Source organism: Amborella trichopoda, chromosome 6 (assembly GCF_054954075.1).
Source record: "Amborella trichopoda isolate Santa Cruz 75 chromosome 6, AtrichopodaSantaCruz75HAP2 v2.0, whole genome shotgun sequence".
NCBI lineage: Eukaryota > Viridiplantae > Streptophyta > Magnoliopsida > Amborellales > Amborellaceae > Amborella > Amborella trichopoda.
This window is the reverse complement of record NC_142341.1, coordinates 51471547-51542171: the sequence shown is the minus strand read 5'-3', so window position 1 is coordinate 51542171 and position 70625 is coordinate 51471547. Positions and strand designations below refer to the sequence as shown.

Genomic DNA, 70625 nt, shown 5'->3' with positions numbered 1-70625 from the left:
TTGTTTGGACTATGGAGAAGAGTAAATAAAAAAACTCATACGTTAAAAAACAACTAAACTACCAACATAATTCAGACTTCAGAGTCTTGAAAGAGAGATCGAAAAGTCAAAGAATTTTACCTTGGTAAGGAAGGGTAACTGGAAGAGAGAGAGAGGTCTCAGCTCACTGAGGAAGAAAAAAATGAGAGAGATAGATGGATGGAGAGAGGGGGTTCTACTGAGGAAGAAAAATTGAAGGAAAAAAATTGGCGAGAGAGAGAGTGAGAGAGAGAGCTTACAAGAATATCGAGCCCACCGAAACATGTTCGAAGCCAGTACACAAAATCGAGAATAGAATGGGAGCTAGACACATCCAGGCAATGGAAGACAGCATAGAGCCCCTTTGCTTTGAGCAATTCCAAAGCTTCAAGGCCCTTCGATTCATCTCTCGCTGTCAGGATCACCGTCAATCCGAGCTCGCACAGTTGCTTCACGATCTCGAATCCGATACCCTTATTCGCCCCCGTCACCACTGCTAATGTATCCCTGGACCACCATCTGCTAAACCAACATTTTCATTATGATTGAAAGGACTGCATATAACCAACTGTAATAAAAATAAATTAATTTTTGGAGTTTGAGGATAGAGAGAGGGAGAGAGACGCCACCTTGTTGGGATACAAGAATGTTGGGTACTTGGATCTGTTGAGGCCATTGTAGAGTGTCCTTAGATTGCTCTGAATCAGAGAGTCCTTTGATTGTTCAGAAATATTTATAGGCCCCTTCCTTGAGAGAGATATGTTCAGATCACCATGACTGGGGAAGATTTATGTAAGAGAGAGAGTGGTGGTGCACTTCGCAAATTAAGGGAGAGAGAGGGGAAGGGTTCTAATTGCACCAATTAAGAGAGAGAGAGAGAGAGAAGCACTGCACCAATCAAGTGAGAGATAGGGTGAAGCAGTGGATCAATTAAGTAAGGCAGTGGACAAGGGATGGGGTTCCCACTTGTACATTTTAATTTGGGAGTAAGGGAGTGTCATAGGGTGAGGACTTCTTTAAAGAATATCAGCCGTCCCTTCCTATAAAAAACTACGGAAATCCTATTTATAGGGTGAGGTCGGTAGATCTCCTGGGTGAGGTCCGTACCGATATTGGTTTCGGGATCGGAAAATTTTGAAAATTTATGTTCAACTCTAATTATAAAATTTTAAATTTTAAAACATTAGATATCAAAAAAACCTATATGGGATTGCATACGATGAGACCATTTCCTTTCGATATACAGAGATCACAATTACATATAACTATCTGATGTGAAATTTGGTAGCTTGAGTATGTCATAAAGTTAAAAAAAAAATTCTTTTAAACTTTGAGTTTGATCAATGCAATAAATGCAACCACCCAATTTCACATTCAATAGTCATGATTAACTGTGACCACATTATATCAGAGGTAAATTGTCTCATTATATACTTTCTCAATTTATAAATACTTAAAAATCAACATTGGAAATAGCCGGTCCGGATAACTTGTTACAAGATGCATAATTTTATATTTTGGATTTTTTTTTCTTCTTATATCTATATATCTCGAGGTCAAGATTATTAATTGAAAGGATTTTAAACCTCAAAACACTCTTTTTTATTGATCTAGTCACTCAACTCAATTGTTTCCCACTTCTAATTGAAAGTGATTCAGCCATGCTCGTTAATGTCATTCGAAGCCATTGTAGAGCACCAGTGCACTCCATATAGTAGCAGCCAATTGTTAACGTAGCCTTTTAGATCATAGGTGGACAATATCCCACATATATCGCAAGGTCAGCAAGGTTAACATAGTAGCAGACACACTTGCCAAAAAGGCTGCACCTTTATCTGATACTACATTTAGGCGTTCTGGACTGCTTGATTTTATTTTTGTCTTTACTTCATAACTTAGCACAATTACCTTATTGTAGCATTATAAGGTATGATTTATATTCCCTTCTTTTTTATTAATGAAAACAGGTAGGGGCTTCTCCCCCATGGACTTACTCAAAAAAAAAAAAAAAACTTCTTTTCTACTGTACTTTTTAGATGCTCCTTACTTCTATATAAAGTTGTAACTTTATATAATTTTTTTCCTAATTTCTAATGGCATAACCAATTTAAAAATCATGGGGATGGTCAAATTAATAATTTTACGAATAAATAGATTACTTTTTATAAAATATTTTCATATTTATTTTTTCTAAAAAATTATCAAAAATACCCAAATGAGCCTTGTTTCTGGTTTGTAACACTGGACAAGTTAGGGCATATTGATAATTTAAATGACTAATGTCACTTGTACTAAATGACCTATATACGCCTACTTGTTTTCAATTCCAAATTAGCTACTCGTTTTAGGTACTAAACTAATAATATTTTTTTTAGTTAAAAAATAATGGTCCAGATTCGGAGCCGGCAACAAGCAAGAGTATGTTTAATTTAACTATATTTAAGTTGCAGGAACAGAAAGATGTAAATGCCTCTACTTGTTTTAGGGTCTAAACCATGAACAATCGTTTTAGTGAAGGAAACATGTTTTGAATTTGGATTATAGAACAAGTAGAGTATTTAGATATTTTCCCTAAATAAAGTAAGTCGCTAAATTACCAAAATGCTCTCCCTCCTCAATATTTTGAACATGCAATAGTGGTAATTTGAGTTTACTAACAAAATAATTGAAGAAGTACAAAAGCAAAATAATTTTAAAAGGGAAAGTCCCATGTCCACATCATGTGTGGACATTGGAAAGGTCCATAAGCATTTCCGACCCGTTCACGTTGCACAAGGTCTCACTAATGGGCATAAACTAATTTTGTATTTTATTTACTTATTCATTTAAAACTTTTTTATCTAAAATTTGGACGGTGGATATATTTTCATGATTTACCAAATAAAACTAATAAAAATATTTTAAACAAAAAATAACCTAAATACCCCTAATTTGATAAATCATATAAAAATGCATCTATACTTCTAAATTTTTATTAAAAATAAAAATAAAAATAAAATACAAAATAATCGTTGGATGATACTATGTTTAATATGAACTATTGAAGGGTGCATATCTAACCTGCAAGTGTCCACATCATATGAAGGCTATACCATCGATACCATCTTATTTTTTTTAAAAAGTAACCACTCTATAGTAGTGTATTGGTTGCTTCAATCTTATGACCATTTTATTGATATTTTCCAAAAAAATTAATAATATAAAATTAGCTTTATAACTATGCCATAGCTAGCGCACTAGCAAATAACGCAATGCTATTTGTATATTCACCATAACAATCAAGGATATAGATCTTCGAGGTCTTGAGGCAAGGATAAATATGGACCATCCATTGAAAAGTTTAATGAAAAAGATGGGTCGACTCTTATTTAATAGTGAACATGGGTTTTTTTTCTTGTCAATTTTATAAGATTAGATTGACCATATTATGGCATGAAATACTAAAAGAAACAAAAGAAAAGATATAAAAGAGGCACGCTTCTCTAGTGCCCTGGATTCTTTAGAGGGAACATGCATCACACCACGATTTTGTATAATATATGAGGAAGTATATGTTTATAGGTTAAGATAATTTTGAAAGGAGGTGGTAGGTTTTTTTTTATTGTTGGATGTGAAATGAGGTGATTACGAGTGTCTCATTTATTAGGCTTAAAGCATAAAAGAAATCTTTTTGAAATGCATGGCATATTTTATGAGTGTTTCATTGATTAGGCTTAAAGTATAAAAGAAATCTTTTTGAAATGCATAGCATATTTCAAACTGTTAAAATTTTATATTTGATAGATAAGAGTAATTGTGACATCTTTGTGCTAAAATCAAATGGTCCCATGACATATAATCCCACAATATATGTTATATTAGTCATGTTATATGGTACACCATGGGAGGGAACAGTGTTTCAAAAATCAAAATCAAGCCCTTAATCGCCACAATAAAAAGTAATAAAAAAAAAAAAAACCAAAGAACTAAGGCGCTTTATAGGTTCCACAAACCGGAATTGTCCACCTACAAAATCCCAATCGACCAATTTTGATTCATATCAACAGTTTTTCAAACAATGGGACAACACAACATTCTTCAGTAAGAACATACTATACAGATCAAAATGGCCCCAACGATGAAAATTGACCCGAGCATGGTTAATCTCAACCGTCTCGCATCAAGAACAGATGGTGGATGTCCTTGGGGTGTGGCACATATTATACACCAGTTGTGTATAATGTATTATATACCATGGTGTAGATAACTTTTTAATAAAGGAAAAAGTTTATATAGAGCCGAGGCTCTAAACAATCAAATTGGAGCCCACCTCAAAAATTTCACTAGACGAGGTTTTTTTGATGCTCAAATATCCTCAAATCAATCATCTCAACATCAAGAGGCATGAACATGAGAAAAAAAAAATGGATTTCAAGTTTTGAAAATAGTGCATCTTGCAATACATTTTGGATCGTCAATTTTCAAGATTTTCAAGATTTCATAGATATGCACGATCTATACTATTTTTGAAGCTTTAAATTTTATAATGAAAGTTGAAAATATATTTTAAGGCGATCACAAAGATTTCTAATAATAAAACCTTATTTCTTGATACTATTTGAAGGTGGGCTCCAATTTGATTGTTTAGAGCCTCGGCTCTATACAAACGTCCTTCTTTCCAAAGTTAGGGTAGTGAGGAAAATGGAAATGTAGTTAAGGGTTACACTACTCACTCTAGTTTTTGAGGAACATGACGTAGCTTTGCAATTTATAAAGAGAAGTTAGTTTCCATTCTTAAAAAGAAGCTCGTGTCCCCAAACTTCCTTGGATGTTGTATATGCATTTGGTTAGAGGGAGAGAGAGAGAGAGAGTGAGGTTTTTGGGTAGAGTTGAGGAAGCTTGCGCAAGAGAGAGAGAGAGGGTAGGAAGTGCAAATTAGACCGGACAACTTTGGTCAAGGTCCAATGTACTCTGGTTGGGTCTCAGAAGAGCATGGATTTGGATATATATATATATATATATATATATATATATATATAAACACTACACAACGTCTATAGGTAAAAATGAATAGTGATTTTGCTTACCTTCATCACCATCCAAAGTTCATCGTGTGGTTACGATTGTTCGGTAGTGTTTTATTTTTCATTGTTTTTCTATAATTCAAAATGACCTAAAATTTGAAGCGTGTATTCATAAAAAATAGGGGAATCTTTTAAAAATATAAAAAAATATATTTATATAAAAAATAATCCAAATACCCCTAAAAACTTTCGGAGATATTTTGGTCAAATTTTTTTCACAGATACTTTTTTTTATGTTTTTATTAGATAGGTCTCAGTAAGATGTACATACTTTATAAATTTTAGATCATTTCGATTTGTAGAAAGAAGATGAAAAATAAAATACTACCGAACAATCGTGACCGCACGATGAAATTTGAATGGTGATGAGGGTAGGCAAAATTACTATTCATTTTCGCTTATAGGCGTTAGGAAGACTTTTCCTATATATATATATGAAAAAGTTACTGTTTGCCCATGGGCTGATAGAACATTGTAAGTCCAATGACTCAGATTGAATATGAACCGATCTAATGATCAGGGTTGTATTTTATATTTTAATTTTAATTTTTTTATACAAATTCGAATCACTTAAAATTTGAAGCATATGTGCTTCAAAAATAGTGGAATCTAATAATAATATCCAAAAAATAATTTATAAAAAATAAATTGATCAAAATACCCCTGAAAAGTTTCAAGGGTTTTTTATCAATTTATTTTATATGAATTATTTTTTTAATATTTTTATTAGGTGCATCTTGATGAGAATAGTTGATACTTGAAATTTAATATTATTTGGGTTTATATAAAAAATATTAAAATTATATTATTGGAATACAATTCTCACTATTAGATAGGTCCAGATTCAATCTGGGCCATTGGGCTTATACAATTTCATCGTTAGTGGGCAGACCCTGGCATCTTCCATATATATATATGAAAAAAGTTGGGATTAGCCAACTAGCTCATATAAACATATGAACCCAACAGTCTAGATTGAATCTGGACTCATCTGACAATCACGGATGTCAGGTAGTATTTGAATTTTATTTATTTTTTTACAAATCTAAATCATTTGAAATTGTAGGCGTGTGTTTATCAAAAATAGGTGAATCATCAAAAAATATCAAATAAATATTTTATATGAACTAAATTGACCAAAATATCCCCGAAAAGCTTTAGGGGTATTTTGGTCATTTTATTTTTATGAATATTTTTTTTAATATTTTTATTAGGTGCACATTGATGAGAAGAACACTCATCTAGAATTTCAACTGATTTGGATTTGTAAAAAAAAAATAGAATTCAAGCATTACTGAAATTTCATGATCGTCAGATCGGCCCAGATTCAACCTAGGCTGTTGGGCTCATATGTTCATATGAACTAGTAGGCTAATCTCAACTTATATATATATATATATATATATATATATATATATATATATATATATATATATATATATATATATATTTTTTTTTTTTTCTAGGGAAATGATCTTGCGAGACCTTTTCACACCCATGTGTGTAGGACCCCAAATGATCACCATTAAATTTGACACAGATATCTATAAAAGTCAAGTCCCATAGCCATGTAATAACTTTTCTAGATATATATGTTAAATTTAATGGTGATCCTTTGACGTCCTACACACATGGGTGTGGAAGAGTCTCATAAGATCATTACTCATATATATATATAATATCTGGTTAGCCCATTAGCTGATGGAATAGTATAAGTCCAACAGCCTAGATAAAATTTGAGTTGATTTGATAATCACAATTTTATTTCGTGTTTGAATTTTAATTATTTTTCTACTATTCCAAATCATTTGACATTTAGAGTGTCTACTCTTCTCATCAAGGTGTACCTAATAAAACTATTAAAAAAATTATTCACAAAAACCGAATTAACCAAACCACCCCTGTACTTTTCAATGGTCATCATCATCATCATTTTAGCCATTTCACAAGTAATTGGGGTCGGCTACAAAAATCCTTGTTCTCCATTTTTCTCTATTAAATGCCATATCCTTAGTGAGGTCATAAATCCCCATATCTTCTCGGACTACTTCCAACCACATCCTTTTAGACCTACCCATTACCCTTTTTAGTCTTTCCCTTTGAACTAATTTGCACCTCCTAACGGGAGTTGTACTTGGCCGGTGCCACATGTGGCTAGTCCACCTAAGTATTCGATTTTTAATTGTTTTTTAATATTTTTATTAATTTCACCTATATTTCAAAAGTAAATGCTCAACATTTTAAATGAATTGGATTTCTTAAAAAAAAAAAATTCAAATTCAAATATAAAATATAATTGTGATAATTGGATCGACACATATTCAATCTGAACCATTGAGTGTTTATTGTAGCTGTCAGCTAGCAGGTCTCCCATATATTATACGGAGAAGACTTGGACCTAGTCAAGTCGGGTACAGATTTCGTATGCAACAAACCCATTTTCAGCCCCAAGAGAAAGAGTGCTTATGTGATTGGTGAATAGCTTTATCTCTTTTTTTTTCTTTTTTTTAATTAATAAAAGCTAGTAGGAAAAATTATTATTTAAAGAGTTGCGTATTGAAATGCAAACACAAGTTAGGCGTATATCTCTATGTACATAAAATATAGCTAAAGCTAGGGGTGGCAATGGCCCAGCTGCCGGGCTTGTGGTCCAAGGGTCCAGGTGCGGGTATTCAGGCTGGAGCATGTTTGAGCCTGACTTTAGTATTTTTTATTTATTATTTTAAAAATTTAGAAAACAAAAACATTAATCTACCATATATAAAATGCCAATTAGTTTGGGACCCGATGGCGATCATATAATATATATGGACGGTTAGATGGACGTTTGGTAAAGATTAAAAAAACAGCTACCAAGATAACATTTGAAGAAAAAATTAAGAGATTATGATCCCTTGGGTATATGATCCATGATATAAATACCATATTTAGGATGTTCAAATTTTAAAAGTTAACTTTTAAATATATTCTTGGAGCAGGTATTTACTTTTCCATCTAAAAAATATGGCTTGGCAAATCTCTAACTCGAGGGAGTACTTATACAATTTGCTCCCATGGGATCATGTACGGTCCTTTTTGCCCTTCCAAGATTTTATTCCCCATGGCATTAGTAACGTACCGAGTGTTTTACAATTGATATTTTCCAAAAATATCATTATATTAAACCAAATGGCAACATAGTCCTGTATCAATTTTTTTAAAAATATATTACTAATTTCGCATTTCTTAAAAAGCAACATATTATGAAAAGAATTTGAATTATACAATGCAAAAACATATTAAATTTAGATAGAATTTACTTTTATCTTATTTATCAATATTTATTTTGAAGGCTAAAATTTATATTTATTTCTTGAGAACTTAAGTCATAATTAAAATAATTTTATTTTATGAGCATAACTTTAACATTTTATTTTTATATTATAAATTTATACTTGCATTATTAGTATGCAATCCGAGATGGTCCTAGTTTCTTCCCGCCCCTTGTCACCCTATTATACAGATACCTGAAGATGATGCCCTCGAGGATGCATTAGTGATGGATAGCGATTCTTTTTTTATCATTGGATGTGTAATTGAGTGGCTGCATTTATTTCATTGATCAAGCTCAAAGTTCGAAAGAAATTTTTTTGAACTTTGATACACCCAAATTATCAGATTTTATATCAGATTGTTATAAATAATTATTACATTCTTGTATCAAAGATAAATGGTTTAGTTATGTACAATCCGGTAACGCAATAGTATTAAAGCTTATTTGGATGCATTCGTTATCACTATTAATGCATTATTTATTGTTTTACATAATCTCACATAAAATTGTTTAATAAATTTTTTAGATATAAGTATCTTGTTGAAAAGTTGTTTTTACTTTATTCAAGCTTTCAGAGTCAGCCTGAAGAAGCTTGTATCCTTTGGATTTTTACTGACCAACTCCTTTTCCTGTGAAGTTTGGAAGTGCAAGGCGCCCCTTAGAGTGCGAGATTTCATGTGGCTCTTAAGTTGGGTCGTATTTTAACCATTGATCAACTTCGGTTGCAGGTTGTTCCAATCATTAATGTTTGTGTTCTATGTAAGAAGAATGATGAGTCAGTGGCCCATATATTTTTCTCGCTTGTTCTTTCGCTCGGCAAATATGGGAATAGCTCCTAATTAAATTTAATTTTATGCCGTGCCATATTGAAGGCATTTTTATACATGGATGGTCCCTTCCGTTCTCATCACTGAGATTGGTCTTATGGTGCTTAAGTGTAGCAGACCATTTGGAAGTAGAGGAATGCTAGATGTTTTGAAGGAAAAGTCAGTAAGTGTAGATTCCCTTGTAGCCTCCATCCTTAAGCTGATGGTTGAACCCGCCTTCAAACATTTTCAGAAGTTCTTTTATTCGAATCTCAATTCACCGTTGACCTTGAAAAGAAGAAATTTGTGGAAGATAGCTGCCGGTTTCCACTTCCGGCTAGTTGGGTCAAGCTTAATTTTAATGAAAGAGTGAGGGAAGGTGGTCATGTGGCCTGTTGTGGGAACCTCCTCAGGGATAATTTGAGGTGTACTATTTGGACCTATCATGGTGTTCTCCATCCTTGTACAACCAATGAAGCTGAACTGTGGGCTCTTCTTTATGAACTAAGAAGAATTAATGACTCCTTCTTTAGGGTGTTGATTGGAGGAGATTCACTAAATGTTATTAACGGAAGCTTCTTCCATCCCTTGGCAATGGGTACACATTCGGAACATGATTGATTGTTGTCTTTGTAGGAACAAGGTGCAATCTGTCCATGTCTACAGAGAGCGAAAGTGAAGTGCAGATGCTATTGCTAGGGTTGGGGTGGTGCGAGCCTCAGACTACTCATGTAGTCTCTGCCTTCTCTCCTTTTCTCTCTCTTTGCCTTTCTCCTTTTTATGTCTCTCTTGCTTCTCTCCCATTTCTTTTGTCTTCTTTCGTCTTCTTTCCTTGTGCGGACAGCCCCCCCCCCCCCCCCCCCCCGATTTTTGGGGCTTGCTTGGCTCGGATGTCCGCTCGTTCCACTAAACTGGCTTCACTACACGAACTGCAGAGTTTAAGAATCCCTTATGATGTGGCCTCGAATACACTTGTATCTCCACTGCCCACTCGAGATTTGTCGTTTGGTCTTTAGCAGCTGTGTGCAGTTAGATTTGCGGCCCATACTAGTGTAAAAAAATATGCTAGACGTGCCCAATTGGATGAGATTTTTTAATTAGATCGAGTGAGTTGCTTTGAAATCCAATGATGTTTTTCGTAGCGGTCCAAAGGGTTGGTTCACTTTTGGAAAGACACATGCATCGTCGTCAGAAATACGACCCTCAAAATCAGCGGCCACTACAAAAAACTCATTGTCATACAATTTAACAAATGTGAAGGTGGAGTTCTAGGTGAAACACAAACTCAAATAGTGCCATTTTCAATAAAAAAAGGAAAATTGTTTCATGCAACGGGGACCGCATATCTACATTTGTGGTCCCCAAGGTATATTTGCATCCATCTATAAGGTGATCCATCTAGAAACAATTGAAACTAACAATCCAAATATTTTCCTAATAAAATTATTATTTTTAATTTTCGAATTTTATTTATTTTTTCATACTCATGATCTCCTTCTTAGAGATTACAATTACCTTCAAAATTAAGTCCAAAAATCCATCTCAAAAATAAATTTGTAAGACGTGACTCATTTCTACATGGGCTCATATAAACCATGTCCAAAGAAGAAAAGTAAAGCAAACACCGACATCAGTTCCATGATGTTACGATTGATACATGTCCAAGTTTCACAGGGTTTTGATCTGCCAACACTAGACCCCTAATAAGGTGAGGTCCAAAATTTTTCCGGTACCACCGTGATCATTAACAATGAATGCTAATAAACTTTACCCCCCCAGCCTTTCTGGACTGTTCATTTTAGATCTTTTAAAAATATAAAGAAACCAAAGTTTGAGAAAATTTTCTTTGATTGTTTATATTCATGATGCAAATCTGATAACTTAATATACCACAGTTAAAAAAAAAATTTCTCTGAAGTTTGAGCTTGGTAAATGGAATAAATACAATCACCCAACTTTACATCCAATAGTCAAAATTAATTGTGACCACCTTGTACAAAAATAAATGATCTTGTTTTATACTTTTCCTTTATATAAACCGGTGAGAGTAGATGATAACCCAATTCAAATTGAGAGTGCCCAAACAGGATCATATCTTTTATTTATCTCAACAATCAGATGTTTGTTGAACATGGAAAAATGTGATGCTGGTAAATATTCGGATTACCAGATTACAGGTGACCAGGTAATAAATATTAAATATTGGAGGTGAAGATTACATCATTACACACAAAACAGAAGGCACGTGAGAATTACCATCTTTTTGTACAGAGAGAGAGAGAGGAGACAGGGATATGTGGTTTCATGGTTCGGGCTGCATTTTCTCACACTCCTCTCTTATTGATTGAAACAGAACAGAAGACAGGTACCTTTCACCAAAGCTCGGAAAAACAACCTGTAATTGCTCCACTGTCAAGTCTAGGCATGAGGGAGATGAGGATGAGTGTGTGCATGTTTGTGTCCACAGGGTGAGACAGAAGGGAGAGAGAGAGAGAGATATCATGCGTGTCTCTACAGGGTAGGTAGGTAGGTAGGTGTGTGTGTTGAGAGAGAGAGAGCATGCGTGTGTCTATAAGGTAGGTAGGTGTGTGTCTGAGAGAGAGAGAGTCTATAGGATAGGTAGGTGTGTGTCTGTGAGAGTGAGAGAGAGAGAGAGATTGGCACAGGTTTACATGTGTAAAAAAAAGCCAGACCAATTTAGTGTACACCCATAAGAATGTGGAAAGAGAGGGTCCCTGTCTTTGGGTCAACTGGGTATGTTGATTTGAAGTGTCTGGGTGCACACGCGAGAATGTATGTCTTTTTATCTGCAGAGTAGGTAGGGGAGAGAGAGAGAGAGAGAGAGAGAGAGAGAGAGAGAGATGTGGTCTGGTACAGGGATGCGGATATTTGCAAGCATTCAGGGTATGTGGACGTACACCTAGAGATGTGAATACAAAAGGCAAGATGTGCATGTTTGTGCGTATTCAAAAGGCATGAAGAGAGAGACTCACAGCAACAAGCTTTCCAGCATTTTCCGGTCTTTTTGCCACTTTAATAGCTGCAAGTGCTGCTGCTCCTGAAGAGATCCCCACCTGCACATCACAAACAGATTGAGAGATTATATGGTACTGCAAAGGTTCAATTCCCAAACTCGGTCACTAAAATACAAACTTTCAGACAAAATTCGAGGTTCAAAAGAAAGTAGAAAGTTTTATTTCGGCTGTTTTCTGCGAGTATTGATGAATATCGGGCTACAAGATTGTTGTGAAGCCAACTAATCAAGTGGCTGAACTTTTTGTCCAAAATTTTAATGAATTGGATAAGTTAGAATGGCAAAAATTCAGCTCAAAATGGGTGTATTCGGAGTTCCTTAAAGAGTAAATTTTTTCTGAAATTCAGACTGATATTAAGGATTCAAATTCACCCATTTCACTGGATCGCATTCAGATTATTCCAAGATACACAAAATAAATACGATAGATGACACATAAAATTTGACTTTAATTTTTACCACATTGACTGCCACTAAATTTCAGAAGATCATATTAAAGATTGGCCATAGCTCTTCCAAAGGCATACACCTATGAAAGACAACCCACCTTCAGGACTTTCCTGGCATCTCAGAATAGACTAATATGTGCATAGAACTGAGATACCCGTTAAGGATAGCGATAAGAATGGTCAGGGAGAGAGAGAGAGGGCTTAGCAAACAGTGGAGTCACTACTTTATAGGGTGGAGGAGAAAAATGAGAGGGTGCATCATGCCAGAAAAAACTCCATACATCTCCAGGTGGGACCATAGTTAGGAAGACAGAGAATAATAAAATATCGGCAGACCAAAACATCAGCAACAAATCAGTTTTATTTCAAAAAGTCCGAGAAAACAATCGGATTGCCAAAAAATAAGATAAGCTATAGAACTGTGAATATTTCGGATTTGGTTCAAAAAAACATAGTGAAAGAATCGGGTATGTAAAGATGACACAATATAGGATTATGATGTGCAACTATTGTATAGATATACTAAAGCCATTAAATAATAATTTTATAGCCTGACTAGTGTCTTTAGAGTAATACTTTAACAATTATTAGAGTAATACTATAACAATTTTTGGTTGAAACTTTCAATAAATCCAGCAACAATGCTTACTCCGTTGTGACATCACAAAACATGTCGTAGTTTTACTGGGAGCACAAAATAAAACAACAACAATATTAAACATAAGAACTAATTAGCAAATAACAAGAATTGTGAACCATGGTATAGGATTGTTTTTCAAAGGAAAAAAAACAAAAAACGCCTTCAATATAAAATTGCAGCTAATTAAAAGAAAACATAGAGATCTAAATATGCAAAATAGTGGTCCATCCAAAATGTTATGTTGTATACACCAATAAAAATATATATAAAAAAAAATTAAATTAATCAAACTTCTCTATGGATAAAAAAAAAAACCAAAATGCTTAAGAAAATTTGAATATAGCACTGAATTCCTAGCTACCTAAATCTTTAGTATCATTGAATTTCTCTATTGGTCTTTATGAGAACGCTATGGGTTTAAAGAAAAAATATATATAGATTTTTCATTAGATTACTCTTCTTCTAATTCTGCCTATTATTTTAAGGGGTGTGGTTTCTATAAGGTTGCAACCTTAAACAATCCAATTAACATGCACCTCAAATTTTATCATAACATGTAATTTTGGTGTAAAAAACTTTTAGGATATTTGAAAATCTATTTTCATATCTAATTATAAAATTTTAAACTCTAAAAAAAGTTAAAATCAAGTAGATATATAAACATATGAAAATCTTGAAAATGGACGGTCTAAATAATGTATTGCAAAATACACTATTTCTGGGACTCAAAATCTTTTCTTTTCTTTATTCATACATCTTGATGTCGAGATGATCAATTAGAGGGTTTTCCAACATTAAAAGAACCTTTTTCAATGGATTTTGAGGTGCATATTTAATTCTACATTTTAAGGCTGCAACCTTATATAAGTTTTTTCCTATTTTAGGATATATGATTGTTTTAATTACCTTTTTATGAGGAATATATTACTTGTACTTTTTTCGTACACTTTTTTTAAGGGAACTCATTGGTGAAATTTTTGATGGAATTTTTTGTTAAACCGAGATTCTTAATTTACTCCCACTGTTAATATACTTATCTTTAAACCAAAATTCAATAATATTAAGTTAATAAAGAAATAAAGTTATAGGGAAGAAATTTTTTTGACAACTTTTTTTTTTTAAAAAAGATAGAATACGGGATATATATCGGTTCCATTAAAAAAACGTGATTTTTTGAAGATCTTTTGAAAAACTCGGAGTTCTAAACGTATTTCAAAAAATTGGAGATTTTTTTAAAAACCATGTTTTAAACGGAGACTTTATAACTATGGGTGGGACTAAAACATACCAGCAAGCCCTCCTGGAGTGCCAATTGCTTTGCCATCTGAACAGCATCATCACTGGATATCTGTGGAAATAAGGAGAAGTTTGTTATAAGCTGAATTCTATTTGATTGAGAACTCCAATGTTATGTAAAGAAGAAAGAGAACCAAATAGTTGAAAGTGTTCTACAACTAAGAAAATGGGGAACATTAAACTTTTAAGAGTCCAAATCTTATTACACAGCCACATCTTTGAACAAAATCAAGTTTATCAATCATTGTTCATTCTTCTTGAGCATAATGCAAGCACCATTTTTATAGTGGAATGTTGCATAAATAGCACCATCGCAGTAGTCCATTATGCAAGTTTTCAATGGTGATTTCACCAGAAGCAGGCTAGTGTAACATCCTTTAAATGACAGCGTAGTTCCCATCATATCGAGTGACCTAGCATAGTTCCGATAGTATTCTAGCACAATGAATACTTTCACTTTTTTTTTTAACAAAATTATTGCATCTTGTGAATGTTGCCAAGAAATGGACACAGTTAAAACATCCTTCAAGCAATCCATTAAGTGAGACCAAACAATGGCTAATAACATACATAAAAATTCCCTAACCATGAGGAAACTGGCAGTGCAGTAATAACCTCTCCTGGAGATAGGAGGCGAAATTTAATAGTTTCTACAAGAAATAGAGTTCTTTTTCAATAGAATGCTTACAAGGTTGACCATTTCAGGCTACAACTAGTTCCTAACCTCCAGATAATCAATTCTTTTTTTTTAGTCGCTCTGTTATTTCCTGTTTTCTCCTTTCAGAGGACACAAAGGTAAACATCTTCCAAAATTTAGCTTCTTGATACAATCTTGTCTAAGGGAAGCATTATAGCAATGGCAATTACTTAGCAATGACCAGACCACAACCTGCAGAGCCTCTACATTGAAATAAGACATAAGATAATTGGCAACTTTGCATACCTCTAAGATTTCATCAAGTATGTCTAAATCCAAATTCTTGGGTACAAAACCAGCTCCTATGCCTTGAATCTTGTGGGGACCTACAGTGGCCACAATGCAAGAAACAGAATACAATCATGGAATATTTCATATAATCCACCTGCTATAAAAGTGAGATATAAACATAACACAGTGTAAGGATGACAGAAACAATTCCCCTGACCTGGTTTTCCACCTGAAAGTATGTTGCTCTCTGAGGGCTCCACGCCAATAACCTAGAGCACAACATGAAAAATTGCACTCAAGTCCAAGATAATGAATCTATTTTTCTCTAGAATTCATTTTCTTCGTATTAACATAATTGCAACCTCAAGAAAATCTCAACACCACCAAAAAACATAGAAAGAAAGTATCTCATAACACTTAACTTTTTTTTTTGGTGAACAATTAACTTTTGAATCTCATGGAACTTGGAATGGTAAATAACCAAAAGAGACAAGGTTTCTTTTTCTTTTTTAATCAGTCTTGGAAAAATCAGAGAGTCCACTCATGACTTGGCTGAGTCACTCAGGCTCGGCACCCTGCCAAGCCTGGAAACCACCCTGCTCAGGTAGGGGTAATATTCACTTACCCAATTTACTGTTGTAACTCGAAGGATCTGTCAAAGAATTCGCAAGTTTTTGACAGATTTGCCGAGTCCGGTAGTTTTTCTTAGTTTAAAAGGGAGGCAGAAAACTCCCCTTTTATGATCATTTTTCCTAAACAATTGTTAGGACGATCCCGAATTAGATCAGATTCAAGAAAAAAAAAAAAAAAAACGAATTCCTCGGATTTGAGAACTTGAAATTTTCAAACTAGTGTTCAGCCGAAGTTTAAAGTTTTTGATTTCTTCGCAACACTAGCTCGATCTCAGATGACATTTGCTACCTAAGATTTGTGTTGTTTGTTGAATCATAGGCCTATTTCTCACAAGAAATCATTCAAAATCTCAGATTTTTGAGATTTTGAAAATAAAACACTACTTACATGAACCTTTTCATCATTTTTTTCAAATTAAAACACTATGTATGCCAAAAACATCAATCTTTTTTATCATGTCCATTTCTATAAATCTTTAAGAAATTTTGTGAAATTTTATGATTTTTTTATTTTTCCATACTTGTTTGGAATATATTGGGGCAACTCACCCAGCATGGAAGAACATTGTCCACTCAGGACTCACTGATCTAACTTCTTCTGGGCCCATGTCGAGTTCCAGATCTAGCTCTGCGATTGCTAAAAGTATTTTCATTAACATTAACAGCAGCGGGGTTGGAGTCTAGGGCGTAATCCTCAGGTCATATCACCCTAACCAAAGCAAAAAAAAAATTTTCTTTGAATGTTAAATTGGGACCTGGTGAGAATGGAACTCTAGGCATCAAGTCCGTTATCAAGTATCATAGCTTTTCTGTTATACTTTATTTAGTTTCCGATTACAAAGTTTTGTTTGATCTAGAACAAAACAAGCATATATTTAGAGCCAAATATGCATTGAGAAAACACATAATTAAATGCACAGAAATACATAAAATCTCCAAAACAATGCAATACAGGATAATCTAGACTTACAATTAAGTTAAAAAAAAGGAAAATATACAAAATTAGAGAAGTAAAGGTTGTGAACTATTTGAGACTGCTACATGGTTGCGGATGACAGTGCCAGAAAAGCACATGGAAATATGAATAATGTATATCCTGAAAATAGGAACAAACAGAGAAGTGGACAAACCTTTATGTTTGGGTTTTTGTTCTTCAGATAACGGCCAACACCAGTGACAGTTCCACCGGTACCAATGCCAGCAACAAATATATCCACTTTGCCATTTGTATCTTCCCATATTTCCGGCCCAGTTGTCTCAAAGTGTATCTGGTAGGACCATAAACACAAAAGAAAAAAAAATCAAATGGAAGGCAGAAGATAGGATCCTTGTTGACATCACATAGTATAGAAGCCGGCTTTCCTGTTGAAAATTATAATTCTCAATGTTTCAGATGCAAAAAAGCCCCAAAAATTTCTAAATGACTAAGATACCTACTGTATTAATTTGGGGTTACCTCCATAACCAAAACTAAGAAGAATCCCATGTTTCCTTCAAATGTGCACTGTAATGTCTATTCAAGAAACTCTAAATGACTAAAATGCCAAATAGTAATTTGGGGTTTCAATCCAAACCAACATAAGAATAACTTCAAGTTCCCCTCATAAATGTGCACTTCTAATCATATCTATTCAATAAAGGTGGCTAGTGCATAATTTAATGCCAATTTGTTCACACCTTTGGGTTCGCAGGGTTATCAAATTGCTGAAGCATGTATGCCCCAGGAGTCTTCTTCAGAATTTCTTCAGCCTTTTGAACTGCCGCCTTCATGCCCTTAGCAGGATCAGTGAGAATGAGCTCAGCACCAAAGGCTTTAAGAAGCACTCGCCTTTCCATACTCATAGATGCTGGCATTGTTAGAATCAGTTGGTATCCTTTCGATGCAGCAATGAATGCAAGACCAATGCCAGTATTTCCACTTGTTGGCTCCACCAATATACTCTGAAATATGTAGATTAGATAAATAAATGAATCATAGCTACCTAAAAAGAACATAAAAAAATAATCATGTAGTTACATTATTCCTGATGCATGAAACCATTGATATGATGAAGGGTGATGAAGAGCAGGAGCGAACATTGGGTCATATCTAGTACTGGTAGGTCCCACTCATTCCATCAATAACCATCATTTCATGGGCAATGATCCATTAATTAGTCTTTTAGACAATTATTAGGCGATTACATACTTCTCTAACAGAAACAATTAAATGCATTTTATGACTAGAAACAAATAATCAGTATAAACAGACAACATGAAAATAAATGTTAAAAAGTGCAAGTAACCATTATTCTAACCTTTCCAGGAGTTATCAGTCCCTTCTGTTCGGCATCAGATATCATGCTAAAACCTATCCTGAGGAGAAACAGGTTGAGAATAAAAGGTTAGCATCAGACATATGTTTTGATCTGTAGCTCTTCAATAGAAATGGTGAAAGTATTACTGATAACGATACGTAAATTATGAAAATAAAAACAGCAGCCAAATTAATACTGATAAAAAAAGGAAACTAGTTGGCCAAAATATAGCCTTTCACCTGTCCTTCACACTGCAGCATGGCTCCATAATTTCGAGCTTCGCAGCAATATTTGCAACGCATCCCTCAACTACACCATTCAGGTATACCATAGGGGTCTTCCCTATGAGCTGTTAAAACAAGGACAATTATGCATCAAAAAAAGAAATGATTCTTCTGCCTGAATAACTACAAATGATTCTTTAAACTAAATAACTACACACCAACTGAATCGAGGCAAACATATTTTGCAAGAGGTCTTTCAGTCTTTGTGAAGGGGTAAAGTCTTTGAGAGTTTCCCATTTCAAATTAGATTTTGTGAAGAGGATTAATGGGGTGTTCTATAACAGACTAGTTTTATAACATGGAGAGAAATAAGGATATGGGGTTTCACCAAAAATCTTCATTTCTATGGCTAAAAATTGTTTCATCAAAAGTCAAAACAGATGCAAGAAGCATCAAGAACAAATTAGCTAACTGCAATAGTATAAAATCTCATAATCCCATCCTTTCCCTTTGCCAGTTAGAATCAAGTGGCTGACTTTATCGAGCTCCATTTTTAGCCAAGGCAGTCTATCATTATATCAGTTTCTAATTACCATACAATACATCACATGTCTACGCAAAGTGCCCAGTAGTTTCAAAATTAGTCTTTTTAAGCCATTAAATGACAAAGAGAGAGCTCTTCTCAATCACCACTAGATTGGTTAAAAAGCTGGTTAAATTCAATCTAGAGAAGGTGTATGACCAAGAAAATTGGGAATTGAGGATTTCTAAACTTGTTTTTTTTTACAATTAAAGGCTTATTTATTTACTTAAAAATGCATTCGTAAAGAGAGAAATAGAAGAAAAGTAAGCATTGACTACTAAATCATTCAGTGCATCCATAACCACATACATTTGTATCGAACTGTTATTAATTCACTATAAAAAAAAACTTAAAAAAAAAAAACCAAAAATACGGCACCATACCAAAGCACTGAAATCCATTATTCCCCATTTTTCCAATATGCAAAGATAAATCAAAATTAATTCCAAAAATGTACTGAACAAAAAACAACAATAAAATAACAACAAATGCAAATTGTAAATTCAAACAAGCAAATAAAAAGATAAAAATAACCCAAAAAAATTGTCCACGTATCAAATTTTATAAACCAAAAAAAAAAAAATTAACTTGTAAATTCCATACCTGAGTAACATCTTCTGCAATGTTGAGACCCTCAATCTCAGTCTGTGGTGTCACAGACACAGCCTGACAAGTAACAGGCCTAGAAACCCTAATTCCCCTATTACTAAGTGAAAATGGACTGGGCTTTTTCAGGCCATCAAACACAACAAAACTCCTTAGAAAGAGGTTACCATGAATAGCATTTTCTAGAGAGAGATTAGGTCTGGTTTGAGGAGCAGAGGGCAAAGGAGTAGGGAGAGAAGCCATGATCAAAACAACCCTAGATTCTCAGAAAACTAGAGAGAGATTAGCTGAGATTTTAGAGAGAGAAAAACCCTACAAATTGCTATAAAAAGGGAGGGTGACAATGGATTTTCGGCACCGAAGCTTCAAAAATGTAAAAATTCTGGATCATTTCCACGCTGGTAGTGGGACCCACAAAGTAGAAGAAAAGATTGTTCTTCCGTTAGGTCTACGATTGACTTTGGATGTCACAATTCGCCAAATTTTCGGATACGGCAAAATTTCGGATGCTTTTCGAAATTAAGCGAACTTACTTTTAAGGCAAATCATCAACCATAAACAGTCTTTTGTAAACCTCGTCCAAATCTCGTCCACTTTTTAAAAAAAAATTTGGTCGTTATGGGACCAAAATGACATTCACAATAGTTATATTACGGTAATAACTTGAATTAATATTGTTGTATTTTAAATACTGTAAAATTTTATAAAATTTAATTCATATTATAAAAATTTTTAATTACAGTAAACATTACAGTACTTAAAATATCATAAAAGCTACCATCTTTTCTTTATTAAAAACAATAGTTTTTTTCCACCTCTCTCTTTATAATGGGCATGGCGAACAATCCTTATAGGCATATGCTTCTTGGGTTTACATCTCATAACGAAACACATGGCAAACAATCCTTATAGGCGTATGCTTCTTGGGTTTACATCTCACATTGTAAGCCCCATAATCACAAAACGATTAAAATTGAAAAAAAAAAGAAAAAAAAAAAAGAAAGGGTGTGAATAAGGTTTATAAAAATTAGAATTTCTTTTTAAATAAATAAAAATTTAAAATATATTTGTGATAATTTTTATACTTTTTATGATGAATAATAATTAATGTTTTAAAGCTTGATGCTCCATCTTATCTCCAATTTTTTTTGTTCAAATCAAAAATAAATTTATTTGATTATATATTTAATTTATTTTTTATATGTTTAACAAAAATTGTAGATTGCCTCCTTGACCCTACTTTCTAGGCATCCCTTCCTCTTAATTTGTAAATCATAATACGAATTTTAAAATTGTTTATTTTTGCTAAGTCAAATAGTAGGATCCTTTTGGATTAAATTACCTTTAAAATTATATATATTTTCTCAAGGAAAAACTTAAACCAATTTGGCACAATGTATACTCGGGTATGTTTCTTTTAAATAAGGGAAAATATTTTTTTATCTTCTATTTTTTACTTCGATTTCTCATCAAATCCAAGGTTTGTTTGAAAATGTTATACAGCATGAAGTCTCCATTTTTTTACTAAAATGATATTTCCATAAAAAACACTCCCTCTCTCAACATTCTATCTCTCTCATGCCCAAAATTAACCCTATGTATCGTCAATGTCTCCTCTCTCTCTCTCTCTCTCTCTAAAAATAAAAAAAAAAACACAAACTCTGTTTAAAAAAAAAAAACCCTAAAGCATATCTCTCTCTCTGGAATCGCTGTCTCTCAAAGGATGTTGAATTCCGTGTTCGTGAAGTCAGAGCTCAGGCGTCGGTCCAAGCAGCGATTATGTTGACGCCTGGGGCAACGAGGTCCAGGTGTCAGGTGTCTGGGCGTTAGGGCCTCGGGCTGAGAAGGAGGCCACCACCGGCGCCGATTTCACTCCGAGGACGGTGCGGTGCGGTGCGGTGCGGTGCCGTGCCCTTGAAGGCAATGGTTGCGATTGGGTTGTTGGCGGACGATATGATTTGATGGCTTCGCCTTCATCTGCCTTCCCCAACCTAACGGTGCACGCAGGGAGGTGGTTGGGCATCACCGACGAGACGAGACGAGACGAGACGAGGCCCTCACCATCCCTACTCCGCCAGCGTTCTTCACCACCAGGCCCTTTGCCACGATCTTCCCCTTGACGGCACCCGGACTCAAGGAGTTGTCCATGCAAAGGGCAGTTGAGAGGCCGCCTGCTTTCCCAGGGCACATCTTCCATGCAAGTGAGGTGCCCGAGTAGAGGGAAACACCAGGCCGAGTCTTACCGTTGCTGAGGGTGACATCGGCCGGGAGATGCTGCCGGCTCCGACGGTGGTCACCCAACGGGGCAAGGTTCATGACTGAAAGTCCGGTTGGGCCATCATTCCAGTCCGAAGATCCCACAAAGAAGCCTTTAGCAGTGGCGGCAAAGGATCCGAGAGCGATGCAGTCAAGGTAATAAGGCACCCATCCCCCACCAATTGATACAGAAAAAGACATCCATCGCCGTCTGCAAGTGCTCGATCGAAGGCAGCAAGTATGTCTGAGTCGAAGCAGCCTGCTTTCCAATTGTAGACCGCCAGTCATACCTTTGGGGCTACACCCCGGGCTATTCCAGATGCATACCCGGACATATTTGCCTGAAAAACATACCTCCCGGCGGCTGTTGATGCGGTATATGAGCCGTGTCCGTCGGCGTCCCTGGGCGACTGGAACTCAGCAGTGTCGTTCATAGAGCCACCAGTAGTGGCCTCATAACCCCTGGCGAAAAAGCAAGCTCCAATTAGCTTGCGGTTACGGTGGGCTGTGGTAAAGCTAGGGCCGGTCTCACACTCACCCTTCCATCGAGCAGCGATAGGGCCCATGTTGTGCTCGGTGAAGCTGCGGTGCTCCGGCCATATACCGGTATCAAGAACACCAATGATGGCATCAGACCCAAAGTCGGAGTCAGAGCAAAGGCCCCGCCGGTTGCTGAGCCCTAAGAACTGTGGGGCGGGGCGGGGAGGGGCGGGGCTGGTCTTCGAGCGCGCCCCAAGGATTGCAGGGTGCTCTCCAATCTCAGCGGCCTCATCGGCAGCTAGCCGTGCCGCGAAGCCATGGAATGCGGTATCGGGTGGATGAAGGCAGACGTGTACCAGAGCTGGTGGGAGGAGAAAACTGAGGTCTTGGAGTGCTCATCCACCAGGAATATGAAGCTCTTTTGTTGAGCGCTAGTTGGAGGGAGAATAAGAAGAGAAGCAGAACCAGAGCAGCCATTAGTGACTGGTAGGAGGAAGGGCAGAGAGAGAAGATGTGGATGAATGGCCTGAGCTCTGGCTTTAGGAAGCTGTGGGTTTTTTAGAGAGAGAGGTTAAATGTATATTATAAAGGAGCTTGATCGAGCACATATTGTATCGGACAACTATTATTTAAAACCTTAAATTAAATGAGAGAAATGTATATTATAAAGGAGGATATTTTCGTCTTAAAAGACTATAGATGTTAACATGGGATATGACCGCAAAAATAATTAGTTTTGCACTTAGTAGTTTGGCTCACAAAGTATTAGAGAGAATCATGCCTAGGAAGTAGGATCGCGAAAGGTATCATTAATTTTTTCTTTTTTTTACAAATTGATTATCACCCCAAAGAATCTATACCAGGCACTAAATCCAAATTGGCAAACCGCTAAGTTAGATCGGAGTGGCCGGTTTAGGTTTGAATGGTCAGGGTGATCAATTGGTATTTTTTAAAAAAAAAAATTCAAAAAAATATATATATATAAAGTCTCAAAAATAATAAATTTGACTTGTAATGCATTTATAAATATTTTTTATATTATTGTGAAGATTAAAAATTGTTTTGGTCATTAATACTTATTTTTATATTTTTTTATTTTTTTAAAAAAATTAAAAAATAGCACTTGAAAAATATAAAATAGGTTAAAATCTTTTTTTTCCTTTAAATTTTCAACTTCATTTGATTGTGTTTTGTTTTAATCATTCTTTATATGTTTTTCATATTTTAGTATATCTTTTTGTATTTTTTATTTTTTTCAACACTTTTTTTACCTCCAAAGACTTGTCCGATTAGAGCGATTGAATCGGCCGATTTACCAGTTAGGCTAAGTAAACTGCTTCCAAGCTCATGTTCGATTAACTGTTTCAGTTCGATTTTACAAACACTGATGCACACTTTAAACTCTCTTCCACTTCAAACTCTCTTAGAAGATAGAAGTTCCAGTGTCAACGATCATGTTATGACCTTAAAATCTACTTTTCGCTCCTAATTATAACTTAAAAGTTCCAAAAGTGGTACGGATCAAACATATATATACTTTAAATTCTTAAAATAGGCAGTATAGATAATATGTTAAAAGATGTGATATATTTAGGATTTGAAAACCTTTTTATTTTTTTTGTATGTCCATACTTAAGGAGATCAAGAGGATCAATTAGACGGTTTCTAGAGTTAGAACAACCTTTTCTGGTATATTTTTTAGGAGCACCTTACTTCTATAGTTTAGGATTGATATATTTTTTTCTAACAAAAAAAATAATTAGTGAAAACAATCAAGATTAAAAAAAAAGTCACCATCTCAACAAAAAAATAGAGAGAAGCAAGATGGATTTATTTTGTATTTTTATCAATAAGGTTTTTGGCTAGTTACATTGAGGACTTAAAGTACATCAAATTCACTTTTACACATTAATTTGACGTTCCAAAAATAATGCAGACTGAATTTTAAATTGCATATTTATACTTGGAATCTTTGGAATGTGCATTAATGATGAGACAAATGAATTAGAGAGCTGGTCACGTCCAAAGCATCAATTAGAGATTGATTATTTATGTTTAGACTGGACTAATGGGCAGGATTTCGTTTGGTGGGACTCACATAAAAATGACGAGAGAGAGAGAGAGAGCAAGCCCTAATTTTTTAAAATTTTTCAATTTTCAACAATTCTTTCACCAATGAATTAGGGTTTTCCACTATTTGTTTCCAATTGAAGTAGTTTGTAGGGCCCGATTTTATAGAGAAAAAAAAAAGAAAAAATAAGGGAAAGCTCTATGTGATTCCACCTATGCATAAATTATATGTGAACCCACTTGTCAATCATCCCATCTAAATCGATGGCTAGGATTATTCATGCCAAATTGTTGGGCCAAAATATTATTTGATTTTTAGTTCTTTTTTTTACAAAACTTTTTTAATTAAAATTTGGGGTCATGTCTTCTCATTGCAGTAGCACCTAGCAAAAACAAAAAACCATATTTATCTTGCAAATAAATTAGCAAAATGCCCCCACAGGTTTTTGGAATGTTTTGGTAATTTTATACCAAAGGAAACACCGTTTCTTTCTTTTTATAATGTGCGCCCCTATCATATGTATGTATGCCCCTAATTTCATTGCAAAATGATTTATAGAATAAAGATTAAAACTAAAATACTTTAAGCTTTTAAATCAAGATTTGACCCTCGAGGCCAACTTATGATATTGTGACTCAAGCCATCCCAGATTCCGAGTCATTTACTCAAATCTGACAGCTGAACGCAATATAACATGTACTTTGTATGTAGGAAGAGTCACATGTAAATAAGCTTGTCCCAAAATGTTGTTCTAGTGTGTAGAAATGTAAATTGATCATGACTATCATCGAAATGGAAAAGGAAAATCCAAGCTTCGAAAAATACTTATTGTAACATGTTTTTTAAACCGTTCATTTCAAATGCTTACAATTTTTATTTGTATTATTTTTAAATATTCAAATTCCATAGTAAGGAGTAAACATAGTAACTTTAGTACAGAAAGTGGTCAAAATAGTGGTTATATCACAAGTGTTTCTAGCACTAGAATTGCATTTTTTGGTGGAGTTTTCATATGTGGTGTTTTAGCAAATATAGTAACACCGTAGCCCTACAAGAGCCACACCCATTTTTATATATTACTTAAAAAATGATACTTTCATTCTTAACATAAAAAAAAAATGGAAAACTTTCATTCTTAACATAAAAAAAAAATTAAAAAATTTATTCGAGCACGTATGAGAATATGACCCTTAATAAAACAGAATGATGGACCAGGATTTATGTAATTGACCCAATTAGTTGAGAAAAAACTTCGACGATAATGATGAGATATCGACTATGTAAACATTTTACTGATATCTTTTGATTTAGTACCAATCAAACAACACATCATGACTTAAAATAGTCACAAATGAGCAAAGTCTAGGACATGTCATCCCTTAATAGGTTATTGACAAATTTCCTAGAAAAGAAAAAAAAGGGAAGGACAATTGTTCTTAGAGGGTGTAAATTGAGATTCTGTGATCCTAAACACTCATTATCAAAGGCAAAGCTAGCCCCGAAGAGTTACTAAAAACGTAAATTAGACTATTTAATTAAAAAGTTTAGGAGAAAGGTTATGACTTGATTTAAATTAAATTAAACTTAACTAAAGCCACTCAAAGTGCTTTTCAAGGGGGACCACGGTCGTTGAATGCTGAGATAAAAACCCCTAATTTTAAGGCTGGATTGGGCCTTCGAGATATATTGAATCACATAATGAATCACGAGTGTATACCATTTACTTTTAGGGCATATTTGATAAGTGGGAGTTAAATGTCCTCCTTTTATTTTTGATATTATTGTGGGGAAGCTATAAAAAATGGTAGGGCGATTTTTCAAACAGTTTTATTTTATCTGAAATATTTTAGGGATATTTTAATCAACTTAGTTCATGTAAAATATTTTTTTGATATTTTTGATAGATTTTTTTATTTTTTATAAAGACATGCTCCAAATTTCAAACCATTCCGATATGTAAATAAAAAATAAAAAATAAAAAATAAAATATTACCAGATAATTGTGACCATGGGATGAACTTTGAACGGTGATGAGGATAAACGAAATCACTGTTCATTTTCGCCTATAGGCATTTTGTAGTATCTTCATAATATATATATATATATATATATATATATATATATATATATATATATATATATATATATATATATATATATATATATATAGGGAAAATATGGATTAGCCCGCTCGCCTATATGCTTCAGCTGCGCCCAACGGTCATGATGAAAAGTCCATAAATAGACGGTTAGTAGGATGGTAAGAAATGTCAGCATTTTTTGTAAAAAATATCGCTTTTTTAATGGGGCGCTGACAGTGCAGTACATGAGTACTGGCATACACGTTCTCTCTTCCTGAAACAACATGCTTTCTCTTCTCTCTCTACGAAAACAACATGCCCTCTCTACTACTCAATATTGGCGAGCGGGCTAATCCCATATTTTCTCATATATATATATATATATTTTGTCAAAAGATATTCTACTTCCTTAAGAGTATATTGTCTTGTTTATTGAGTAATGATCTTATGAGACCTTCCCACACCTATATGTGTAGGACTCCAAATGATCATCATTAAATTTGACACAGATCTCTAAAAAAGTCAAATCACATACCCATATGATAACTTTTCTCGAGATATGTGTCAAATTTAATGGTGATCCTTTAGATTCTTATACACATAGGTGTGGAAGGGGGTCTCATAGGATCATTACTCTTGTATATGTACTACTCACTCGGATAACACCCTCTCCGCCTAGGATTAATTTTAGGACCCCAAATTTTGAGGATATAACATTTTTAACACATAGGCTTCAATTCAACAAAACAAGAATTAATTTTGCACCCTCTAAAACAATTTAAAAAAATAGTATTTCAAAATTAACTTTTACGTGATCCAAAACTTCAAATTGAAAAAAAATGTTCAAAGTAGGCCCATAAAAAATAGAAGTAAACTACGCGCCCGACTAAGAATTATCATCCACCATCGTTGGTGTATTGGATTTTGCCACAAAGAGCCAAATGGGTCTCTCTCTCTCTCGGTATATTTCCATGTAAACAATGAATCCATCTCTCTCATATATTTGTAGAAGCCCTTAATCTCTCTCTCTTTCATATATATATGAAGAAGCCCAAAAATCAGGCACCATTGAAGATAAAGTGAAGTTGGCATACGGATGCATATGTAGCTGTAGAGGATGTAAAATGTTTTTAGGATTATCTCAAAAAAAAATTTTATATCTAATTATAAAATTTTAAATTTAAAAAAAAATTAAAAATCAAGTAGATCTATAAACATATGAAAATATTAAAAATGGATGGTGTAGATAATATGTTGTAAAATGCGCTGTTTTTTTAGATTTAAAATCTTTTTATTTTTCATAGACATACATCTCGATGTCGAGATGATCAATCAAAAGACTTTTCAACATTAAAACTACATTTTCCGATCGATTTTTGAGGTGGATCCTTAGTTTAGTTCTACATTATAAGGTTACATCCTTATATAAACTTTTTCCTTGAAGAAATAAGAAAGAATCAGCATAATAGACAAACAACTGTTTTACACAAAAGAGGCAGTAATCAAATATATTATATAATCCAAAGACATATATAATCCGAACCGGAGTTCCAAATTGCAAAAAGAAATTGAATAAACGAATTAAACAGGATTTCAGACCACATTTGATCAATGGTCTTTACACACGTACAGAAAAAAATCTCTCTCTCTCGCTGTCTCTCTCTCCAGATGCACCCCTCTTTTGAATAGCAAACAAAAGTCCTTTCACTCTCATCATCTCTCTCTTAAAAAAACCATTCCTTCTCTCTCTAGACTTGGAAAGGCCAAGACCCCTTCTCTCTCTAGAAACCATTATTTTTCTACAGTGTCTCTCTAGACTTGGAAGGGCCATGGCCAATCATTCAAGGGCTCCTCTTGCACTTTCCCTGTCCTCACCCTCTCCTCCCCCACAACTGCATAGTATCTCACCACAAACCCTAACCCTAAAACCACCCACTCCATACAAAACATCAGAATGGACAAAGTCCCTGCCATTCTCAAAATGATCACTCCGTCCTCTTCTCTCACGTAAGATTTTAACCCCCTCAAAAACTCACTGCTCCTTGTAAAAATCAGTACCGAAACTGCACCTTCAAATATGGCCGTCATAACGGTGGCCACCATGTGGAATGTGTGCCATTTCGACGTCGCGGCCGCTGCACACCCGGTGACAGCCGCCCCCGCTGTGGCGGCGTGCAGGAGGATCAGTAGAAATCCGGGGAGGGAGGGGAAGAGGCGGAGAGAGAGAGTAAGGAAGATGCAACTTGAGGCCGCGCCCAAGAGGACGTAACTGCTCAAGAGGAATAGTTGCTGGATACGAACGGATCGGGACGATTGGGTTTCACCCATTCTTTTCTGGTGGGGTTGTGATTCTGAGGTTCTGAAAATTGGGGTCGAGTTGTGGATCGATTGAGAGGTCTTTTAGAGAGTTGTTTACAGGGGAGTCTGCAACCTGGGTTGGTTGCAGTTTTGGGGGAGAGAGAGAGAAAGATGTTTTAGAGAGAGAAAGGGTAGCAGGTTGTGTGAGGAGGCAAGGAAATAATGCTATGGGATAAATTTTGCAGCAGTAAGATTAAGATTGGGGGAGAGAATAGACAGTTGAGAGAGGGTGGGAGAGGGAGTGAGATTTATGAAGGGGTGAGAAATGGAGACCGTTGAGAAAAGTGGTGGGGTTCCAACGGCTACTTCTGCCTTTTTTATTTATTTATTTTTTTGCGTGTGCGTGTGTGTCGGTGGGTACGAGGCGCCGTATAACGGCTAGTTTTGCGGTACCAAATGTAAAGAACTAAAGATGAAAAGGTCTTAATGAAAATTGAGGATATATATATATATATATATATTTTTTTTTTTAAGGGCTACGATGCCCTCTACGTCTAGGATGATTCGAGAAAGTTTTGAAGTTATTTTCTATTGAAAAATCTTTTAAAAATATCTAGAAATTTATCATAATACTCGTGAGAGATTAAAAATATTTAATATTGGAAAAAGTTTATATAAAGTCGCAACCTTAAAATGTAGAATTAAAGACCCACATAAAAAATCCATTGGAAAATGTTGTTTTAATGTTGAGAAACCTCTCGAATTGATCATCTCGACATCAAGATATATGAATATAAACAATGATTTCATGCAACCGTTGTATAGCAATATGATGTAACAACCTTAAAAAAACCATTTCATGGCCATTTGTTTGATCCAAATTTTGAAATAAACACTCTTTTCATTCTAATGAACAATCACAAAAAAAAAAAAAAATTGAAAACACAATCCAGAAAGTATTTTTTTAACCAAATTAACATAAACCGTTCATTTTGGTGAGATGCTTAGATTTAAGCCTTAGAAGGATTTTTTCATTTCCAATTTTTTTGGATGACTTTATTATCATTAGATGAACAATGTTAAAAAAGAAAAAAATGATTTTGAGTTCATAAATGCTAACATCTTGAAATTCACAAAATAAATGGTCTAGATTCGTTTCTGAAGATGACTCATTTTGACCATATCTAGAGTTCAAAGTGAACTTGTTTTCGGGGAGGGGGATTGATTATTGAGATGAATAGAGTGTGTATACAAAATTTGGGGTCATACAAATAGCACAAACATGGTTTTCTACAAGTGTCGTTGCATTATACTATGATACAACCGTTGCATTAGATCATTGCTCATGAATATATATAAAAAATATTTCGAGTCTTATAAATAGTGCATCTTGCAACATACCACCCATTTTCAAGATTTTTCATATATTTATAGATCTACTTGATTTTAACCATTCTTTGAGTTTAAAATTTTATAATTATATCTGAAAATAGATTTTCAAATAATCCTAAAAAAATTTTACACCAAAATTACATGTTATGATAAATTTTGGAGATGTGCCTTAATTGGATTGTTTAAAGTTGCAACCTCATAGAAACCACACTTTTTAATATTTTATATATTTGCAACTGTTCCAATTCATGATTATATGTATTGTGATGGGTATTTTGAATTTAAAACAAATATTTTATATATTTGCAACTGTTCAAATTCATGACCATATGTATTTTGATGAGTATTTTGAATTTAAAGCAAACAACATGGGTAAAATACTAAATAATTTAACTCACATGGGTATTTTGATAAATTTCCCAAATACATATAAAAGATGAATTATTCAATGTTGTACCCGTTTACAAGTATTCAAACTTATGATCACATATATTTTGATACCTATTGCAAAATTAAATCAAAAAATATGAACAACATGATATATAGTTCATCTCCCATGAGTAATTGGATAATTTTTTCTTTTTGTTAAACCCCTACATTTTATATAAATAAGGATACGTGTATACAAGTGTTAAGAAACAAGAATTTCAAAATAAGACTTCTGTATATCATTTAAGTAAAAAGAACAATGAGATTTTAGGCAATAACTCGATTTTAGGCAATAACTCTATTAATAAATCCATTTTTGAGATGGAATTTTAGACTTAATTTTTAAATATATGTAATCTCTAACATGGATATCATGAATATAAAAAAACAAATAAAATTTAAAAACTAGAAATAATAAATCTAATAAAAAAATATTTGGACCGTTAATTTCTTTAGATGGAATACCTACTTGCATCCATCTTTAAGATGGATGCTTTACCCTTCATGGACCGCATATGAAGTCATGCGGTCCAGCCCGGATGAATCAATTTTCCTAAGATTTTAAGGAGAAATGGTGCCTGGGTCTCGTTGATATGAGACACAAGTGTCACCCCCATGATGTGTCGATACTCGATACACAAAAAAAACAAACGGCCAAAGCACCGTCCATGTTACATGGCGGCAGTAGAATCTTTTAGCTTAAGGCAATTAGGAGGCTATTTGTGCTCTTTTATTTATGTTTTCCCTTCCCTTTTTTAGAATTTATGGATCTATTTCTCTTATAATTTTATATCTAAAAGAAACATATCAATCAAATGGTCAAATCACCTTACAAATTCATTAATGCGATCAAATCATCTCATTTAATATAAGGATGATTATTTTTTGAAAAATTTACATACATATTTGATTATTTTACTAAAATTACGGCTTGGTCCAAAATTTTGGAAATTTTATGTGAAAGTCCATCTTTTTCGTGATTTTTTATTCCTGTTTTGCCCCAATCCAATGTTACAATCATCCTTTTTCTCTAGGCAGTCTGATGCCCCAGTTACCCATTTTTGGGCCACTCCAATACTGAGAGTGAATGGAATAACTTATTCCAGAGAGTGAGAGATGCAAAACACACTTTACACTCACATGAACATCAATATAGGAAACAATATTTCCATCCACTATGAAATGGAATCATCTCTAACAAACAAGAAGAGAGAAGGAGAAACAATATTTCCATCCACTATGAAATGGAATCATCTCTAACAAACAAGAAGAGAGAAGCGGGGAGGGGGAGGGGGAGGGGGAGGGGAAGGGGGAGTTGGATTAGATGTGTGTGGGGATGGGGCGGGAAAGAGATGCAAGCCATACAAACTTTGCACTATATGAACCTCGAGATAGGAAACAAAATTTCCATCTGCAATCGAAAGGGATCATCTATGACAAACAGGGGAGAGAGAGATGCAAGCCAAACAAACTTTGCATTCCTATGAGCCTTTAAGATAGGAAACAAAATTTCCATCCGCAATGAAATGGAATCAGCCCTAACAAACAAGGGAGACCAACTCACTATAAGGTTCTTTCCGTGCCTTTTTTCACAAACACTTACTTGGGTGGCTGATACGAAGGACCTGGCTCAATCTCGCCCAAATATATCTTCTTATCACTACCACAAGAACCAATGACTGGCTCAGTCGGGTGGAAAACACATTCATTGACTGAACCATTGTGGCCGGGGAGTTTGTACACTATGCGTCGTGAAGTGGTGTCCCATATATACACCATGTAATCTGAGCTCCCTGCTGTGACCTTGCTCCCATCTGGAGCCCAACCACATTTCAGCAAGTTCTTCTCAAAGTTGTGTTGGTGCCCAGAGAATATCTTCACACACCTGCTTTTTCATATCAAAGAATCATTACAAGGTGGTGCTCTTTTCTTTTCTTTTTTTCCTTTTCTGGATAAATAACTTGGGTAGGTCATTTTCCAAGCCACCAACGCAGGCAAGTCTAAGTGCCTATCAGTTAAGCTATGAAGAGTTGAAGAAAGTACACAATAGCAAATGCTTTAAAATCTCCATAAGTTACACTATTTATAAACTAATACTCTCATTTGTCTGGTAAGCAATGTTTTCAGTAGGTAGCCTGGGTGTTGGTCTTTCATTTCTTTGCTTTTCTTTTTCTTTTTTTTGAATAACTTTCTCATTTTGATTGATGTAGGTTAGTTATGATCAAAAGCTTGGACAGCACGTGGCTCCAAGTGCCCTAACCATGAAGACAAGTAAACTTATAAAAATCTTTCAAGATAAACATTTTCAAAAGAAAAAAATAAAAAATAAACAATTAATATGCAGTTGCATTATTATAGTGACATTCCCCATATCTTCGAGAATCTAATGCAAATATCATGGATTTAAAAATGATATTAAGATAATGATCTATCAAGAAACCATATAAAAATGGAGACATAAGTGACTATGCTATCATACGAAGATGTAAGTCTGCTCACCTATTTTGAAGGGTGTACAACACGTCATATAATGAGGTCGTTGGAATATATATGGACAATATTTCTTATACAGGGGGTTATGCCATATTGCAATAGGCTACTATATATTTATAATCCATAGAGAACTTTGCCTTGGCCGGTCCCAAGCCTGAATAAAGGACGAGGGTTGTGTTAGGTAGGCCAACCAGTATAAAACTTTACCACATCTTTTCATGAATCCCGACTTATATGCACATCATAGCGGAACATGATTTATGTAGCTGTCCCCAAATAGTTAGGATAAGGCTCAGATGATGATGATGATATTATAATCCACAGAGCCATCACCATCCGATGAAATCATGCACATTGGTGGAGAGAGCTTGAGACCAACCATTGGGGTCATGTCATGCTCTGATGCTTACAACCCTCTCTCCACCATCATCCATTATTGCATTAGACACACCAATGACTGAATATATTATGGCACAATTTTTTAGGCATATACCATGTACATTTGATTATGGCATTACTTTCCCTGATAAGAAGTATGGAAATTTAAACTACATAGATATTCACCAAAATATCAACAGAAAAAAAATCACGTACCTATTTTGAGGAGCATATGGCCTCATATCCCATATCCTGAGAGAGCAATCCATGGCATTGGTGAGAAGATAAGAACCATCAGGGCTCAACTGCATCCCTGTTATCATATCTGAATGCCCCTGGAGATTCATGGTGACCTCACCCCTCCGTAGGTCCCAAACCTATTGTCATATCTTCCAATGAGCAAAAAACCACAGGAAATCAAAAAGAAAAAGCAGCATACATCAAATAATAGAGAGAGTATAATTGAAAACAAGGAGTAGTAGGCATCACCCCTGTATTGGTGTGTAACCATAAGACATAAAGGAGTATTAATCAAATTCCACTCTATGGAGAGAGAAAATAGGGTAGGGTAGGGTAGGGTAGGGGGGGGGGGGGAGGGGAGGGAGGACAAAGAGAGATTGGCAGGTCTGAAACTTTCGCACAACCAAAGAAATATAGAGTACACATCAAGTTGCACACTAAAAGGACGAGAGAGAGAGAAGTTGCACACTAAAAGGGCCGAGAGAGAGAGAGAGAGGATGGGGGGGGGGGGGGGGGGGGAGGGGAGGGAGGACAAAGAGAGATTGGCAGGTCTGAAACTTTCGCACAACCAAAGAAATATAGAGTACATATCAAGTTGCACACTAAAAGGACGAGAGAGAGAGAAGTTGCACACTAAAAGGGCCGAGAGAGAGAGAGAGAGGATGGGGGGGGGGGGGGGGAGGGGAGGGAGGACAAAGAGAGATTGGCAGGTCTGAAACTTTCGCACAACCAAAGAAATATAGAGTACACATCAAGTTGCACACTAAAAGGGCGAGAGAGAGAGAAGTTGCACACTAAAAGGGCGAGAGAGAGAGAGAGAGAGGATGGGGGGGGGGGGGGGGGAGGGGAGGGAGGACAAAGAGAGATTGGCAGGTCTGAAACTTTCGCACAACCAAAGAAATATAGAGTACACATCAAGTTGCACACTAAAAGGGCGAGAGAGAGAGAAGTTGCACACTAAAAGGGCGAGAGAGAGAGAGAGAGAGGATGGGGGGGGGGGGGGGGAGGGGGGAGAGGACCCCACACCTTAACATCATTGTCTATCCCTCCTGTGTATATTTTGTCCGAGGCATCAGCGAAACTGACGGCGGTGATTTGGTACTTGTCGGGGAAGGTTTGAACAGCCCCACGCTGGCGTAGGTCCCACAGCTTGGCAGTCCCATCATCAGATCCGCTGACCACAAGGGGAGGGCCCCGTCGGGCGGGACAGCACGCGTTTACGAACGAGGAGTGCTCAGACATCTTCTTAACCTGCTTCCCCACTTCCACATCCCAAGCCCTCAGTGTCTTGTCGGGGCTGGCTGATATGATCTGGGTACCTGCAAAAGAAGAAAATCTAAGCCTAAATAACTTGGTAATTTCTTTTCTGCTTTTTCTTTTTCCTAGGAGTTAAGGGGGATTAGAAGATGGGTAGTTGGAATCTACAAATAAAAAGCAAAGAAATCAAAGGCTGCAAATAGATAGTCTGAATTCATTTTAAAAAATTTAAGCAATACATTTTTATTGTTAATAAATAAACAATATTGAAGAACTAAAATAATAAAATTAAAATTCAGAATATTTCTTGTGAATACAGCGTGTGACTAGATAGGGCATGTAAAGTTCTGATGCTTCGGATCTCAAACTGCTTTCAGTATTGGCTAAAACAAAATTTGAGATTTTGGAGGTGAAATTTTGCAAATTCGGATTAGACGTTAGGAAAAGATAGACAGCTAAATATAGAAATACTCAAAAACTATGGATCTGACTCCGAAGAAAATGAAAATCAACTATATTGCCTGTCGACACCACCCCTGCCTCCTAGCTGGCATGTGAAGCCTACTGTACATCACCACTTTTAAGTTTTAACACCCTACCTCCCAGTGTGTGAAGCCTATCACATGTCATGGTTTTGAAGTCTTTCATAAGAATCACATATTTGGAGTCTAAAAATCCACCAAAGAAAAGAAAAATAAAACCTTTCAGGACCTAAAAATGATTAGTAGAAGATTCAATACCATCTGTAGTCCACTGGAGGTCCAGAATTGCATTCTTGTGGCCCTTCAAGACCAAGAAGTTCTTGCATTCTCCCTGAACATTCCACAGGAATATGTCTTTGTCATGGGAACCCGAGGCAATAACTGTTCCAGTAGGGTTGAATTTCATAGTGTATATAGCACTCTGATGGCCCGACAACAGCATAATTGGTGCTTCCAAGCTAGAAGTGCGCTGTTTGCCATTCAAAGGAGGGCCCTCTTTATGGCCTGATACTTGAATCGCACCATATGGAGCTGAAGGACCCCTTACAGCGAGCATCTTATCTTGAATTCAATCCTCACCTATAAAGAGAAAGTGCCCAGAAAAGAGGTGCAGCAATAAGTGTTAAAAAAATAAGGGAGTTAAAAGACAACAATACAAAACCTGTTGCCGTCTGCCAGACAAGCACAAGACATAGTTGTTATATCAATAAACAAGTGCTTATTAGTTGAAGTAACTGCTAGAGTAACTTGGGAGGTGGTGAAAAATGTGAGAGAGAGAGACCGCCAGTTTAGCTAGTTTGCCAATTGTAAAATAAAGAGAACAATACATAAAACCACAACAGGGGTACCAATATTTTATATCCACGGTGGACACATTTTTTATTACATATTAGAGAATATAAAATTTATAATTTCTCTAATAATTTATATGTTCCAAATGTGTGTTTGGAAAAATGTGAAGTATTACGAATATATCAATAGAGAAGTTAATTTACTTGCTATATAAGTAAAAATAGAGTAGGCAGGCCCTCCCCAACTCCAGTTGCAAGCCTTTGGCACAAAGGGCGATTACTCTTCTGAAGGGTGGGCAACCACTTGTACTTCGTAGGACGACTACTTGTACTTCTTAGGTACGGGAGAACTTCAGTATTTCAGTAGAACAAACAAGCCCACTCAGAGCTTATTTAATAGGAGATCTTTTATTCCCTCAATTGAAAAGCTGATAAATACTTACTTTCCACCTTTCATAGATGAACTATTTGCCCTAGGAAACTGATATGGAAACTGAAATTGCTGTGTTATGTGTAGGTACAATAGGACAAATTAGAAACATTTACGAGTACTAAGGTTTCTCTTGAATTACCCAAGGGATAGGTACAAGGAAGGGAGACCTTAAAAACAACAACGTTGGAAAAGTTGAGTTTTATTTATGAAAGGTCTAATGCAATGAGGTTAGGATTTATTAGAATGTGCCAGTAGACCACCCTGTTTTCAACATGCATTACATAGTTATCATAATTATAGTTCATAAATTTCTTCAGAAAGTGTACATAGCTACAGAGAGCCTAGAAACAAAATTTAAATGAGAAATAATAAAGAAAAAACAGTTTATTTGAAATTGAAGTTCAAACTATGAGAGATGATATTTCACTATTCTAGGAGGTTACACTCAGAATCTAGAAATTTTATTATCTTTTTTGTTATTTCATAGTTGCTCGTTGACTCACATTCCAAAATCCATATTATATATGACATAGAATGATGGTTGCTTCAAATACTTTTCATAAAATATTGGAGATTATAAAGTATTGGATTATAAATTATCACAGGCCTTATTCTAAGGCACTGTTCATTTCAAAATTTTGTCAAATGTTGTTTTCCTCTTCTTCTTTTTTTCCAATTTGTAACTGACGAATTGGCAATTTGGTCTATTGTCATTTGCTCTCAAGAGGTATTGATTGTTTTAATTTGAATTATAATTTGTTATTGTGTGGTGTGAAGGTGGAGTTGGTGGTGGCAATCTGATGTTGGCGGCGGTGGGATGGTGTTGGTTGTGGCGCATACATAGTAGTTATTGCTATTGGCAGCTGTTTGATGGTGGGGCTACAGTGGTAGCGATGGTGATGGTATTGGAGTGGTGGTGGTAGTGGCAGTGGGAGGGGCAGCAGCGGTGGTGGTGGTGGCGGCGGCGGCGGCAGTGGAAGTGGAGTGGTGGGGTCCAGTAGCAGTGATGGTGGTGGAGGTGGTAGCAGAGTGGTGGTTGTGGCGATGGCAATGGTGGAAGTGGTCACAGAGTGTTTGTGGTGTTGGAGTAGTTGGGCAGTGGTGTGGGTGGCACTGGTGATGGCGGTTCTGTGGTGGTAATGTTAGCCAGGAAGCAGCGATAATGGTGATGGTGATAGTGGAGGCGGTGCAGTAGTGGTGGTGGTGGGCGAGTGGTGAGCACTGGTGGGGTGGTGGTAGTGAGAGAGAGAGAGAGAGAGAGAGAGAGAGAGAGAGAGAGGACTTGAAATTTTACAAACAACTTGGAGTGGCTTTACAAAAAAATACAATATGGAAGCACCAGTGCAATTTGGAATCAATTCCATTTTGAAAATCAAACACCCCTCAGGATCAAATTGCAGGTGTGCCCAAGAAATCCAACAGTGCCTGATACTTAAAGGCAAAAGGGGCAAGGTATTATTTGTATTGGCCAATCACAAGTTTAAGTCAAGAATGATTATTTTAAAATACCCCATTTATAGCCTATTTCTCTCAACTTCATCAATGTCTTCGCCTCTCAGCAGAAATAATCAATAAATGCAAGTAGTTAGGAATCGCCAGGACCTAAAATGGCAGTTACAAGATGTGCGAATTTGTCTTCTGGTCCCAAGAGGTCGTCATGCCTCAAAAAGATGGCAAGGGGGAAACCAGGAAAGTGACAAGCTATCCCATATACAACATGTTGCTCCATGTGATTGCAAAGGAGGTATCTGGTTGAATGGTGGCAAGGGAAATTTTTTTCCGTAGGAAAGACCCAAAGAAATGGTTTCCATCTTGTAAAACAGAAGGAGAAGTGTAAGCTGAGAAGCAAAAGGAGTTTTTAGGCATTTGGGATTGCACTGTGACATGTAGCAGAAGGATCCAATGTATGGGATAGAAATTGAAGACAAAGTTCATCTAGAATAAACAATAAGGAACATGGTTGACAAGGTTGACAAGGTGAGACCTACAGTATGGATAGAGTGGGGAATGGCAGAGAGTATCAGTTTCCGTTAGATAGATTGTGTAGCTCTCTTTCTCAAAATCAGATATTTAACCTGGACTTCAGAGATATAGTGGTGATTTTTTTCTGTGAGACTCCACAAGTAACTAGTTGGATGCCAATTTTGATAAGGAATTGTTAGATGAAGAATTGGAGGGGCAACTCGAGTTGCTGATGGTGGTATAGATACATAAAGAGAAGGTTAACGCAGAACAAAATCAAATTGGACATAGAAGCACAAGGAATTTGTTAAGTAAATATATACATCACAAAATATGTGGAGGTAACAAGTGGGTGCCTTACCATTAGGAAGATGTGGTGAAAGACACCTCATTTCAAGTGTATGCTTTTCTATAGTTAAGTTATGAAGATAAGATTCTAGAAAAATCAATTTACAACAAAGAGGTATGGGTTTTCTCGATGTGTATACTTATGCTGATTGCAGAAAGTAGAGAGACTATGGACCATTAAGTGAAGTGCAATCACAGCCAAGGGTCATGGACTAGAGGGATTAGTTTCCTTAAGGTAATTTAGATGGCGATTCCTCATTATTCTTCTAGTTTATTGCAGGAATAGAACCAGAACAAAATAGAAGGAGCAGATAAGGGAACAACTTATATGTCTACTATGGCAGGAGGAGTGAATCTTCAGGGGCATATCACAGGATCCAGGAATGGTTACAACTACCCAAGGGGACATCATACCAACAGAAACAAGATGAGAAAAATGGATATCACTGCATCACAAATCCATGGATGCAGGTCATTAAGTCATTCAAAGCCAAATTAGTGTACAGCAATACATAGCTCATAGGCTAAGTGGTTACCAATTCTTGACAACATGCGATGATGGGTCTGTGTAAATGACAGATATTCTAATTCACTTTATTTCCTCTTTAGAATCGCTGTCCTTATTATTTCCAGCATCCAACATAATCAGCTAGCACAAAACAAAGCTAAAAAAAAAAACAGATGCCTCTTTACAAAAATAAAACAAAAATAAAAAAGAACCTTATGTCTCAATCAATTATTGATAGGTGGATCACGATCCAACTATAACGATTAGTCAATTACAGACAAAACAGGAGGAGGTGATTCAGAGTATGAAACAAATGCAGTTCACTCATTTAGGAGCAATTAGTAGGGTCACTGTCAGGAGAGAAATAGCATTGATTACCATCCCTCACCTTACAAAACGGCAGGGGTTAATTGCCAGCAAGAGATGTCAGGTCAATTTAATATTGACATGTACAATTAGGTCATGAACTTCTAAAGCATTTTGCTATATGATGCTCATGAGAATCACCTCACAAATGCTGAAATGAAGCAAGCTTCAGCCTAAATAAATCTATCCCTAAATTTCCCAAAAAGCATAATAAACTGGCTATTTCTCATTAAAAATGTGTGGGCACAAAATTATAGAGCTAACCTTTCCAGTGTTTTAGCGAGTTTTATCATTTAGGGTTTAATGATGCCTATTGATTATGAACAAAATACAAAGCTGAAGCAAACCACACATCAAAACATCGAGTTTATGGAACAATTTAATCCTCAAATCAATTGAAAATGAATTACACATCAATTCAAACCAATGTACTCCACATTCATTTTTCAACTAGTTTCCATCAATTTTTCCCAACGCAAAATGCTTTCACAAAAAAAATATTGGAATTTGATCACAAGATATGGTCTCGGTACATTGTAAACTCAGATTTTCTAAGACAAAACTCGCGCACACACAAAACATGGCATGAGAAATAAGGATATTGAGAAAGATAAATAGGGTTTAGGCGGAAAAACTTTCCACAGATTCAAGTAAAGGATTGCAATTTCTAGGGCTAACATGAACAAATACTTCTCTAACAAATTATACATAAATAAGCTTATATACTATGCAAAAAAAAAAAAAAAAGGAGTGCGAGACAGCAAGTAACAAAATTGTAAGCATTACCTGGTTTTCTGTAGAGGCCCAAATGGAGTTTCCTTCTGTTCGGTGAGATGTACTAAAAAAATATGAGTCCTGAAGAAGGTAAGAGGGGTGCATACAGAAAGGAAGAGAGTTAGAGAGAGAGAGAGAGAGAGAGAATCTCTGGTAAACCGGTTTAAGATCCGAGCGCGAGTAATATATTTGGATTTACGAACTGATATAAAGAGAAGGGCGTTCGCTCAAAAATTAGAGAGAAAATATGACTAATATGCCCTTCATATTTACCCTTATTTATTGTCAGGTCCTCATGTTCAAATTAGAAATAGCTCACGAGCTTTTTCTTTTTCTTTTTTTCCTTTTTTTTTTTTTTTTTTTTGCTTTTTGGGTGCGATTTCTATAAGGTTGTAATTGTATACAATCCAATTAAGGTGCAACTCCGAATTTTATTATAACATGTAATTTTGGTGTAAAAACTTCTTAAGATTATCTGAAAATCTATTTTCATATCTAGCTATAAAATTTTAAACTCCAAAAACGGTTACAATCAAGTATATCTATAAACATATGAAAATCTTGAAAATGGACGGTCAAGATAATGTATTGCAAGTTGCACACTTTTTTGGGCTCAAACTCTTTTTTTTTTTTATATTCATACATGTCAATGTTGAGGTGATCAATTAGAGGGCTTTTCAACATTAACACAACATTTTCCAATGATTTATGAGGTGCATCATTAATTCTACATTTTAAGATTATAACCTTATATAACTTCTTTTTTTTTTTCGATTAACAAAAATTTTATTAAAAAAAATTAGGGATTACAGAAGGGAGAAAAGGAGAAAAAAGAGTGAATAGAGAGAAAAGGAAAAGGAGAGAGAGAAAAAAAAAATGAAAAAGGTGAGCAAGTAGGGGAAAAATGAAAACACATAAGTTAAATTAGCCACTTCATGCTTCAAACTAAAGAGCTTAGCTTCAATTGCTTAACAATGTGGAACGACCCCATTCAAGGTCCAAATAATCTCCTCCTCATGATTCCTAAGGATCACCCCATAGCCCGCCCGCCCTTCTATCGTCCCTGACACTATCATCAAAGTTGAGCTTTATCCACCCAGTAGGAAAGGGGGATTCTATAACTGATATAATCTTGAACTGATGAAATATATGTTTAAATAGAAATTGGTATGACCATTGCTATAATCGATTGGACTAGATTTTAACAGTATTTTATAATGTTATATTATAAAATAAAAGTTGCCCATTTTGTTTGGTCAATTGAACTAGTCGAAACTCACTGGTTGAACTGTTCAAAGACTAGTTTGGACCAATTTTTTTATTGAACTCGGTTTTTTTTGCGGTGGATCGGACTGGTCTAGACACCTATAAGTGTTCCAAACGGTTTGGTATGATCATAATTATTATGGCTAAGACTACTACTTTGGTGGTTTTTTTTTTTTTATCTAAAATCCTGAGACCAATCTCATAATCATTGAGATATTATTCTAGCAAAAAAATTAAATTTTGAATTCATTGCTTGGATCTTGACCTTAGAAAATTGGAGTATTGATATTCAATCCTAAGGGGTTATCTTTTCCAAGCACATAGAATATTAAAAAACTAAACCCTTTGCTGCAAAATGTGGCATGATGGCCGGGCTACAATAGCTCAAAGCCAGGCCAGGGCCATGAAAGGGTCAACCTAGCCTAGGGCAATGATAGGGTCAATCTAGCCCAACCCCTTTATTTTTATCTTCACCCCCGCCTCCGCCACCGCCACCGCCACCCCCACCACCACCCCCACCGCCTTTAGAGTATAGTAGGCTCGGTCCAATCTGAACAACACTAGGGTAGAACCTCTCTTCAACCTTGGCTAGGCCAAGTTAGACTCAGGTAAGCTAAGACCAGGGTCGAACTAGGGCTAGGCTGGCTCGGCCCATTGTCAGCCTTTACAATCAATGTTTTAAACTTAGCGTTAAGGAGCAGGAGTCACCTAGGTCAGGTTTGGTCCGTGGGCAATCAGAGTTTCCTCTATAATTGGTACACATAATTATTTAATTAATTGTTTGATCAAAATATTGACAAATCATCCAACCCAAAATTGGTGATTGTCGACAACGTTTTAAAACACTGATTAGAGTAGTTTTTTTTTTTACCCAATTTCAGATTTTAAAACACTGATTATGATTGGAACCTAAAAGCCTCCACCAATGGGCATCTTAAAATAGAACTTTAACAAAAGTTCTCTAACAAATCCAAGTACAGCGGATTATGGTTGTTTTAATTATCTCATCTCATCGACAATTGGAATCACATCTAAGGTATTTCGAATGTATTTATTTTGAATATTTTGAATGTATTTATTTTGAATTTTATCTCTTATTGTCTTACGACTTATCCATATCAACATCCTTAATAAATTTTATTTATTGTTTTTAAACTAAACATATATTTAATAAATATAATTTTTTCTTGTCTTACCACATATCAACATCCTATTTTTAAACTAAATATATATTTAATAAATATAATTTTTTTTTGAATTTCTTGGAGTTAAGAGCAAAAACACTTTCCTGTGAATAAAGGAGCAATGACATCACAAGGTTTAACCATGTCTTAATCCAAAGCCATTTATTAATGGAAACAATACATTTAAAAATATATAAAAATAAAAGTAAGCCTCCTTAGAAGATTCTTCTAACTTAACTTCAAAAAAAATGCTCGAGAAAAAACAACCATGTTTCATCCATTAAGACCCTAAAAAAACCCTCCACATTTGAACCCTAACAAACTTGAATTTTTCCACAGAAGAAATGGAATTCTTCTCTGCATATGATCCATGAAAATCATAATCTCCTAATGGTAAAGGAGATGAAAACCCTAATTTGAAAAACCTGACATTTTTCTCTGAACCCATGACATCTGAACCAGAGAATTCTCAATACAATGAGCCCTCCAATAACAGAGACTGGTTCTTCCCTTCTTCCTCTTTCTTTCACTCTAACCCTAATCAGTCGTTCAAAACCCTAAACCCTAGCTCTTCTTCGAGAAAGGCCTACTCAAACAAAACCCTAACTGGATCGAATTATGCACAGAACAGGTCTCAGAGGACTGTAACGAGGCCCTATTATGAGAGGAAAAGCTTTTCCTCTTTTGAACCGTCGATTCCTCGATCTGATGGAAGAAAAAAGGCAGAATTTTACACTCACCGGCGTGAAACTGCAAAACCGGCTCTTTCTTCGAGAGAAAAGCAGAAATTGCCGCCGGAAAAACCAGTTGCGTCGATGGAAAACCGGAAATCGTCTATGGAGTCGTTCAAAGGGCGGATTTGGACGGTGGCTTTTCCGGTAAGCAGTTTTCTAGGCCTGGTTTGTGGTTTTCGAGCTTCGACAGGCTAAAATGGAAATTTGCACACGAGGGCAGGGGTGGTTTACGAATGTTTGGGAGACGGACGCAAAAGGGTATTTTTTTAGCTGCGCAAACACAGGGGTGTTTTCGTCATTGGTAATTATTGAGGGTTGGCAATGGAAGTGGACCTGACCCATATAGGTCTGGGTACGAGTTAAAAAATTGGACCCCACGGATAGGGTTTAGGTTCAAATCTTGGATTTGAATACTATTCAGGTCCGGTATTATTTTTGGATCCTGAAATATGTTTAAATATAGTTGAATATATAGATATTGTAATTTTTGGGTTGACTTCGGATCCCACATTATATTTTTGGGTTGGGTCCAAATCCGGGTTGGGATCGAGTACCAGGACCTGACTAGACCCGTTGTCACCCCTATTAGCTGAGGGAGTAAAACGGAGCCAATTCTGGTTCAGTTAAGTGATGCAACTGCTTAATTACAATAAATCAACCTTGTTTTGTTAAATACTTTCTTACATGCCCCCACGTCATGGGCTTCAAACCAAGAAAGATAAAAAAGAAAAGCATGAATTTTTATGGGCTCTCTCTCTCTTCTCTTTTTGTGTAATTAATCGACAATCCTGATTTGCCATACCTAAACATTTCGAAAGAAATCAGCTTTATGTCCCACAAAAATAGAGGAAAAAAAAAAAAGATTCTCTCTCAAAAATGTAATTCATGGTCATGCTATACTTCTACGACCTATCTATCATAATTCTTTTTGTTTCCAAAATTTCGATTTGTACTAAAAAATTCTATACTTGGGTACTCCATATACTGACAATGCAGTCGATATCTTGATCGCCAATTATACTTGTTTGTCGTAAAACCATACTTTTCTCTGAATCTCCCCATTTGCCATGGATGCGAATGTTATGGTGTACCAACTTTCGTCATATGTTTTCAATATTGAATTATGATCATCACTAGCACATTACATATAATTGGTCAAAATGATATATGAAGCTGCTGAGAATTTTGAATTGATGATTGGAATCAGGTTCTCATTTCATGTTTATGTACCCTTCTACACAACAAATTTTCCTTACGCGATCAAGTGAAAAATTTACAGGTGAGTTTGGTGCTAATAATTAGAATTTAATTTACCAATTTAAGAAACACATTTTTCACACTGATTCATGTGTGTGTGAGAGAGAGAACGAGAGAGGGAGGGAGGTGCATTATTGATTGACGAGGCTTGCAAGTTTCACAATGAATTACTTGAATAGGCTTAACAAGTATTTTCTTCTGCAGGATCAAATCCACATGCTCAATGCGAAACTTCAAGCATGCGATATATCAACATTCGTTAGCCTCGATGAGGGAAACCCACCAGAAAATGCCCTTATATTGGAGAGAAGTTTTAAGTTTTTTTCTCTAGTTGTGGCATTTGGGTTTTTGTTGATCATTTTTATTTTTGCCAAGTATGTGGATTGCCTTCCAAGATCAAGAAGATCAAATGACAATAATAAAACTTTGGAGGAAGTTTCTTTAAGCAAGCAGCTAGCTTATCATATTGATGTCGCCTTATCAGTTCATCCATATGCTAAGCCTCTGGCCCTTTTAGTTGCCACATTATTGCTTATTTGCCTTGGTGGGTTGGCTCTTTTTGGTGTAACTGATGACAATTTATGGGATTGCTTATGGCTGTCTTGGACATATGTAGCAGACTCTGGAAACCATACAAGTTCTGTTGGGTTTGGCCCAAAGTTTGTATCGATCTCCATAAGCTTTGGTGGAATGCTTATATTTGCCATGATGCTAGGACTTGTCTCTGATTCAATCTCTGAGAAGTTTGATTCACTAAGGAAGGGTAGAAGTGAAGTGATTGAGAAGAACCATACCCTCATTCTTGGATGGAGTGACAAGTTGGTACGCCTAGACATTGCTTTTCTTTGTACATTAATCTTTTACTATTTTAACACCCCATTATGACTGCAGAAAGAGGAAAAGATGCACAGAGATAAGGTGTCATATGATGTTATATTAGATTCTTAATATGAAAGCAACAAATTTTAAGTTCTTCTGCGTGATGCTTATTAGCTATTTGAGCAGTGTTAATTGGTTTAGTTAATAAAAAACTGTGTTTCTTCTATTATAATACAGGTTGGAGTTATGGATGATGTTTAACGTTGAAATGCTTATGGCATTTCCCTTCCAATTTGTGATAATGACTTTATCGATATCATCATATTCTAAAACTTGGGACCCAACTTAAATGTGCCACAAAGAGAGGAGAAATTTATTAGTGAATAGGGAGGACTTATTTTCTTTCAAATTTTGCTGTTCTGTAGCTTATATTTCATGATATTATTTTGAGAATTGAGGTATATATGCCAATATATATTTTCGAATCGGGAGTGTGCTAGTATTATATGCTAAAATGGGATATAATAATTTGTATCACTATCACACATGGTTATGCAAGGACTTACTTTTTCATGGTCCACTAGTGTTTTCATTTTTTGTTCTATTTCAGGGCTCATTGTTAAATCAGCTTGCTATAGCAAATGAGAGCCTTGGTGGAGGCATGGTAGTAGTCTTGGCAGAACGTGACAAAGAAGAAATGGAGCTTGATATTGCTAAAATGGAATTTGATTTCAAGGGGACATCTGTCATTTGCAGAAGTGGAAGCCCCTTGATTATTGCTGACTTGAAAAAGGTTCGCTCTGACCTTGTGGGAAACCAAATAGAATTCACAGCTTTGTACTTCCTTGTTCTATCTTGTCGCCTGAGATTCTTCTACTTGTTTAAGCATGCGTAATTGGCAGTTTTTTATTGGTGCTGTAAATATTATTGTTTGTTATTTCTGCCTTTTTTATATGTTGTCTTAAGACAACTCTGCGGTGACAATTTAGGTTAGTGTTCTTCATAAGAAGCATTTTCTAGGCTGATACTGTTGTATGATCCCTTTTCAGAGTTGGTTATTCCTGGTTCCTTAATCAGTAATTGGTGTTATAAACAAGATGATAGGGAAACCATATATTCTTGGTATAAAAATACTTTTTAAATTATACCTTTTCTTTTTGAACTTTTGGATATACTACATGGGGTTGCTTCTCGTATTAGCACCTGTGAAAGAAAAGTATTATTTGACTGTTAACACATTCTATAGTGCATGATTAAATTATGTGCCCCTGGTTATCTTGCATGTGCAGTTTTGAATTTGGGAAATTCAGATTATCATATTTATTTCCTTGTGTCAGATGTCCAGGACCTAAATTTCTATAATGCATTGAATTCCAAGTTCAAATTCGACTTTTGTTGCAACATCCTTGGCATCATATGGTCTTAATATAAACCTTCAAAAGCAATTATTTGACCGTCCATTTAGAAGTCTCTTGTTGGGATGCCTTCTTCTTGTATGTCACCATATCATGTTTTTCATAGGTATCGGTTTCTAAAGCTCGAGCTATTGTTGTACTTGCTGAAGATGGGAATGCAGACCAGGTAATTCTTTTCTTCTGAACCGATGTGTTCTTTTTCATGAGGAGAAATAATGCATTACTAAATTTATAAGTGATCATATACAGTCCGACGCACGAGCTCTGAGAACAGTTTTAAGTTTAACTGGAGTTAAGGACGGTTTGAGAGGACATATAGTGGTTGAATTGAGTGATCTTGACAATGAGCTCCTAGTTAAGCTTGTTGGTGGAGATCTTGTTGAAACAGTTGTTGCCCATGATGTTATTGGTCGCTTGATGATTCAATGTGCTCGACAGCCTGGCCTTGCTCAGGTGAACTTTGAATCACTCAAACCTTTTTCTTTGTTTATATTATTCACCAATTCCTTGAATTCCATCCTATGCTATTGGGGTTTTTGTTGTTTTATATTTAACTCCAAATTCATTTTCATTCATTGTATTTTTTTGAGAATTGGAAGTATAGAGCAAAATGGTAGATAGTGATCATTAAGTGTTTATAATGAAGTTGTAATCGGAAGTTCTTCACTTGTAACATCTTGTTGCTTTTCTAGTCGATAGTTCAGCAGTAGAATTCAAAATCGGGATGTAATGTTGCAATTGCTAACAGCTCTTTAATGCAATTTAACTAATTTAAAGACACTTCTTCAGCGAGTGTTGGAAAATCTTATGGTCTTTGTTTTTTGGAGAGTGTGATTATATAGTTGTTTGTTATTAGACGAAATCATTATGAAGGTTACAGGTAAATTGTAAGTGAATTGTGCAAAACCAGAAGATCTTGTTTCTGGAAAAGGCCTTCAATATAATGTTCCATTCTCTTTTTATAATTACTGAATCCGTACTAGTCTCCAACTTTTTATTATGACATCTTCAAACGAATTCTTAAGAAAATGTGTTGGATAATTAGTAGCAAGCATTCCAAATTTTTTGAAATTGTGAATTTTTTACTTTTGGCAGTTTTCTAACCAAGCCAATGATTCTTCAGATATTGTGGCAAAAGGAAGAAGGTGATTTTATTTTTTGGGCACTTCAGCAGTAGGATTCAGACCTGGGATGTAGTGTTGCTATCACTAACAAATTAATTAATCAAGTCCGAGCTCAATCCTATTGTTTTATTTTTATTTCTGTGATAGTTGAGGAATCAGCGGCTTTGATGGATCTTGTTCGAAAATATTTCTTTGAGCTTTATAACGGGCTAGTGATTACATGTTTATGAGGTTACGAAACAACATTTCTTGGGCACTACCTAAGTAACATTCCCTATGATTGTGTTTAAGTTTATATATTTTCTAGACACTTGACATAATATTTCCTGTGGATGAATGTAACATTTCATTCAAATGCAGTAGAAGATTGATAATCATTCCAAGTTAATATTTGCTATTAAATTTGGAAAGTTTGTGTCCTCAGATACATGCGTCCCCTTGGTTTTCAATGGATTTAAGACCCGAAAACCTCCCAAACTCTGCAAATAAACCTCCGCAAATCCATTTTCCCCTCAAACTTTTGAATTTGGAGAATGATGCAGATTCGATGATCTTTAAAAACTTGAAATTGATGGTCCCAAAAAAATGGTTCAAGATTGGCCATTCATCTTGTACCAGTTAAAAGGCTCAAAATTATTTTATTTTTCAGATCCATGATTATGGAGTCAATAGTAGTTTTGGATCCTCAATCCATCTCCAAGATGGATCTTGGAAGGGGGGATGCGTGCAGCTTGGGATGCACCCTAACCTAATCCATTTAATTCTTATAATGATTTTTTTTGGATTTTCCTTATGAAAAAAGTGTTGCTCTCATTTGTTTCATTTTCTTTCAAATAATTGGTTCCAAGGTGCAACAAATGATATAAGTTTTGAGTTACTTTTTGCAGCAGAGTTTTTAATCGAGTTCGTTGCTTTTCATATAGCATGATATCAATCTGCCCATGTTATAGTAATCATAGAAATTAACTTTGTTTAAATGATGTGACTTTTTTCTCAGATATGGGAAGATATTCTTGGTTTTGAAAATTGTGAATTCTACATTAAAAGATGGCCACAATTGGTGGGTATGCAGTTTGATGATGTATTAATTAGTTTTCCTGATGCCATTCCTTGTGGCATTAAGGTGGCATCCAATGGTGGAAAGATCTTTTTAAATCCATATGATGGCTATGTTTTGCAAGAGGGAGATGAAGTTCTCGTCATAGCAGAGGATGATGATACCTATGCTCCCACGACCTTACCACAGGTGATCGTACAAAATTCATAGTACATTTCCATTGTTTTCTTTTGTCATCCACTGCATGAGGTTGTAATTGGTCTTCCATATGCTCTCTTTGTTTTCTAAATTGAGAATAACAAAGCTAGATAATTAGGTTCTTATGCTTTGAGCAGCTTTGTAATCATTAAAAATGTCATATTAAATGTTTAAAGCTATCTTGTTTGGGTTATTGAGTGTCACACGTGACACTTTAATATTTAGAGACATATTGTGTTTCATTAATCTTGGGTCGATAATCTAGGAAATAGAGAGATTGAGGAAGATGTCACGCATAGAATTAGAGTTGGGTGGGCAAGTGGAGATGTGCAACTGGAATTTATGTGATCGCCGGATACCAATGAACCTAAAAGGCAAGTTCTATAGGACAGCCAGTAGACCAGCTTTGCTCTATAGGACGGAATGTGGGTAGTCAAAAAACAATATACCCATAGAAAGAGTGTAGCGGAGATGAGGATGTTGAGATGGATGAGTAGCGAGACAAGAATGGATAGAATTCAAAATAAATACGTTCGGGAAAATTTAAGTATGGCACCAATAGGCGATAAGATGAGAGAGAGTAGACTTATGTGGATTGACCATGTGCAGCGCAGACCTGGTACCTGTTAGGAATCGCAAGTTAGTTCAAGTGGAAGGTTCAAAAAGAGCAAGGGGTAGTCTCAAAAAGACATGGTTGGAAGTAGTGAGAAAAGATATAGGGACTTATCGCCTCACTGAGGGTATGACCTTTAATAGAGCAGAATGGCGGACCAAGATTCGTGTAGCCGACCCCAATTAGTTGGGAAAAGGCTTTGACGATGATGATGATGAATGGTGTTTATTGAACATGTGTGTACCTGGCTAGTTGGCTGGAGAACCAATTTTTTTATCGACTTTCATGGTTGTCTTCAGTCAAATGAAAATATGATCTTTTCATGAATGTTTAATGTTATCAAAAAGAAATGTAGTGATTGTTGGAAATCCATTTGACTCCATGCCTTGGATGCCAATGGCCCAACCTTTACTTATATAGCTGCATTTAGATTTGGATATTGACCAAAGTACACAGAAAAAAAAAATGGTCCCTAATGTAGGTTCCATGGCCATCCTTTTTATACATGGGAAGTATCAGACACCTATAATGGCTGTTCATATGCTGAAGTTCTCTCTAGACCCCTTTCTAGTATGCATGCTTCTAGGCCATAGGGAGGAGAAAGCGCTCTTACCTCTCTCTCTCTCTCAGACTAGACTGACAGGAGGGAAGGACAAGTTTACCCATGTGTTTATTGTGCTTGTTGGAGTTCATAAAAGTTATGGATGTTTTGCTTAGATACTACGGTTTGCAATCAAAATTTTGATGCCATCTTGTGTCATGTGTTGAAGTTGTGATCTTTTTATTGTGTTATGGTATATTTCAGGGAGTAGTACTTTGCTTACTCTATCTTGCAAAGGAGCAATGAAGGGTATGGTCACCTAATTTAGTGGTCTACCTATCTGAGAGAATGACATATTGGTAGTGCCGCTAGATCTTCTATTCCAATTTTTTCCCATTTCATATTATTCCTTAACAAGGGTGTTGTGTGGAATACGTGTCTCTAGTGTTTAGTGGTTTGGCCTAAAAACCCAGTATGGCCCTTACACATTCGTACATCTTTTTACATATAATTTTAGTATTTACATGAATCATAAAAGAATCTCAAAAATAATAAATGAAATTTAAAAGCTCAAAAATATAAATTTATTTTAAAAGAAAATGAAACTATTTTTATTTCTATTCTTTTGTTAAATGATGCTTTTTATACCTTATTAGTAATAATATTTTGCATTATGTATGTTACACATCTTTGATAGTTCTAGTGGTAGAACCATGGTATTTATTTGGAAGAGTGCAAGCCCATATTCCTTATACACTAGTACATCTTTTTACATAATTTTAGTATTTACATGAATCATAAAAGAATCTAAAAAATAATAAATGAAATTTAAAAGCTCAAAAATATAAATTTAAAAATATAAATTCATTTTAAGAAAATAAAACTATATTTATTTCTATTCTTTTATTTAAACGACACTATTTAAACTTTATTACTAATAATATTTTGCATTACGAATGTTACACTTCTTTGATAGTTGTAGTGGTAGAACCATGGTATTTATTCTGGAAGAGTGCAAGCCCAAATTCCTTGGTAGTTTATATTTTAGATAAATATAATATAAGCCACATGTAAATTTTAGAGATAGTATTTTGAGCCCGTGTGGTCCTATGGGACTAATAAATTTTTAGTCTGTGTGGGACTATGTTAATACTGTGGCTCTGTGGGACTATATTAATTTTGAGTTCGTGTGGGATTATATAATATGATAATAACATGCATTTCATATGAATAAACACAGGATTTCCTTTTTGCAGTCCTGTGATACTTTTAAATTTTTTATACTATTGTAATAAATGCTAAATGTGCTTTTTACAACAATAATGCATTCTCAGGCATTTATCTATATTAAAGAGACATGCACGAACTTCAAGACCCACAGGCGTTACATTCTTATTTTAATATTATTCTATTAACATTCTAAACTCTAATATATATTTTCCATTGTTTTAGTAAATAGCGAGTGATGGCCCACGTGGTAGATCCATATGGTCTATTTAAGCCATCTAACTTTCAAGTTCCTTGCTGGTTTACAAATCAGGTTTGACGACTTCTTTCAATTATAGAGAAGCGGTACACCATGTCTTAGTTGATAAGTACTTCATGAGCCATATGTTACCAGACACATATGGCAAATGTGTTGATGACACGTCCACACATGTTGAAACATGATCGTGAAACAAGGAGTGGATTGTCTCATTGACCATTGTTGTGGAGAGTTGAGGTGAATTGACTAGCCATAAAGTATTTTTCTAGAGTAATGGATAATTGAGCATCTTCACAAAGGGTTTGGTGCTCTCTCTCTCTCTCTCTCTCTCTCTCTCTCTCTCTCTCTCATGTGTATATATATATGTGTGTGTGTCTAATTGCACAAATTGTCTTAAAATTTCCCATAATCTGATTTATCTACTATAATCAGAGGGAGACTAGATGTTCTTAGCTAAGCACCTGTATAATCCCATTCCAAAGGAATCATTGTGTTGAGCATACAAATGAAGTTCAATTACGATCCGCTCTATATTCGTTCAAATTCATTATTTCAGCACATGTAGGTCTTCTGAGAATTGATAGTTCATGTTGTAAGAAAATAATTGTTTGATTAGTGAACAGGCCACAAGTTAAGGATTCTCCCTCCAACCCATCTCTTTTTCTATATGTGTGGGCATTTGCATGCATGTGAGTGTGGCCACTGACATATTATCCATCTGTTTGAATTTTTGTGCTTGAAACTAAAATATGAAATAAAAAACGCCAGCTATAATGGGATATCCAGTCATAAAATGCAGATTCCTACAATTTAGATTCATTTAGGATGATCCCTCCTCAAGTTTAATTAGAATAAATGTGACTCAATTAGGACTTACAAAAAAAATTCATCGATTTGATAATTCAGGTCAAGGAAGCATCATTCATAGATGTTACTCGGCCACCAAGAAAGCCACAGAAGATTCTACTTTGTGGATGGAGGCGGGACGTTGATGATATGATTGTGGTAAGATCTTGCTTTCTGTGCCCCTAACGTATCCTCTTCTTTGCCTCCATGCTGCAGGTTTGGAGAGGATCCCTACCGAAAGATTTCAGTGCTCCCAAATTACCAGAAAGAATACTTTATTGTGGTTGGCGCCGAGATATGGAGGATATGATTATGGTAACGTAATTAGGTCTACTAACACCAATGCATGTCTTGCTTGTGAAAAATACTCTGGATAATGACTAACAAGTGAATATTCTCAAAAAAAAAAAAAAAACTCTGGAGAGTGACTTATTGATTACAGTAGAAGTATATGATTATGGTAATTTTATTATATTATTTTGGCACTATCCATATGAAGAATGACTTGTTGAGTGCTTCAAGTATTTTTCTTGCTACACGATTGCTAGATGCATTAACTTTGTCCTCGAGAAAAGTTTTGCTCATGGTTGTATATATTGGGATTTTATCCTTTTTCCCATTGATCTTTGCCATCTTTCCCATGGAACTGATGCATATAAACTAACAAACAGTAATGCTTGTATCAAATATCTTTTTAACCAATGCTTGGCATTTCTAATGAGCATTTTCTCTGTTATCTTTTTCATATGTGTTTCGCTCCATATCCTGTCAGAATGATGTGCATATGTGCAATGGCATGCCCTTGAAGTTTTGCTCTAGTGAGAAGTCTTATTTTTTATATATTCTATGAATGGTATTACTGAAGGCATATCACAACTTGTCACTTTTTTTAGGTCTTGGATGCCTTTCTAGCACCTGGCTCAGAATTATGGATGTTCAATGATGTTCCAGAGAAAGAGAGGGAGAAAAAACTTATTGATGGGGGTCTTGACATTAATCGGTTGGAAAATATATCACTTGTTCACCGCGAAGGAAATGCTGTGATTCGTCGCCATTTGGAGAGCCTTCCATTGGAGACATTTGATTCTGTCAGTGAGGATTTCTCCATTATAGTATTTTTTTCACCATTCCTTTGTTTTGATATTATTGGTTTCTCTTGTTATGCAGTCAATGTGTTTTATTACTATAATAAATTAACTGCCCTTAAATTTAATTTCTACGAATTTATGTTCTCATCTCCTCTATATTCTCTGATTGGTTTAGAGAGAAGCATATGACGATAGTATATTATTACATCAAGAGAGGGTAACAATCATTGCGGCACACACTGAATGGGTGAGGATGTGTTTTGGGCACAGATTTTGATTCTTGCTGATGAATCTGTGGAGGACTCCGCAATTCAAGCTGACTCACGATCCCTTGCTACATTGTTGCTTATCCGAGATATTCAGGTATTTGATTTGACATTTTAACCAGCATTAGATCTGTATTTGGAACTTTTTTGGGCTACTTTTCTTTCTTTTTTCCCATTTGGTTGACATGATGCTGTGGTGAGTACTGTAACAAATGTGCTCCTCCCCCCCCACCCCAAAACAAAAAAAGAAAAAACACATACACGTGCACAAAGAAACTTAAACCATTAATACTATTCAGACATATATTCTAAGCTTTGTCCCCATTATGAACTCTGAAATCAGAATTGTATAAGTGACACTCTCTGAAAGCCATTCCTTTTCTTCATAATGACAAAAACGACATGATTAATTTTTGAGGTTTGCAAAGCTCTTTTCATTTTCTGATCCTACGGCTGGCTATGCTTTGATTTTGACAAATTCATGTGTTATATGCATACTCAAGGGAGGGGGGAGAGAGAGATAATCCAGGATAAATGTAGACACCACTAGTAAATTCAATGTTCATATGTTTTACCTATTCTTTGCAGGCAAGGCGCCTCCCTTTTAGAGAATCCATGCCCACCCATGCTAACAGCAGGGGGAGCCATTTTCAAAGTTCATGGATCGGAGAGATGCAGCAGGCTTCAGATAATTCAGTGATTATAAGCGAGATTCTTGACCCCAGGACTAAGAATTTACTTTGCATGTCAAGAATCAGTGACTATGTTTTATCAAATGAGCTCGTCAGCATGGCACTTGCAATGGTTGCTGAAGACCGCCAAGTGAACAAAGTTCTAGAGGAGCTCTTTGCTGAGGAGGTAACTTTTGCAGTCTCCTGTTTTGCTTTGTTGTGCGTATGAGAGAGAGAGAGAGAGAGAGAGAGTTCAAAGTTTAGACGAGTTATATGTGCTGCTTTCCTCTGCTTTTATGATAGTGCGGGCACACATGCATGTGTGTGTGTGAGAGAGAGAGACAGCAAGAGAGTGTGGTTTAAAAATTTCTACTGATAGAGAGACTTTTATGTGCTGTTTTGCTTTGTTTGAGTGAATGGTTCAGTGTAATGTTTAGAAAGGATTGTATTGTTCATGTGACTGTTATGCGATTTAGGGTATAAAATGTTTTCTGCTCTGTGTATGCATGGCTGTTCATGTGTGTGTTTTTGTACGGTGTGTGTGAGAGAGAGACAGAGAGAGCATTGATTTAAAAACCTGTCTGCCCAGCACCTAGGCGGTTGCTTAGACAGGCTAGGGACCTGGCTGCATCGCCCATGCCTAGGAGTGGGCGCCTGCCTACCTTGCCTAGGCGGTTGCTCAAGGTAAATGGGCAGGAGCCCAAGGTACTGTGCCCCCCTAGGTGAAAAGATACCCATCGAATGGGGTATTTCTGGTTTTTTTTTTTATTTGGATCATTAAAAAATGCATGAATATGTTCTTTATATTAAAGGGGGCACTTCTTGCCCCCTTATGAACTTGGGCGGCCTAGACCTCGGCTGCCTAGGTGACACCCAGCGTTTTTTGGAACACTAGAGAATTGTAATATCTAGAATTGTACTGGTTTAAACCATTTTGCTATGTTTGTGATCAGGGAAATGAGATGCAGCTACGGCATGCAGATCTTTATGTTCGTGAAGAAGAGGAATTGAGCTTTTATGAAATAATGTTGCGAGCACGACAAAGGAAAGAGATTGTTATCGGTTACCGTCTTGCCTCGGCTGAGCGTGCAATCATTAACCCAACCTCCAAAGAAGTTCGAAGGAGATGGTCAGGCAAGGATGTTTTTGTTGTAATTGCAGAAAAGGAATGAGGTAAAATAGTGAAAGAATTATCTACCTCAAAAGGAAGAGAGAAAGAGGAGGGAGGGAGAATTCCTTCCTGGCGTGTACATGCATCTCTCTCTATCTCTCTCTCATGTAGCTCTTGGCTAAGCACATGGAATCGGCATTAGAAAGCTTGGAGTTGTATGTGTATGAGAGAGAGAGAAAAGTCTTTTCATTCACCACGCATGGAATGAGAAGTGAGAGCAGGATATTACCATTTGTACAGTTTTTTTTGTATTTTATTTTTGTTTATTTGTAATTTTGTATTCACAAGAATATAAGAGAGAGAGATATACGTGATAAATAAGTCTGGTAGAGAGAGTGATCTGGTGAAAAAAGCATGACACAGATGATCTGGTGAAATAGCATGGCACAGATGAGGGGTGAAAGATGGCCAAGGAATCCTATCACCAAACTTTGTACTGTCAACTTACAAATTATATATGGTGTCAGCGTGATCAGTGCAAGAACAAGAACAAAAAAAAAAAGAGGACCTAGGTTGTTTCGGCCCCAAAAGAGGGATGGTTATACAATGAGACCATATATCTTTTGTACAAGATGATTATAATTAATCTTGACCATTGGATGTGAAATTGGGTGGTTGCCTTTGTGTCAAGCTCAAACTTCAAAAGAAATTTTTTCGAATTTTGTGGCACATTTTAGATTTCACATCGGATGGTTATAAGTAATTGTGACTTCCTTGTTAATTATTTTATGTAATTTTTTTACTTTAAAATTCAATAATGAAAAAAGAGAGAGGCTTTTAACATTGGAAAGAAAGAAAAGAAGAAGAGTGAGGGAGGCTTTAAACATTAAAAAAAATGAAAAGAAAGAGTGAAGGAGGCTTTAAACATTAAAAAAATGAAAAAAAAGAGGGAGGGAAACTTTAAATATTAAAAACGAACCAAGAGAGAGGCTTCAAAGTTCGAAGCTTAGAGAGAGTGAGAAGCTTCAAAGCTCAAAGCTCGTAATATTGTTATAATAGTAATTTTTTATAATAATATGGTAAGTATTATATTATATATTATTTTTTAAATTATTAAATATAATATTATATAAAATAAAATAGAGGAACATATAATCATTGTTTAATTAGAGAAAACTTTGGCATGAGTGCCATGAACCTTGGTATCTCTATCGATTGACAATTTCTCTCGCACTCTACTTACAATCATGAATATGCACCGACGATATATGCAACATGCACAGTATATGCCTGTTGCTACTAAGTGCTAACATTTATACCTTAGAAGTAATTGTATCGTTAAAAATTGTTGTGTTTAAAAGAAGAGGGGACGTGTACTTATATGATCCATATGACCATAGAAAATCTAAGGTCATGCCAATAAAGTCCAACCAGTAGTTGGACAGCAAGGCAGATGGAGTGGGATCCACAATAACATGACATAGCCCAACTAGTGGTTCCCCTCTCCTCAGTCTCCATCCTTTGCTGTCCATCCATTTATTGGACAATGATGACGATCGTGACCATAGATTTCATCGTGACCATAGATTTCTTTTGTGGTAAAACAGATAGTTGTATTTCGTTGAGCAGTTCACAGGTAGGAATCGAACTTGAGACGTAGTCTTCCAATTGTGAAAAACTAATAACTCAATCTCAAGCACGATTCTTAACATATTACAGTATGCTTTCCACCAAGGAATATCATTCATACAAGTGAAATGACAAAAATTATTAACACCAGTGTGATTTTGTACTTAGTACTTCTATATTTTTTTTAGATTATGAATATTATCGCCATCATCAAAGCTTTTTCTCAACAAATTGAGATCGGCTACATGAATCATGATCCGTCATACTGCTCTATTAAAGGTCATACCCTCAATGAGGCCAAACCAACGTTTTTTTAAATTTAAAAAATATAATTAATTATTGTGCAACTTTCCCTAGAACCCAAACCATGTATATATAATTAAAAAAATTAAAAAATACCTAAAGCCCACGATACAAATGCATGGGTCCATTTGTAAAAATGAAAGGTGATAGGGTCTTCACTCTCCCATTCCCTGTTTTTGTTGGGGTAGACAAGTTTTGTTACATCGAATACAGCATCACACAAAGACTCAATTCAGTTACAAGGCCTCTTTAAATTGCTTTGAAACTGAAAAATCATACCCATCTTCATGTGTAGCCAGAGTTGAAAGTTTGCTCTTCAAATGCTTTTGAAATCAAGGAAACTGAAAAGGTGGTATGGCTCTGAGTGTAAAAATTATTCACCCCAATGTTTTGCTATCTAAAGAAAACATAATTAAGAATAAATCCTCAGAGCCAAGCAAAAATAGGAGAAAGTAGAAAACATAGCCAGCAATGATTTTGTCCTCGATTTTACCTTGGGCAATAACAATATACATGGATTCATAAACTTCTTTTGGTTGAGATCTTATCAGTTTACTCTTTTTCCTATTTCAAGTAAGAGCAATGTCTAAAAAGTCTCCAGGTGAGACATGTCAAGGTCTCGACCTTGAGGTGGTCACAGAAGTGACCGAGTCTAGGATCTGACTTGGCCGATTTCCTGAGAAATAACAACAGGAACCTAGACTCAGGAAACACATGATTTTTGGGCTTTTCCAGGTCTTCACGAGTTGACTCAGCAAGGTCATTCTTTTGTGTGGAGAGAGAGAGAGAGAGAGAGAGAGAGAGAAAAAGGTCATTCCTTGCTGTTTGTGCTTCTAGCCTTGCTCACAAGCTTTTGTGTGGATGTATGTGTGTGTGTCAGAGAGGGGGCTTGAATATCATATTATCCACTGGTATAAACATCACATTGGTCCCACACTCACTGTGAGGAGCATCGTTGTGCTTCAAATGAAAACCACTACAAGAAACTATGATGTTAAATTGCATAGTGGAATATTTATGTGATTTTATATTCTCCAAGAAAGAAGAAGAATAATTCATTTTGAGAAAGAAACAAAAAAATATTTCATGCCTCTTTGGGGTCCAAGTTCTCAGTTGAGGGGGGGGTACTCTGTTCGACAGGTGAAGAATGCTTTGCGGCGGCTTGGAGAACACGTGTTTGGACAGCTGTTGTCGAAGGGGACATTGGCAATTTCATCTTGGTGGGCTTGAGCTGCCCCACTGCCCATGCAAATGCCTTGCCTCCAGTTCTCACAGGCGTTAATAACAACCTAAATACACCAGCGAGGGATGATGATGATGATAAGGCTAGGAAAATAAATACAAGACGATTCATAAGAAATAGTGAGGTTTCTTACAACCCAAAAAAAAAGTACTTCAAGCACATGTGCTCCTCTTTGATCTATTAAATTCATGGTTCAAGTATTACGAAAACATATTCATATTTTGAGGCTCAAATTGTAGAGGCCTCATTTCTGAGATTTCCCTTGAAAAGGCAATCTTTTGTTTTTCTATAATTTGAAATTCTACTGTGACAAAATACTTGCATCATAAATATGATAGTAAATCTCATGTAACAAACAAGAGGAAATTACCTCAAATCTTCCTTTAGATCTTCTGAATCCTCATATGAAGAAATCCGTTTATAAAGGGTCTGGTAAAGCATTTGAATCCAACACCATAAGAGAGCATTTGAATCCAACACCATAAGAGAAAATATGGTAAGCTATATTCAAACCAATAAATTCGAGATTGCAACAATAACTACAATCCAATTGAGCCATGCGCTTGAGCCCACAACCTCATGGTTGCCAAAAATAGTGCCATCTCTTAGACCCACACCCTCAAGGTTGCAAGATCAGTTTTCTTCTAATTTAGATATGCCCGAGCACAACTTTGAAAGCGCAACAAGAAGCACCTTGCAATTGGGCCATGGGCTTCAACTCACAGCCTTAAGGTTTTAAGAAAAAACAGGCACTAAGTGATCTATGGGCCTCCACTCACAAACTAAAGGTTTCAACTCAAAACACTGACTAATTGATCTATGGGCTTGAACCCACTCACAACATCATGGTTAGATGTACTTTACCCCTCAATTAGGCCACGGGCTTGAAGCTCAAGATTACAGGCACATTATTGAAAAAGAGCTTTAAACCCAACTGAAGTTTAATCCCATATTGTCAATGCACAAATTAGGATGTAAAGAACTTATAACTGTAAAACTGGAAACAGAATCAAAGGAAAAGAAACACAGAAAAGACAAGGCAAGTTGATACAGTATACCTGTCCGAGACCGAAAATGCCAATGTATTGCAATGTTTTCTCCCATTCTACATGACAGCAAAAATTTTAAGATCAAAAAGTAATTCTTATAAAGAACAAGCACATTTTTTTTTCTAATTTTCCAATTATCTTGTGTTTAGGGGAGTTTTTCTATAAAGTAATAAAATCATATGAAGAGCAAAGAAAAAAAAAATGACTTCAAACATGACCTAAACACTGAATCTTTCCAAAAGTATCCCAATTAGCAATATTTTCCAAAAATAGCCACATAACCAACTTAAAGAGTTTTTAGGTAAGAAAGAAGAATAATGAGAGAAATGAGACGTTTTTTGGGTTAAAAAATAATTTGTAAAGATAAGAGACTACAACAACAGGCTTTCAAATTCCAAATCTGGTTTTCTACAGTGTCAAAATCTAACTTCCCCTTTTTATATTTCTGTCTTCTGTGCACAATGGATGATGGAACGATCTCATTGGGGAAAAATATAGGGTCCAATTTTTTCTCCAAAACATGGATATTGTTGTTGCCAGAATACTCACCCACTAAAGCATAGATGGCAGCTATGAGTGCCTGCATAAAGAGATCCACATAATTACTACGTCAATAAAATATTAACTACATATAAAAGAACCTAAGAAACATTCAAACCAGAACATATTATTCATCATTCACACTAAGGTTTTAACTATTAAGTGATTTTATTGTTTCAGTTGGAAGGCAAGCGCAGTTTTGAAGTCAAACATAGAAAATGAGAGAAAAGACTCTATACAACTGAACTGAAAAAATAAAACCTTACTCTATACATGTGTGTTCATGCATGAAGGCATGCTATTGCTGCTTCAATTGTGGATGACTCAAGTTGCATTGGGAAGACATTGGGGAAAATGTGCCTTCCCAAAACTGCTCAACAGGTTGAGCTTTGATTCTTTTTGTTCATTGAACAAGTGCATTCACAAATTTTAATAAGAATAAACCATTAACAACAACCAGAATAGGATATCAGAACAAACTTAAATTGATTACAGCTACAGTGCAAGTATAAGTAGTCTAACCGCAGAAGATGCAATAATTTTCCCAGGGGTTGGCTTGATATCCTCAATGATTTCCTCAGTTTCCTGCATCAAATGCCCATTAAAAACATGATTTTGCATAAATGTAACCTAAAATAAGAGAAAGTATTGTTCTAGCTTCATCACTAAATGAACTATCATTATTGATAGATAAGGAAAAGCTTGCTCTAGTCGTAGCATGAGCTACTACATGGAGTTGAAATATACACCTTTGAGGATCCAGAACTGAAAGATAAAAACTATATTCTATAAGGTGATGTGAATTTTATAGTTACCTCAATCAAGATTGTCAACGCTGTCACAGTTTTAAGATCTTTAACACGAAAACCATCTTTGACCCATGATATAAAACCACCTTGAACAAGGTAAGGCCTCTGTGTTATCAAAAGAAGCAGATAAGATCTTTGTGTTTTGTGACGCATTAAGGAAATCAAGCTTTCGAACTTGAATATGTTGATAATAAGTAGCTATATGCATGATACTAAAGAGAAACCATATCTTTGTCCTCTTTGATATTAATCCAGTGGTCAAGTGCAAGGCTCATTCTTATCAATCAAACAAAGAAATTTTCTAATAGGAATAGACTCAAGGTATAGGTGGTCAGGGTGGTATGGTGCCCCAACATGACTTGTTAGAGCTCCATTCCTACCACAGGTAGGGGTATCCTTCCCCACTGATCTACCCAAAAAGAAAAAAGAATAAGAAATTTGCTGATTGATACTTGCCTTAACACCAAGTCTCCTCAGGGATCTCGCAACACTTTTTGAATGAGAACCATTTGCATCCAAGACTATGACCTTGGAGCTGTCCTACATGTGTGAGAACAGAAGGATCCATATCCATTGCTTAAGATAATTGGAAATGTACTATCAGTATAATATTCATATGTAAAGATTACAGGTTTATGTTACATACATTGACTAATTTCAAATTTCTAATGACAGCTGCAACCAAAACATAGTTAATTTCTTTGCCGTTCTTCAAAACCTTCATCAAAGTATCATCTACCTGGAATTGAGATGACAAAGCATAATAGCTGATTAGTGATAAAGATTAACCAGAAACAATGTTTCTCAGAGCAAATTATGTATTTGAAGAATACAGCAGACAAAAATCAAGTAGAATAAATTAAATATGCTGAAGGAACAAAACATGTGGAACCAATAATGAGTTGAGTGGTGCCCAGAAATGAAAGAAGAACAAACCCATGAAAGTAGATAATGAAATTATAAATCTATAAGATCACAGATAAGTTGAAAGACCAAGTTGCACTTGCTGGAAAAATACTGTAAATTGCATACAAGAATGAATGAAAAGCCTTAAACAAGAACCAAATCCAGAATAAACTGGTTACTTACTGAACCCAACTTCACACACACACGCATACATACATACTTGAGTATGTGTGTCACTGTGTGCTCCTGATTATTGAATTCCAAAGACAGGGGCAAAAAAAAATGAAATATATCTTAACCAACCTTTGGGATATTTACACTTGCATATCTGAACCGGACCCCTCTTCTAAGATCTGGTACACCATCTCTCTCTTTCTCATCCTTTTACATTGTAACAGCTTCAGTCAAAATTCTTACAGAATGACATACAACGCATCATGCTTAAATAATTATTTTGCCTCGCATTCCTATAGTGGGAAAGCTCTTAGGATTGAAAGATCCATTGTTCCTCATAAACTACTAGAGTGAAATTAACCTAGAGAAAACTTACATACAGAAACTAGAAAAGCAAAAATAATTTACAATCCCTTGCCTCAGACCGGATATCAATAAGAACAGCACTGTCCTCCTTCACTAGCATCTCCAAGGCCAATTTAGGAGACAAGTCACCAGAGTATCCACCATACTTAAAGATCCAATAAGAAATTCTGCAGGAAAGCTATAATGGAAAAGTTAAGAATGATAATATGGAACCATCACAGGTTCACCAAAGAACAAGAAACGTCAATTTGTGTGCCACTTATTCAACACAAGGATCAATACAACACACACACACATTCTATATAGAAAGAGAGAGATGGACAAAGTACACAATATTTGAAAATATAAGAAAAAAGAGAAGAAAAGGATAAAGTAGCAAGTATAATAAGAGATCCATACCCCACAGTAGCTGAACTCCCAAGAAACAGAACAAAATGAAGAATTGGATCATTAGGGTCCAGACCAAGACTTTTTTCTAACCCTTCAATGGCAAGTTGCACCTGTTTCATAGTGCGCACTATTATTAGACTATCACCCTATATGTAATCTGTAGCTAAAATGCTGTACCTAAAAATGAATAACATCGGTACCAAGTGAATGCTTTGTGCCAGGGAAAGAACTAATCATTTAAATAGTTTTAGCCATGGTACAAAAAATATTTTAGAATTTGGATAAGAAATTGGAAAATCTGTTCTTGGGATGTCAAGAGTAGAAAAAGGAAATGAATATGGAATTTGAAGGAACATCTAAACGATCCATTATACAAAACAATTTCCAATTTTTGGTATGGTTTGGATTGAAAATCAGGCTATGATGGCCAATAGATGGATGCCTGCCACCAAGTCCATTTCAGTTTAACCAAACAAAGCCAAGATATTAATCCATAATCCTAGTCTTGAGATCAAATACACTGTACCTGTTGAAAAACTGGCCCAAGTGGGCTGAAGATTTCTTGAACTTTTTCTTCGGAGGAATTTACTGCATTCTGAGTTTCTAATGGAAGTAAATTCTTTGCAGACCCATATGAATAAACAACAAAAGATGCAGCATTTGCTAAAGAATTCTCCACAGCGACTACACCTTGTCTTAGGAAAATGATGGCCATGTCTGCTGCCTTAGAAGCACCTTCCTTGACGTCACCTGTGAAATCCACAAATCTGCCCTTTACAAGTCTCCCCGTGTCATCAGCTGAGGAAATGATATCATTTATTGCATGTTCGACAGTTTTCATTGTATTCTTGATGGAGTCCTCAATTGTTGAAGTGATATGACTGTATGTGTTCTTCATAGCACCGGTGGCCCTATCAACTGAACTGTCCATTGACTCTTGAATCTTAGATGTATATTGTTCTGCATTTTCTATAGGAAGAGATTCAGAAGCATTTGATTCAGAATAAACTTCTATTCCATTTTGACTAGGTAGAGGAAGAGAATCTGGAAGCTCATTTCCATTAGGATAATTGTACTGTGACTCCATTGATGAGGACATGGATGGTTCTCCCACACCATCTTGAACATTTAGATTATTTTCTATATCATTTTCTACCCCATTAGAGGATAAAGATTCTACTGGTTCAGATATAGTTGTATCTTCTACATATGCTGGCACATCATCTACAGGATATGATTCATCTACTGCTCTCAATGAGTAGCTATCATATGGTGGTTGTGGCCAATTATAGGCTTGCTTGAATGTAAATTCATGTAAATAATCTGATAAATCTGAATTCATAGCATCTTTAAGTAAAGTGTTTGTGCAGTTTACTGAGGCTGATGGTTCAGATCTCACAAGAACATGATCACACTCAAATCTTACAGCATGTGTCTTTAACAAATCTGTCAAAGTATGAGTTCTACTTCTTACACCATAGGGAAACCCCTCTTCCAGGATGCATTTGTACACAACAGTTTTCTTCCACGGGGCAAAGGTTCTTGGCCCACCATACCAATTGATCTGCAAAATCAGAATTCAAAAGATGTGAGGGTCATGGAATTAGTTCTAGAATTAAAATGTGCGAGTAAATGAATATTGAATAGGAGTGTATTGAGATACTTGGGGCCAAAAGAAATTCCAATTTATGAAGCATAAAACCATGCCAAGAGAAAAGCAAGGCAAGTTAACACGGGAGAGAGAGAGAGAGAGAGAGAGAGAGAGAGAGAGGGGTAAGGGAAATTATAAGAGAATTCAGGTGCTTACACTGAAAACAAATAAATATGAAAATACAAGAGATAGTTTTGCAAGGATTGTACGAACTTTGTGCACAAATTAAGATCAAGAAGCTTGCAAACACTTGAGATGAAAATTAATGCTCCCACCAAATTAGGCGTCATAGGAAACTGCACCGAACTCCCACAGCCTACTCTCTCTTTCCCAAGTAAGAACAAAAACCCTTGCTTGTTCTATGTAAAGGTGCAAGAATGGGCTACAGTGAATTAAAAAGGACCCATGAGCAAAAATCCCACTTTGTTATAGATTTCTTTCGTTATTTTTCTTTTTGGTAGTTAGAGTCTTAGTCCAAAACCAAATCGTTAAGACTTCAGGCAGAGACCTTCACAGGTCATCATACTGACTCAAGCAGATTACAGAATTAACAATAGACAAAATATACATTCTAATCAATAAAAAAATACAGAGTTTCCACTAAAATCATATCCATGACAATGGAGAGATCTACCATGAAATGTTGTTGAATTACCTGGTATTGTGAACTGCCAGGGGCAGCTGAGCAAACAGTCAGCATTGTTGCATCAAGAAAGAGCCTGAAAATTTATCATCCCCACAACTTCAACCAAAAAATTCCATTGAAGAAAATAAAACAAAAAAAAAAGAGATCAACCAATAAATTTCTTAATTTAATACAGAAGCAACAAAAGAACAACTAATAACTTCAAACTGTCAGCACTTGCACCAAGAAAGATGAAAAGTTATTCTCCTCACAACTTGAACCAAAAACTTCCATTGATCAAAAAAAAAAAAGTCGACCAAAAAAATTCTCAATTTAATACTGAAGCAACAAAAGAATAACTAATAATTTCAAACTGTAGATGCCCATGAAGCCACTCACACTGAATCATAAAACAAAAACGAAAACAGTGAGAATTAAGCATACCCCAACATGAATTTGTGGTAAATAAGTCATTAACCAATGCTTATAAGCTGGTGGCTTTCTCTCCTAACTCACCATTGTTGTCATGAAAATGGGCTTTTCAAGAGAACCCAAGTTTTAGGACAAGAAAAAAGGTCACAAATACCTACAAAGATTTGGAATCCTTTGGTGAAATTCTTCTGATCCAAAATAAAGGTGGACTATATAATAGGTGGGTTTGAACCATAGTATAAATATCTTATTCAAAATTATCCATTACGTTTCAACAGGTAGTGCATGAGGGCAGATATGATTGGCTAGAGAGAGAGTGGAATGGCTAGGCTATAGAAATCACAACAAAAATTGGGTGTTTATCCTTTCACATAGATATGAAATGTCCAATTGTATTTGTGAATGTGACTGAAACTCACCTAAACTTCCATTGAAATGACGAAATCCCCCCCCCCCCAAAACACACAATAGCCTGTCAAAAATGTTGAAGTCCTTTCTCTCTCCTCTTTTCGTGTTTCCTACGTTTTTGGTATTGGGACTCTCTCTCTCTCTTTCTTCTTTTGAACCCATAAGATTCGACCTTTTGCTATTGGGGTTTCTCGATTCATTTGATCACTGCTTTTCTAGACCATCTCTCTCTCTCTCTCTCTCTCTCTCTCTCTCTATAGTATGAATTAGAAACAACTAAGGCAAACCCATATACTCTTTTTGCCTTCTCTTTCATCATTGAATCCCTACTTTTCCATACCAACGTTGTTCAAGTATCGCACTCATCTTCTCTCTCTCACCAAATCTCCATGTACGCACTTTCTTTATATTCTCATCCTTTCTTTCTAATATCAACTTCATTTGCATACACAACTCACTCACTCTCTCTCATCAGCCATCTTTCTCTCTCTTCCTGTGAATTCCTTTTAAGACCAGAATTGTTAAGACATGGTTCCCATGTTTTCTCTCACATTCAATGGCCATGCACCCACTTTTCTCTCTCCTTAAAATCATATAATACCACAGTATCGGATACCCACCATTTGTTCGACAAAAAAACTGAACCAGATCAAGTTTTGCTATCTTTTTTCCAAAACAACAGTTTTGGAATCAAACACACCAAATACACGCTTTGCACTGTTCTCAATTCATGCTCGAAGCTGCTTAATCTCCCTCTAGGCCTGCAACTCCACACTCAAATCGTAAAATTGGGTCACAAAGAAAACCTCTTCTTGTCCAGTGCCCTTCTTGACTTGTACTCGAAATGTGGATTCATGGCTATGGCAGAATCAGTTTTCTATACAATGAAAGAACATGACGAGGTCTCGTGGACTTCGATAATTGCAGGGTGCTCACAAAATGGCCGTGGCCAAGAAGCTCTCGAGCTTTTCATTGAGATGGTAAAGGAAGATATAAAGCCCAATAGCTTCACTTTTGCTAGTGTTATCAATGCTTGTACAGGTTTATCCGCTCTTGATCAAGGTACACAAATACATGTCCATGTAATCAAAATTGGGATAGAAAGCAACAACTTTATAGCCGCCTCTCTCATTGATATGTATGCTAAATTTGGCGACATGGGTCGAGCTAAAATATTGTTTGAAACCTCCATTCAAAGTGATATTGTCATGTACACTTCCATGATCACTGGTTATTCTCAAAATTTACAGTGTCAAGAAGCTCTGAAACTCTTTCTAGATATGCAAAATGAAGGAATGGGTTGCTCCAAATTCACATTCGCTAGCCTTTTGAACTCTTGTGGGAGCTTGGCAGCCATGGAACAGGGGATACAGATCCATTCTCTGATAATTAAGAACGGTTTTGATTCAAATGTTTTTGTAGCCACCTCTCTCAATGATATGTATGCTAAATGTGGGTGCATAGATGAAGCTCGAAAGGCTTTCGATGATTCTAGGGAGAGAAACAGTTTCCTTTGGAGTGCCATGATCATGGGTTATGCTCAAAATGGACATGGGACCGAAGGGTTGAAGCTTTTCGAGGAAATGGTCGGTAGAGGCTTCAAACCAGACCATGTTTGCTTCATTGGTGTCTTAACAGCTTGTAATCATGGTGGGTTCTTAGACAAAGGGGAGTACTATTTCAATTCAATGAAAGATAAATATGGGTTGGCTCCAAAGCTTGATCACTATGCTTGCATGGTTGATCTCTATGGTAGGACTGGTCATCTAAAGATGGCCAATGACTTGATAGATGAGATGCCACTAAAGCCCAATTCAGTTATGTTGAGCTCACTGTTAGGTGCTTGTAAGGTTCATGGAGATGTAGAGCTTGGAAAACAAGTTGCAGATAAGCTTTTTGAGATGGAACCAAATAGTTTAGCAGCTCATGTCACACTTGTTGGTATTTATGCAAAGGCTGGTTTGTGGGAGGAGGTGGCAAAGGTTAGGAGGTTGATGAGAGAGAGTGGGGTGAGGAGGAGGACAGGGTGCAGTTGGATTGAAGTTGGGAAGAGAATGCATGCTTTTGTTGCCAATGATAGGGCACACCCTTTCTCACTAGAGATCTATGAGGTTTTGGATTACTTGTCATTGGATATGAGAGAGGCCATGCACAATGTAATTTAATTATGGATGCCATAGAAGCACATATTCACAGAACTTACTTAAGAATAAGGGTGAGAATGGGGTGGGTGGCTCGGCCTGGCCTGGCCTGGCCTAGTCAGCCTGACCCTAAAAGATAATGGCCTAGTAGGGCTACTACGACCCTGGGTTCTGTCGGACCTGCCCAGATCTATTGTTCTTCGCATATTTTTATTTTTATTTTTTTTCAATAGGCCTAACCATCATGACTAGGGCTGGGCTTGGGCCAAGGCCCCTTTGGCCATGTTAGGGTCAGGCCATGCCTGGGCCTGGCCTATGGGTATCAAGGCCGAGCCTAGGCCATGGCAATCTGGCCCGATGCCAGTCGTACTTGGGAAGATTTTTTTAAGGAAAAGTTTATATGTATCCGAGGCTCTAAACAATCAAATTAGAGCCTACCTCAAAAATTTCACTAAAAGAGGTTGTTTTGATGCCAAAAATATTCTCAAATTGATCATCTCGACATCAAGATGCATGTATATATGAAAAAAATGGATTTCAATTTTCAAGTTTTGAAAAGAGTGTATTTTGTAATGTATTTTTGGACCGTCGATTTTCAAGTTTTCATAAATCTGTCAATCTACACTATTTTTTAAGCTTTAAACTTTATAAATAAATATGAAAATATATTTTAAGGCTACCACAAAAATTTCCAGTATTGAAACCACATTTCTCGACACTATTTGAAGGTAGGCTCTAATTTGATTGTTTAGAGCCTAGGCTATGTACAAACTGCACCCTTGGAAATTTTGGGAACCACATGCAAGATGTTTATGATCAAAAGAAAAAAAAAAGCTATCTTTTTCCATTAAAAAATTGGACGGTTTGTGTTGAATCTTGAGGCATTTTTTTAAGCTCATAGATACTGCAAGTTGAAAAAAAAAAATTATTCAGTTTAGCTTATGGATTGAAGATGTTATGTTCCAAAATTTGGGGTTCTTATTCGAGGGGGATAATGGGCAACATACTCCATCAAGAGCATGAAATCTTTTTGCTTGATTTTGTGATTCCCACTCTTCTTTCTTCTTTTCTTTTTTCTTTTTTCTTTGTTTTAACTTTGTGATTCCCACTTTTTTTTTCTTTTTTCTTTTTTTGAACTCTGTGATTCCCACCTATTTGTTTCAATTAAATGGAAAATGGATCTCTCTCTCTCTCTCTAAAAAATAGATTAATTATGTGATTATATGATGGACACTCAGTGGAGGCAATTCTTTCAATTGAATCCATAGAAAAAATCGAACGGAAACGGTTAACTGAACATAGGCTCAGATGCGGTTCAATCAGCCTAATCAATAAATCGGCCGGTTCATCTGTTC

At 35.8% G+C, this 70625-nt stretch overlaps 6 protein-coding genes and 2 pseudogenes across 32 annotated transcripts in view; 2 read left to right on the top strand and 6 right to left on the bottom strand.

Annotated features, from left to right (window-relative positions):
• LOC18448661 (NAD(P)-binding Rossmann-fold superfamily protein) overlaps positions 1-715 on the bottom strand; it is a 4042-nt gene extending 3327 nt beyond the window's left edge. Inside the window, exons 1-2 of the mRNA XM_006858722.4 lie at positions 648-715; positions 279-537 (exon numbers count right to left, since the gene is read on the bottom strand). Of these exons, the coding sequence (XP_006858784.1) occupies positions 279-537; positions 648-694 (306 nt within the window). The 5' untranslated portion in view covers positions 695-715. The remainder of the gene's footprint in view (positions 1-278; positions 538-647) is intronic.
• Positions 716-11269: 10554 nt separating this feature from the next.
• LOC18448662 (cysteine synthase) lies at positions 11270-20289 on the bottom strand. Of its 2 annotated transcripts, XM_011630407.3 has the most exons (10): positions 19887-20289; positions 18716-18825; positions 18477-18534; positions 17857-18120; positions 17310-17447; positions 15765-15816; positions 15563-15642; positions 14612-14671; positions 12194-12274; positions 11270-11595 (listed from the first exon to the last, which is right to left on the bottom strand). In XM_011630407.3, exons 1-10 carry the CDS (start codon positions 20130-20132, stop codon positions 11503-11505), a joined length of 1182 nt encoding a protein of 393 aa, XP_011628709.2. In that variant the 5' UTR covers positions 20133-20289; the 3' UTR covers positions 11270-11502. The 2 variants fall into 2 exon arrangements, with proteins under 2 accessions (XP_011628709.2, XP_088725345.1); XM_088869219.1 differs by lacking the exons at positions 11270-11595; positions 12194-12274; positions 14612-14671; positions 15563-15642; positions 15765-15816 and adding an exon at positions 16704-16888.
• A 1226-nt stretch (positions 20290-21515) lies between these two features.
• On the bottom strand, positions 21516-23196 carry LOC148781858 (subtilisin-like protease SBT1.6 pseudogene; annotated as a pseudogene).
• A 5061-nt stretch (positions 23197-28257) lies between these two features.
• LOC18448664 (uncharacterized) lies at positions 28258-29247 on the bottom strand. The gene has a single exon (XM_006858725.4). It carries the CDS (start codon positions 29103-29105, stop codon positions 28590-28592), a length of 516 nt encoding a protein of 171 aa, XP_006858787.1. The 5' UTR covers positions 29106-29247; the 3' UTR covers positions 28258-28589.
• Positions 29248-32049: 2802 nt separating this feature from the next.
• LOC18448665 (Transducin/WD40 repeat-like superfamily protein) lies at positions 32050-41105 on the bottom strand. Its single transcript, XM_006858726.4, has 5 exons — positions 40941-41105; positions 36005-36325; positions 35034-35326; positions 33984-34144; positions 32050-32781 (listed from the first exon to the last, which is right to left on the bottom strand). Exons 2-5 carry the CDS (start codon positions 36300-36302, stop codon positions 32496-32498), a joined length of 1038 nt encoding a protein of 345 aa, XP_006858788.1. The 5' UTR covers positions 36303-36325; positions 40941-41105; the 3' UTR covers positions 32050-32495.
• A 1259-nt stretch (positions 41106-42364) lies between these two features.
• Positions 42365-56982, top strand: LOC18448666 (ion channel CASTOR). 20 transcript variants are annotated; one of them, XR_016057347.1, is made up of 12 exons: positions 42365-44256; positions 45320-45391; positions 45574-46191; positions 46799-46981; positions 47710-47769; positions 47853-48056; positions 49851-49973; positions 53685-53783; positions 54362-54556; positions 54732-54919; positions 55411-55680; positions 56447-56982. XR_016057347.1 is itself a non-coding variant. In XM_020676334.2 (12 exons), the coding sequence occupies exons 1-12, from the start codon at positions 43825-43827 to the stop codon at positions 56663-56665; spliced, it is 2568 nt and encodes an 855-aa protein (XP_020531993.1). In that variant the 5' UTR covers positions 42365-43824; the 3' UTR covers positions 56666-56982. The 20 variants fall into 20 exon arrangements, 9 of the variants coding, with proteins under 9 accessions (XP_020531993.1, XP_088725339.1, XP_020531990.1 ...); XR_016057352.1 differs by having other exon boundaries at positions 53529-53783; positions 54827-54919; XR_016057353.1 differs by having other exon boundaries at positions 53529-53783.
• Positions 56983-59408: 2426 nt separating this feature from the next.
• LOC18448667 (Rhodanese/Cell cycle control phosphatase superfamily protein) lies at positions 59409-67255 on the bottom strand. 6 transcript variants are annotated; one of them, XR_016057341.1, is made up of 14 exons: positions 66734-67088; positions 66320-66383; positions 64540-65577; positions 64023-64123; positions 63676-63790; positions 63387-63464; positions 62824-62916; positions 62634-62712; positions 62184-62282; positions 61891-61953; positions 61378-61408; positions 60838-60884; positions 60150-60208; positions 59409-59825 (listed from the first exon to the last, which is right to left on the bottom strand). XR_016057341.1 is itself a non-coding variant. In XM_011630410.3 (14 exons), exons 1-14 carry the CDS (start codon positions 66739-66741, stop codon positions 59621-59623), a joined length of 2085 nt encoding a protein of 694 aa, XP_011628712.1. In that variant the 5' UTR covers positions 66742-67255; the 3' UTR covers positions 59409-59620. The 6 variants fall into 6 exon arrangements, 3 of the variants coding, with proteins under 3 accessions (XP_011628712.1, XP_088725335.1, XP_088725336.1); XR_016057342.1 differs by having other exon boundaries at positions 62634-62717; positions 63676-63801; positions 66734-67080; XR_016057343.1 differs by having other exon boundaries at positions 63676-63801; positions 66734-67080.
• Positions 67234-69336, top strand: LOC105421771 (pentatricopeptide repeat-containing protein At2g13600 pseudogene; annotated as a pseudogene). Its single transcript, XR_016057344.1, has one exon. The product of XR_016057344.1 is annotated as a pentatricopeptide repeat-containing protein At2g13600 pseudogene (transcript).
• The last annotated feature ends 1289 nt before the right edge of the window (positions 69337-70625 follow it).

What these genes read in the sequence shown, in the direction of transcription:
- LOC18448662 (XM_011630407.3), bottom strand. Translation starts at nt 20,132, where the DNA reads ATGGCTTCTCTCCCTACTCCTTTGCCCTCTGCTCCTCAAACCAGACCT. An exon ending in ACTTTCAGGTGGAAAACCAG is followed by an intron (nt 15,643 to 15,764) that starts GTCAGGGGAATT and finishes TGGCCACTGTAG; the next exon opens with GTCCCCACAAGATTCAAGGC. An exon ending in TACTTGATGAAATCTTAGAG is followed by an intron (nt 14,672 to 15,562) that starts GTATGCAAAGTT and finishes TTATTTCCACAG; the next exon opens with ATATCCAGTGATGATGCTGT.
- LOC18448665 (XM_006858726.4), bottom strand. Translation starts at nt 36,302, where the DNA reads ATGCTCGCTGTAAGGGGTCCTTCAGCTCCATATGGTGCGATTCAAGTA. An exon ending in CCTCCAGTGGACTACAGATG is followed by an intron (nt 35,327 to 36,004) that starts GTATTGAATCTT and finishes CTTCTTTTGCAG; the next exon opens with GTACCCAGATCATATCAGCC. An exon ending in GGATAGACAATGATGTTAAG is followed by an intron (nt 34,145 to 35,033) that starts GTGTGGGGTCCT and finishes ATATGACAATAG; the next exon opens with GTTTGGGACCTACGGAGGGG.
- LOC18448667 (XM_011630410.3), bottom strand. An exon ending in CAAGTGTAAATATCCCAAAG is followed by an intron (nt 62,917 to 63,386) that starts GTTGGTTAAGAT and finishes TCTCAATTCCAG; the next exon opens with GTAGATGATACTTTGATGAA. An exon ending in AAATTATTGCATCTTCTGCG is followed by an intron (nt 61,409 to 61,890) that starts GTTAGACTACTT and finishes CTCTTTATGCAG; the next exon opens with GCACTCATAGCTGCCATCTA.
- LOC18448664 (XM_006858725.4), bottom strand. Translation starts at nt 29,105, where the DNA reads ATGGGTGAAACCCAATCGTCCCGATCCGTTCGTATCCAGCAACTATTC.
- LOC18448666 (XM_020676331.2), top strand. Translation starts at nt 43,825, where the DNA reads ATGACATCTGAACCAGAGAATTCTCAATACAATGAGCCCTCCAATAAC. An exon ending in CATTGGAGACATTTGATTCT is followed by an intron (nt 54,557 to 54,826) that starts GTCAGTGAGGAT and finishes TTTTGGGCACAG; the next exon opens with ATTTTGATTCTTGCTGATGA. An exon ending in AGGAGCTCTTTGCTGAGGAG is followed by an intron (nt 55,681 to 56,446) that starts GTAACTTTTGCA and finishes GTTTGTGATCAG; the next exon opens with GGAAATGAGATGCAGCTACG.